The 72,089-nt window shown below is 36.3% G+C and overlaps 1 long non-coding RNA gene across 1 annotated transcript; it reads left to right on the top strand.

The window, feature by feature from the left end:
* Positions 1-35,018: 35,018 nt before the first annotated feature.
* Positions 35,019-43,815, top strand: LOC149795760 (uncharacterized). Its single transcript, XR_016422142.1, has 2 exons — positions 35,019-35,242; positions 43,601-43,815. It is a non-coding gene; the product is annotated as an uncharacterized LOC149795760 (long non-coding RNA).
* The last annotated feature ends 28,274 nt before the right edge of the window (positions 43,816-72,089 follow it).

The following is a 72,089-nucleotide window of genomic DNA, read 5'->3' as shown; positions in this document are numbered from 1 at the left end:
GTGTAATGACCAAAATTAAAGGTCATTCCAACAAACTAATCACATTAAAGAATGTGTGTTTGTGTGTTTTGTATTTTTAACATAGCTTTAAAAAAATTCAGTCATATTGCTAGCATGTCTGCAGTGTGACAGTTTAAAGTGATGTCTTGCACTGGGGCATCGTGCCACAGACATGTAGCATGATGTCCCACCTAGTCACATTATCCTGATGTCAGTCCTAACACTAACCTCATAATGCTGAGTGCCAAGCGAGGCCGCTGCTAGTACCATTTTTATAAATCTTTGGTGTGACTCAGCTAGGGTTCAAACTCATGACCTCACGCATCTGAGGTGGACACTCTAACCACTAAGCCACTGGAGAAAAACAGTACATTCACACAGAGTAGAAATTTTTCATATAATTCAAAATATTATGTTTAGGCTTTTGGATCTCAGGTTATTCATCAACCAAAATTTTTTATTGTGTTCTTTTTAGCCATATATTCCCTTTCAAGTCAGGTCCAACTACAAATAACATATACACTGATCTGCCATACATAATATGCCTGCAGATCAGGGTCTGTGTTGTTTGTTCCACTGATTACTCCTAACAAACTGCATAGATGCAGATCTGCTTGTGAATTATGCAACGACAGATCTGGGTCTATTCAGCTTACAGTTGCCCCCAAATTATAAGCAAATATACATGGGAATTTATCAACAATAATAGTTGTTAAACAGCTGTAGCAAATATTTTTGAACTCAAAGCCTAAATGATGATTGATGAATTGGATAATCCATATCCTGCCATCATGTATCCTTTAATCTGCTGATGCAATTTTCCACACCATTAGTTACCAGATTTTCTCATATTTAAAGAATGACCAATTGAATCCTGATTGAAGAATGACCAATTGAATCCTGATTGAAGAATGACCAATTGAATCCTAATTAAAGAATGACCAATTGAATCCTAATTGAAGAAATATTTTCATATTAAATCTATATGCCTAAAAAGTTTGACCTTACGTCTGGTACTTTATGACACTGGGGTCAAAGCAGTTTGACCTTACATTTGGTCCTTTATGACACTGGTGTCAAAGCAGTTTGACCTTACGGCTGGTACTTTATGACACTGGGGTCAAAGCAGTTTGACCTTACATTTGGTACTTTATGATACTGGGGTCAAAGCAGCAGCATAAAGGGATTTAAAATATAATTCGCTTCATAAAGAACATATGCAATGCTTGAAACTATCCTCTTCTGATGATGTAAATAATACAATTTTATTTACCAATCACAATACTGCCATCATGCGATCCCTCCCTCTCTTTCTCATTTACATATAACAAATCAAATTATTTACAAATTTGAGACTATTATTTTTCTGGCATGAGTAATGGACAGTCAACAAATTTGATTCAAAACTGCTCACAAAACAACAATCTACAAGCAGCTTGTAAGCAGAGTGTTTTGATTCAATACTGTTCCAACCTAACCCAGTGCAAACAACGAATGGAAATATACCTAAGTTTCACTGAATAAAAATATAACAAGTGCTATTTAATAAACATGTAATGCTCTGATAGCATTTAAAGACAAAATATTTATACCTTCTGTTGATTGGAGAAGTGCCAAACATAGCAGGAGGGAAAAACCAATGTCTTGTAAAAATCAAAACAATGTGCATACGTCAAGAAAAAGCCAAACCAGGTAGGTAAAATTGAAAGACCTTTGACCTCCTCTTTAATGTTTCTTTCACTTTCTCTTCAAGGAAGATTAGTCAATTTTAACTCACGCAGCTTTGGAATTTTTCATGGCAGGCATTGAACCCTAAACCAATCTTAACTGATTAAAGTGCACTTTCTGATATTAATGAAGCTAAATTACCCATAAAAACTTCAGTTTGCTGATTATCCGATTTGACTAATAATCAAGCTCTGTTCTACCAGATGTTTATTAAGATTGTAAATATACCTTGCACTGTTTAGAAATAATTTATTTTTCATAAATAATGTTCTGCATGAGTGTACATACTGTTATACATAAAATGAACAAAATTACACCTATTATAAAATAAATCCACAAAACATGTGATAATGCATTAATTTTTTAAAATATTTGCTTGTTTGTTGGTTTATAGGCTATATCATGCTGATGATGCAGGCGCTTTGTGCCTTTCCCATGGACACAGAGAGACAGCTGATCAAGGATGGCCTGGATGGGTATTGAACCCAAGACCCTTGGACTATGAGTCTGATACTTTACCAACTGGGCTATTATGGCTCCCTATAATGATACAAATTTATTGAGCATCAATACATCAAGCTAATGTCTATTAACAGTGCAGGAATTCTTGTAACAATTTATGCTGACCTGTTTGGTATATCTTCTAGAGCAACATACTGAAACTCTCATGATATAATCTGTATAACTTAATGCATTACCTCATACAGCAGTTTCCAATCTGAAATACTGTCTTTGAGGGGGTCTGGGATTTTCTTTCAAGAGGGGAAATATTTTTGTCTTTTACTCAAGATAATGTATTTTTTCATATAATATTATGAATAGTTTGCTTTTTTGTTCTATAAATCTGGACATGAATATTTTTTTTCTAGCTATTTGAGAACTAGACACTTTTTTCAAACAAGTCCCTGGCTTCCGAATCCCTCCTCCAATTAATGGTAGGTCCCTTAATGGTGGTTTTACTGTTACAAATTGTGTGATACTTTGCCACCCTGTAAAATGAACATATTTTCAATGCATAACAACTTACCATCTGTACCCGCTTATAAGTCAAGTAAAACTGTAAATAACAAAGATCTTGATCTGCCATAGTATTATGCACCTGAACATCAGGGTCTATTTTATGTGCTCTACTAAATGCTCCTAACAAACTGCACAGACCCAGATCTGCCAACATTTTATGTGATAGATGATCTAGGTATGTGCAGTTTGCAGTTGGGCTCAACTTATAATTGAGTATATATGGAACTCACTGCAGATCAAATTGTCTTTGTCCAAAACTTTAAAAAACTGATAAAACAAGGAAATGGAAACCAAGCGACTTTCGCAAGGATAAACCATGACACCTAGGAATGGAATTGAACCAGTGACACTTGGATTATGAGTCCAATACTCTAACAATTGAGCTTCTGCAGCTCTCGTACTTAACATAATTTTAAGGGTGAAAAAGAGTGTTAAAGGGTGAAAAAGTTATGTTGGGAATCTCAAGTCTTTCAGGAAAATATTAAAAAGTGCCTGTCTTAACTTAGAATGCTGTTTAACACCAATATTAGTCACAAAAATACACATGACAGCAGGGCACCAAAATGAACATGGTAAAAAAAAATCTGTTGCTGACATGTATTTTAGTGTATTTCTATGTTATTGCCCAGATCAAGTAAACAATTAAATAAAATATGAAATTAATTGACGGAATAACAAATCTGAGTAGGGATATAGAATAGAACATCATGAGCCACAGTATGTAAAATATAACAATTTAATCAATTACATAAACAAAATGAAATTGAACATGACATTTGAATGACTCACCTTTCTTAGAAATAGGGTTGCAAAATCTATTCAAAATTCAATTAGCTGTTCTGTTATACTGATACAACAAATTTCAAAACAGAATTGAGTGAATGATCAAACTCAAATTGCTGGCATGTCAGCATAACCTGGTTGCTACCAGTCCTTGCCAAATCACTATAGGTGACAGGTCATTGTTATCATATTTCTTTTCCTTTTCTCTCCCTTTCTCTCCAAACTCTTTCAGTCATCAACCATAACTTATTTGTAGACTCTTTTCCCACTGTGTGGTACAGGTATGGAGCTATTTTTTCTTCAAATAAAATATGATACCCAACATAAATATTTGTCTGTTTTTTTCCTTCTTAGATCAAACAATATTCCCACTATTTCTAGTTTTAATAGAAGAGAACATACCAAGTTTATATTATTTATACTGAAAAATAATTAAAAGATTAAAACATGAATTTCACCTGACAAGACATTTAACTGGTGTGTATTTCTTTCAATGTTGCCCCTTGTTAGCATTTAAAAGAATTGTTTGTTGATCACAATTTTGCCATTTATTTCTTATTAAAAATTGCAAATTTCATGGTGATGATTCTAACTTTTTGGGTACCAACTGCCATTTTTTGACAATAAAATGAGCGATATACCAAGGTTTAATTTACCAATTCTGATCACGGTTTTCTTCACATTCAACACACAGAAGCCAGTTCTTTAAATCTATCAGGGTAGCACTGTAGCAAGTGTTGATGGTAAAAATAATTAAAAGAATTCCATATTGCTGTAGTGGTCAATTTCTCAGGACATCCATTGGACCTCATATTATCATCCACTACTGAATTTGAATGGAAATGCCAAGTATTATGCAAACTTAGTTGTGACAAGAGTACTTGTGGCAGATATGATTGTATATACTAAACAATAGATAGTTTAGTATAATCCTCATAAAGGTGGAATATCTTCTAATCCTGAGTTTTGGTGGGTTTAATTTTCTTTAACTTGTACTGTATCATGCATATGCCAAACACATCATATCTATTAATAACACATTTTATATTGCCCAAAATTGTTAAGTCACATGTTTTCCAAGGCAATAAAACCTTTCTCTAATTGCAACAATTGCTATTATTATGTGGCTTCATATTTTTAATGACTTTAAACAGGTATCCCAAGCAGAACTTCTGGATCTACTCCAAACTGGAGGTTAAAGAGTTTTTGGCTTCAAATGTTGTATATCCCAGTTATATTCTGTTTGTTGTGAACATTTTGTATTCATTCTTTAATTGTCTTGAATAATGTTGGTGTGTTCATTCTAATTATTCCAGCATGCTGTCTCATTCAATTTTTAATGTATTAAATTTCTGAAGCTTAATGTTCATTTATGTTTATTACGACCAAGTTGGACTATATAACCAAACAAGAAATAATAAGTAAATAAGAAAAAGCACAATGATAGCTGGTTAATAACGCAATTAATTACATACATTCTTTAATGATAAACTAAAATCATTGTAAAGTAACATTTCACTAATTTTTTTCTGAATAAAAACGAGCTTGAAAATTTTATTTTCAAATTTGTCAGGAGATGAATTCCTCAATGAAGATAATTGTGGTCCATTGAAGAAATGCATATTCTCCAATGATCAATGTCATTATCTGAAACAACAATAAAGATTACAGGTTAAGATGACAGACAGATATGATGCATTGTTGCTCTCTCTCTCTCTCCATCCATCCTTCTCTCTCTCTCTCTCTCTCGGGGCCCCGAGTGGCCACGTGGTCTAAAGTGCTGTCCATTACGGATCACTGCCATCTCACCTCTGTCTGCGTGGGTTCAAGTCTCAGATTCAGCCAATGTGGGCATGTGCGAAAGCTTGCCAGTAGCTTCTCGTGGGTCAGTGGTCCTTTCCGGGTTTTTTTCTGGGTTCTTCCTCCACCATTAATACTGGCCAACATGTATAGCTTATCGTGTGCTGATAAATGGCGTTAAACCCTACAATAACAACAACAACAACTCTCTCTCTCTCTCTCTCTCTCTCTCTCTCTCTCTCTATATATATATATATATATATATATATATATATATATATATATATATATATATATATATATATATATATATATATATATATATATATATATATATCTATTCCAGCCGATAAACTCATTTTATTACAAAGATATGGAAGATACATTTTTTTAGAAAACAAAATCATGTAGAGTAGTATAGATTTTGCTAAACTCATCCTATGATGCTGTAATAGGTTCTATTTTATGTGCTGCATCAAAAGATTAATGGGAGAAAAGTTATTATGGTTTGCTTATATACCATTAGAATCAAATGCTTTGGAAAAATATCACAAATTAACTTTAATGCATTTCTCAGTCTTCATTACAAGACCAAATTGTGTTTTTCACAACCAGTATCTGATTAGTTTCAAAACGTTTGTAACAAAAAGAATTTTTTTTAATTCAAAAGTAAATGTTTCTTGAAGTGTCATGTGCAAGCTAGTTCAGAACCATGTGACTACAGGCAGTCTTTACCTTAAATATACTACACTGGAAACAATGTGTGAACAGCAACAAAAAATGGAAAAATTCCTGTTCCAGACATTTTTTAAAAATAATAATTTTACAAACACTGGAGATTTCAATGAGCAAAAGGGAGGGCCTGGAGACACCCCTCTTCTCATGAACAAAACCCTCTCTGTTCTGTTAAAAATGGAATTCAGTGAGTGACACTAATAGAGGGTTCAAATCTCCATGATTTTTCATCACCCTATGATATATCACTCTTCTGTGAGAAATGGAGTTCAGAAAGTGGGACAGAGATGGTTCCAATTCTATGAATTATCTTCAACTCTGAGATGCCACAGTACATGATGGAGAACTTGTTATTGTCATTATGCAGAAAACATTTTTCTTCTTTCAGTCACAGTGATATTGACCTTGACCCCAAAACTAATATGGTTCATCCCTTTCCCAAGTGCTTGTCAACCAATATGTTTGGCAACTATAGATGGTGGAGAACTCAACTTATCTTCCAGAAACCAATCTTCTTTCAGTCAAAGTAACCTTGAACTTTGAGGTTTTGTACCCAAAATCGATAGGGTTCTTCTTTATCCCAGGCAAACTCAGATCACAGTTATTACTTCCAGTTCAGTACCCATGAATGTAGTCAGTTTATTTTTAAAGCATTTTTTTTCCTCTCTCATTTTGGTGGTGATACAACAGTTAGATTTAGGCATTCTTAGTATTGATTTGGAAGTAATTGTTCATTCTTTAGAATATGAGTATTATGGTGTGGTTGTCTGAGTGTACTTAAGTGACAATTATGAAGCATAGTTGTCATGGCGGAAATACAAAATTTTGAAAGTTGCTAGGAAACAAAAAGTATGTTAATGTGACCTGCTTTTGCATGTGTTGAATCATACCCTCAATGATGAAGACACCCATCAAGGTTTCATGACTGTACAGATAATAGTGTCAAAAACAAAAAAGTTAATGCACAAACTTAATGTAATCTCAGGAGCATGAAAGAAGGTCATTGTGACCTACTTTTACCTGTGGTGAGTAGTACCCTCCAAGATGAATACATCTATAAAATGCCTATACATTCAGCTGTGCCAAAGAAACTGAGTTAGATGCAAAAACTTAAAGTTGACACCAATGACAACAATGACAACACCATCAGAAAAGTGATCCCTATGTTTCACGTGCTTTGCAGGCAAGACAAAAGCGGGTGCACAAGGGTAACACAATATACTCCTTCCATATTCATGAGTAAAGCATACAAATTTGCATCCTGCTGTCACAACACTTGCTTTTACAGACAAGAAATCATTTATCTCTGTATGCACAATAATAGACGTATTTTTCACAGATATGAAATAAGTAAATGTTTGCAAAAATCTTCTTTAGCTGGTCTAAAAGGATGGTCTGTTTGCAATTTGTCAACCCTATCCTTCAACAGGATGGATACCATATAGGCTGAAACTTAATTCATTGGTGAATCTTTTTTTCCATCCCATTCCTTGGAAATCAATCATGACAAGCAGGATAGATGATGAAGGCAACCTGCTGTGTGCATCTGAAAGAGGTAATAGAGCTTTTGAAAAGAATGGCATTAATAAAAATGATGCCTGAATTATCAAGGCGATACTCAATCTCTATAGTGCTAAATCTACCCCCCAAAAACTGAGCATGATTTATAGCATTTCTAGAAGCCCAGTCAAACTTGAGTAATCACAGGTATAAAACAAGTGATGTTCCTAATCAGGTGAGTTGTGACAGGATGGAAGTAACTGATGTTGCAGTGAGGTTGTTACAGGATGGTAGTAACTCATGTTACAGTAACAAAAACTTTGGCAAAAACTACTTTCCTCCCCCTACACCCCCCCCCCCAAAGTTCAGAAATTAAAGAAAAATCTGCGATTATGGTATTTTGAGTAATCCAGGCTGGGCCCATCATTTGGGGAAAACACAAAAATAACTCTTTGAGGAATTAAATGATTAATTGGGAATCCCAAAAGATCTTTAAATTACCTTCATTGGGACTGGGACTTATTTTGGACTAATACTGACCCTACAACTATCTAAGGATTCTATCTATTTTTCATGCACAGAATGTTATTATTGTTTTACTCTGAACTCATGTTTTGTGCTAACCATGTGATTTTAGAATATAAAAATACTGATTGAGTGTTGTCATTCAGTTAAATAAAATTAATGTTTCAGAAAGAAAAAAAGTTTTGTTATCATAAAATGTTATTGAATTAACCTTTTGGCTTAAGAGCAGTGCAGGGCTTGGGGTGGGTGGCCCAGTGGTCTAAAGTGGCCTGGGGTCAGTGGCCCAGTGGTCTAAAGTGGCCCAGGGTGGGTGGCCCATTGGTCTAAAGTGGCTCACGGTGGGTGGCCCAGTGGTCTAAAGTGCTCACCTTTACTGATCACTACCATCATGCCTCTGTCTGCATGAGCTCAAGTGTATTTATTAGAAAGCTACCATTAGCTTTCTGTGGGTCAGTGGTTCTTGCCAGGTTTTCCCCAAGTTCTTCCTCCACTAGTTATACTGGCCACAATGTATGGCCTATGCTGTGATGAGAAGCGATGCTAAACCCAAAGCAACATAAAAGTGGTGCAATTCAGATTTAGTGGCTAATGTCATCATTCCACATGTGACCCAAACATGTGACCAACAGCCCTTCACTCAATGCTGTCGGTAGACTGTGGTAATTTTTTTGTGTACAAAGCCATGAATGTACAAGGAATAAATGCTTCTTTTGTTTGTGCCTGCCTTATATACTGACAAACTCTAACAATGAGACTTGGCAGTAAAGAAATACCACAAATAAAAACTGAAATTGCCCTATTACAACTGATGTGCAAAATGGAAGATGTCACTAGTAGAGAGCAAAGCACTTTATCAGCGGACTATCAAAAGGCATCAACAGCTGATTCATGCTAAATGGATAATCGTGGCTCATAAGAAAATATATGAGGCATCAGACCTGATTATCCATAGTTTTGAGAAAGAGGAATTTGTGTAATTTAAAAATGTCAGAATAAGCAAGAGTCCCTGGAAGGGACTTATGCTCAACAATCCAAAAGAATTTCCAAGATTTCAAGATAATCTGTTTTTCCTGTCTTTAACTGCTGAGTGCTCAAACCATTTCTGATATTCTTGAACAATAATACTTTGGAATTAGCCACTATGGTGCCCATACTGGATGGAAGATAGTCACTATATTCTTTTAGGATAAACTAATTCAATTTTGGTTAAAATTTCCATTCCAATATGACCATCTACTCAGGAGAACTAGTAACAAGATTTTAATTGTGTTCATTGTGGCAGCCATATTGGATGTCTGTGGGGCACCATTTTCATTCAGAACCAACTAGATATCATAATAAGTCTTTTGGTGAAAACCTTTTGTTGATATCATCATCAATTCTGCAGAAGCTGTGATAAACCTAAACTTTCCTTTCAGAAGTAGTAGTTTCACAAAGGTTTAGAAGCTTGGGTTAGATCAACACCATACAGTATCATCACTCCACCCAATTTCAGTATGATTTTCCATGTAGGAGAAGGAGCTATAGAAAGATTTTCAAGATGGCCACTGTCATGGCTGTAATGGATACAAAATCAGCATAATTATTATATATGACCAACAAGAGACCAAATAAAGCCTTTCAATTAAAACCCCATGCTGATATAACTTTCTGTTAAAGAGGAGTAGCAATAAGATTTTCTAAATGGTTGCTATGGGGGCCATATTGGATGTCAGATTGACATCATTTTCATTTATGACCAACTAATTGTAAGATGTCTTTCAGTGAAAACCCTATCAGTTCAAGAGTCCAAGATCACTCACAAGGATGGCATGTGCCTGACAGCCAAATAAAGAGAAGTTGACCAAAGAATCTGGGTCAGGTGGACACTTTCCGTAGAAATTTCATCCAGTGCTGTTGATTGCATTTACATTCATCCATATTTATGGCACATCAACATTATGTGTCAAATTCAGAGAGGCCTCAGTAGCATGACATATTCTGTTAGCGTTGTTCAAATTCTGTTGTTTTTTTTTCCAAATAAAGCTATGCAGATGTTTTTCTTTTTTTATTAATAGTGGTCATATTTGATGGTGTTTGGTATTACGTCTATAAATGTAAAAGACCTTCAAGTCAGGGCATGTTCTGTCAAATTTAGTTGACACCTGTGTGGCTTTATAGAAGATGCTATTACAGGTGGGTTTTTTTTATTTGAAAGGGCAGCAGCCAGATTTGATTGAATTTTCACATCATTTGGACAAATTTAAGAGTCATTAATGTTGAGATTCTTTATATCAAATGTGGACAAATTCTGCTGAGTAGCTTTTGAGAAGACATATGAAGGATTTTGCATTTTTGTAACTGTGGCCATTTAATAGTGAGTTTACATCCATAGTATACAAATGAAAGCCCTTAATGCCAGAATGATTTTTTTGGTAGTCAAATTTGGTTGCATTCTGTTCAAAAGTTTCTGAGAAGTTGTTGTTTACTGGGGTTTTATTTCCTGTTATTTTTAGTTCTGGGAGCCATATCATATGACAGATCAGCGTCATTTGAAAGAACTTTACGTAAAGATAATGTCAAATTTGGTTGATATCCACTGATTGGTTTTTGGGGAAGAGGTCATTTCATGATTTTTCTGTTTTTTACAATGGCAGCCATATCTAATTGCAGACAGGCATTTTTGTATGAAATTTAGAGCCAAGTAAAATTTTAAACTCATAAATGACAGGAAGTTTTCTGTTAAATTTGGTCACATTCTTTCAAACTGCTTCTGAAAAGAATTTATTTAAAACTTTTTCTGTGCTTCCTGTCACTTTGGTAAAATCTGCTGAGCAGATTTTGAGAAAAGGTAATTGAACAGTTTTTCTACTTTTAGTATGGTAATAGCACAATGGCATTATCTTGACAAATACTTTCATACCATGATGCTTTGGTCAGTTTATTTAGATGAAGATATTAAAATGTTTTTCTATCTTAAGTAACAGTGGCCATACTGGATGATGGATCTGCATCCACTAATCAGATATGAAAAGCCTTCAGGCCAGAATGCTCCCTGTAAAAGCATGTGCAAAATGGACAAGCAGTATTTTTATTAGAAGTTGTAAATAGCAATTGTGACTGGATCATGCACAACTAGCGATGGATGACATGATGATGAATGAAGGACATTCCATAAGCTCACTTGGTCTTACAGCCTGGTGAGCTCTTAAGCTAGGAAGGCCAGAGGAATTGTGACTATAATCAGTGTATCAAAGTGGTTTCACAGTCTGAATGTCATCTATTCAAATCACCATGGTTTATGCAGAATATTTCATCAGAAAATTCAAGCCCTTGTCAGGACACAAAAATGAATTTAATTTTCAAGCACTATAATTAGCTACATATAAACTTAGGAAGAATGTTGATTATGGTAAGTAGAGTCCACAACGTATCAGAATATAGTGTTTCATTTTTGAACAAAAACTCTAAAATATATTTTGCTAAAACAGGTCTAATAAAGAAGTTGGTTCATGGGGAGTTGGGACATGAAGGTACAGTACAGTCTATCTCATCCACATCAGAGAGTTACCAGTCTAACTTGCCAGAGTAACTGACTCAACTGAATTTTTGATGTTTAAGCAAACAAAACTATTCTAACTTCATTCATATATTGTTAATATATCAATCTGTTTATGCTTTTCACCATGAGACTTTAAAGTCCTTTTACTCATTGATCTCGTTGAAATTACTTAAGCTCTGCAAGTTAGAGACTGATAGTGGGAACTTCAGGTTATTGTCAAATGCACATGCACTTCCATCCAAATTGCCACATCTGGTGATTGTGTATTGGTGTTAGTTACGTGGTGTTCCTTCAGAGACTTTAACTGATATTGCATTCTATAAGCAATTTTATTCCAATTTGGAAAGATTTTATGTGCAACATTATCTGAAACATATCAGTTTTAGACCTTTTTGTGTATTACTGTTATTGGAATGAATGTTGATGATAATATCCATAATAAGACATAGCTCTATGTTTATCACTTTGTCTTACTATATATATCTTTCAACAGACACAACTCATAGCTCTGTGTTTATCACTTGGTCTTACTATGTGTATATCAACAGACACAACACATAGCTCTGAGTTTATCACTTGGTCTTACTATGTGTATATCAACAGACACAACATATAGCTCTGTGTTTATCACTTGGTTTTACTATGTGTATATCAACAGACACAACTTATAGCTCTGAGTTTATCACTTGGTCTTACTATGTGTATATCAACAGACTCAACACATAGCTCTGTGTTTATCACTTGGTCTTACTATGTGTCTATCAACAGACAAAACCCATGGCTCTGTGTTTATCACTTGGTCTCACTGTGTGTCTTTCAACAGACACAACACATAGCTCTGTGTTTATCACTTGGTCTAACTATATGACAATCAAAAGACACAACACAGAGCTCTGTGTTTATCACTTGGTCTCACTATGTGTCTCTCAACAGACACAACACAAAGCTCTGTATTTATCTCTTGTTCTCACTATATGTATATCAACAGACACAACACATAGCTCTGTGTTTATCACTTGGTCTTACTATATATGTCTTCCAACAGACACAACACATAGCTCTGTGTTTATCACTTGGTCTCACCAGATATGTCTTTTAACAAATACAACACATAGCTCTGTGTTATCAATTGGTCTCACTATGAGTCTATCAACACAACACAAAACTCTGTGTTTATTACTTGGTCTCACTATGTGTCTATCAACAGACACAACACAACTCTGTTTATATGACTTGGTCTTACCATAGATGTATTTCAACAAACACAACACATTGCTCTGTGTTTATCACTTGGTCTCACCATATGTCTATCAACAGACAAAACACATAGCTCTATGCTTATTCCTTGGTCTTACTATGTGTCTATCAACAGACACAACACAGCTCTGTGTTTATCACTTGGTCTCACTATGTGTCTGTCAACAGACACAACAATTAGCTCTGTGTTTATCACTTGGTCTCACTATGTGTATATCAACAGACACAACACAGCTCTGTGTTCATCACTTGGTCTCACTATGTGTCTACCAACAGACACAACACATAGCTCTGCATTTATGACTTGGTCTCACTGTGTGTCTGTCAACAGACACAACACATAGCTCTGTGTTGATCACTTGGTCTCACTATGTGTCTATTAACAGACACAACACATAGCTCAGGGTTCATTGCTTGGTTTCACTGTGTGTCTATCAACAGACACAACACATAGTTCTGTGTTTATCACTTGGTCTCACTATGTGTCTATCAACAGACACAACACATAGCTCTGTGTTTATCACTTGGTCTCACTGTGTGTCTATCAACATACACAACACATAGCTATGTGTTTATCACTTGGTCTCACTTATAATGTGCCTATCAACAGGCACAACACGTAGCTCTGTGTTTATTACTTCATCTTACTATGTGTCTATCAACAGACACAACACATAGCTATATGTTTATCACTTCATCTTACTGTGTGTCTATCAACAGACACAACACACAGCTATGTGTTTATCACTTGGTCTCACCATATATGCAGTGTTCTTTTCTAATTGCAGTTTGAAACTGTGCCTGTCATACAGAGTACTTCAATAACATATTGAATATCGGCCCATATGTCTCAATCAACGCCTCATTTATCCATTTACATTAGGTCATTACAATCCCAAATAAGTACTACATGTAATAAATACATAAACAACCCAACCAGAAGCCTTACTGGATATGTTAAGTTGCCCAATATGGAATAATGGATCTTTCATATTCTTCTCTGATATTTATGTTAGAAAATGAATGTTTTTCACTTAAACATGTTTATTCAAAATCTGAGCACGTTTCAGGACCCCTGCACCTTTTCAAGCACTTTTACAGTACATTTTGGAGCCAACATCAAATCCGAGATTTTTTTGGGGTACCATAACTACCAGATATCAAGCACTTTTCAAGATCGTGTAAGCTGTGACTTTCCTTTTTTGAGCACAGGTACTACATTTTTTAATTCATATTGCAACTTTTTCTTTTCTGTCAGCTTATAAAACACTTGGCATCCAAAAATATACTTAATATTTGCTTAATATTGAAAATTATTACAAAATTTGAAAATATTTTTTTATTCAGATAATTAGAGGGTCCAGCTATTTAGATTAATGATGGTTATTTCCACAATAAAATTTTAAGACAAAAGTTTTTCTGTTTCTACTCTAAACTTTCCATGTCGTAATCAAGATCGAGACAATCATTTACACCTTTTGCAGCTCTTAGAGTGGTCTGTAATGACAAGTTTCATGATATCAAGGGTAACAAATAATCCAAGTAACACACACACACACACACACACACACACACACACACACACACACACACACACACACACACACACACACACACACACACACACACAAAAGAGTAACTGCCAATATCATATCGTGGCTGAAATTACTGTATATAAACACTTACATGTTAAGTCCAACTGCAAAACTACACATAGATGTACCATCACTTAATACACCAGTAGATCTTGGTCTATGCAGTTTGTTAGGAATCAATAGTGAAATTAACAACATAGACCCTGATCTGCTAATACATTACGCTTCAGCAAATAATGTTTATCTTGTTTGCAACTGGACTCAGCTTAAAAGTGAATATATCAGTACATCTTAGCCATTGTGATCACTCTAGATCCTGGAACAAGAGATTCCCTTTTTGTTGAGCCTTCATTTTATTTAACAACAAAGTAGTACTCTTTAACACTGCACTTAATCTAAATAACTTCAACACTGACTTAAATCAACAGACAGACATGCAAACAGATGACAACATGATCAGCATATCAATCTTCATCCCAGGCTCAACAAAAAAAATCTTAAATATCTTATTCCATCTCCCAGAAAGCGTAACCTTTCAATACTACCAAAGTATTAGATTTATATTCTAAAACAAAATATTTTGTAAATGATCAATTAATTATACAAGGAAAAACACATTCATCCAAGGTCATAGAATAAGTTATACTGTAAGCATCATTACAAAAGCATCAAAATCAATTAGTTTCAATTACATCAGCATCTCATCAGAAATTCATTATTTGCCATTTCTGCTCAAGCCTGCATAAGTTACTGCAATTCCATAAATGTGGGCCAAATCCTATTGCCCAGCAGAGACAGATTTCATTTCTGTTTTTGCTTATAAATAAGGAACTATCCAAGTTTAAAAATCCTGTACTGGTCTAAAGCTGTCAAGGTGTGACAAGGCTTCCCTAAATTGCATCTGGCACTAAAATGGATGACTCCGCAGGATATTATTTCTCTTCTTCAACTTTTTAAAAAACACAGAACTTGCAATTAAATCTTTCATCTAAGCAATTCTGGGGAAAAGGTTTCCTTAAATTGCATATGGCACTAAAGTAGAGGAATCAGCAGGATATTATTTCTCTTTTTTCATCTTTTTAAAAAAAAAACAGAAAACTTGCAACTAAATCTTTCGTCAAAACAGGAATATCATCTCATCAGACAGTTGAATGCTAAGGCTGTACATTACAGAGAATGCTAACACGTACCCCCCCCCCCCCCCCCGACTGGCATTTGTTAATTTCTGTGATTGATCATCTTTCTAAAGTCTTCAAATTACAATTGATATTATAAACACTTATAAATGCTGAAGAGGTTATCAGCCACATGACTATGTTTCATTTAAAATTAAAGAAACATCATGCCTTGTTGTTGTAAACTAATTAACCTTTTGACTGGAAAAAATTTGCTGGGCACAGCAAAACAGTATTTTCAACTTTTTATATCATTACAAAATGATCAGTTATTTGGAGCAGTGGATGATCAAAAACACTTGAGTGGACAAATATAAAACACATCAACATGGAGAAAGAGTGACCCTGTCTTAGCTTTACCTTGTGACCATGACCCCTTGTCAACTCCAGGCATCACCTGTCTGCTCAAGTGACAATTATCTGTGAGAAGTCTTAATTAGGAAACTGAAGTGGAAACCCACAATATTCTACAATGTTTTGATCTGGCAAGGTGAGAATTTACAACTTTAGAAAGGTGTTAATTAGAAAATTGAGGTATCAATTCCCATGGGGCTTTTATTGCCTGTCCCCTTTGACAGTATTAAAATGGAGCTTAAGGGTTGTAGTAGTGAAATAGTCTCTTTGGCACATTCATTATTCTGTACTCACAAATGCAGCATTAAATTGGCTACAACAATGATATTAAGCTGTACCCAGCAGTAGTCTCAGAAAGGACCTTTATGCATTTCTTGGTGACCTGGGGCATGCAACATCATTAATGGACAGTTGTTACATCATGAATGAAATTAAGGAATTATAGTGCAAACCCTATAATGGTTACTTCCTGTTAGCAACAGTCTCTCACATCCATTGATGGTTTGGTATTTCCTTTTCATTTCATTTATATTTTTAACCTCTCCTGAATCTTATCCAAGGCTGACAAGATCAAATAAAACAAATTCGTGCTTCCTATAACAGGATTGAAAAACCTGGGTTAGTAGGTAGACATATTTTTAAAAATTTGTTTAACATAAAAAAATTAGTATGTCAGGTTCCAACTGCCAAATTAAAGAACTACAAGTTTTTCAGAGCAGTCCATACCAAATGAGAAAAGAAATCAAGTACAACTGAGAAGATGTGAAAATTTCCAGAAATAGGGTTCACTCAAAAATATAATATCAGAAAAATAATGGAGTTAATGAAAGTTCATAGGGACCAGTAACTGCATATGGATGTAAAGCATGCTGTAATTTAGGATGATAACTAAAATGTGTACCAGTGGAACTTCAATATAACATTGCCCAGAGTAGCACTAAACACATCAGTGTTAGCAGCAGGAGTGAGGCAGAAGTCCACCCCCATATTCTTGATTTTTTATATATGAATCCAAAATGCAGTGGGTAAATATAACCCTTTGATTTTGACTCTGCCCCCTCCCCTTGGAGAAATCCTGCAGATGCCAGTGGCACTGACAATGCATCAGCTTGGCAAATGATGTCCAGCAAGACAATGGCCAGCAAGACCGTTTCATTATTAGTTGGCTAACAAGGTTTTGCACCACTAAGATCTCAATCTTCAACATTACCGATCATCTGACCTCATTAATGGGGTGTAAATTTCATTTTGCAGCCAAAACCTTCATCACGTGGGCATAATCATTATTGATGAACCAATTATGAACTAAATTAGAGGATATGTTAGTGTCTGTCTGCTCACCTTCTTCTTTAATCATCGCGATTGATCATCAGTGCCTGTTCTAAATTTCATGACTATCCAGCGTGAAATTGCATCCTGCTTCAGGTCTTTTCAAACCACAAGAAAAGAGACAATATAAATGCATAAGATGATGATGTATATGAAAAAGTTTTTGGAGGAAAAAAGCTGAAGCTAAATAAGAACACACACACACATACACACACACACACACACACACACACACACACACCCAAAAGCACCCTCATATTCCTTACCATGCAGCATCTCAGCATGAAAGACACACATGACATCAAAATATCAATTATTTGGCCTGTTAGAACAAAGGCTACCAAGTTTTAGTTATTATGTCCACTTTGTAGGTTGGTTGGTTACAATCACACTTTCAGTGCTTAAATTGACTATGTAATGCTGAGGAAATTGAGCTTCCATATATACTGGCTAATAAGACGAGTCCAACTGTAACCTGCACGGATCCAGATCTACTGTTGTATAATGCACCAGTAGATCTGAGTCTGTGTAATTTGTTAGGAGTAATCAGTAGAACAAACAACATAGATTCTGATCTGCAGGCACATTAGGACAGATCAGGATTTTTGTTGTTTGCAGTTTGACTAAACTTATAAGCAAATATATACAATAATTGCCTTTCCCAAGGAAACAACAAGGCAGCTAACAGGCTGGTTTGAGTGGGATATTGAACCCATGATCTTTGGATTATCAGTCCAACACTATACCACCTGATTTACCACAGCTACTAATTCTCAGTTGGAGAGCTAAATTGTAAAGAATTAAATCATAAAATGGATGCAAGTATTTTATCATATACACCTTTTTATGTTTTCTAAGCCTAAACTGCATACGTATGTTACCTCAATATCAACACTTACTCGATAAATGTATCTACATTCTGTAAGTTGAAACTACAGATGAAAGATTTTAACTGGAAATATCTTCAAAATCTGTCTTGATAAAAACTGAGAAATATGTAAACTGCTGAAGAGGCACTTAAATTATCATGCTAAATGTAGAGTATTACAAGGTAATTAATGTACATCTCAAGTAATTTGAATAAAAAATTTGAATACATCCAGGGTCTTCATTCTGATCTTAAAACACTATGAAAATTTATATTTATTTATTAAATATGTAAGTTCTAACAAATTTTACTGTTGTTTAAAAGAGAGTCCCATTATTTTTCTTCAAACAGTTAATCATTCAAGTTTTGTGTTTTCATGGGAAATTTTTATCAAACAAGTTCTCTGAATGAAATGAAATATCATCTTTATGATTTGTAAGGTTATAAAAGGTAGCATATTATCTGTATGGGGGGGGTATAATTTTCAGTAAAGGCCTCATTAGAGGGTCTCATGTATGCGGAATCTGTTTTTTAGTGTTTTGTAGAAGAACATGTAGCATACAATTATACGTGCATGACAATTATAGCGTATAAAAATCTTTAGATTATTTTCTAATCAACTTGCCTTAGGATTTCCTTCTTGACCTATCTGCAATCATCTGAACGACAACTGTGTAGCATAAACAATGTGAAGGCTTAATGTAGCTTTAAGACAGCAAAAACAGCAAAGGAAGGGATGTGATAGAGATAAGATAAAGAAGTGGTTAATTAAACTCAGAAATGCAGAAATTTGGGGGTGAAACAGTACACTTAATCCATGTATTGACATGTATCATGATACACAATCTACAATACACTAAAAGAATAAATGGACAACCAATGAATCATTATTGACATGTATCATGATACACAATCTACAATACACTAAAAGAATAAATGGACAACCAATGAATCATTATTGACATGTATCATGATACACAGTCTACAATACACTAAAAGAATAAATGGACAACCAATGAATCATTATTGACATGTATCATGATACACAATCTACAATACACTAAAAGAATAAATGGACAACCAATGAATCATTATTGACATGTATCATGATACACAATCTACAACACACTAAAAGAATAAATGGACAACCAATGAATCATTATTGACATGTATCATGATACACAATCTACAATACACTAAAAGAATAAATGGACAACCAATGAATCATTATTGACATGTATCATGATACACAATCTACAATACACTAAAAGAATAAATGGACAACCAATGAATCATTATTGACATGTATCATGATACACAATCTACAATACACTAAAAGAATAAATGGACAACCAATGAATCATTATTGACATGTATCATGATACACAATCTACAATACACTAAAAGAATAAATGGACAACCAATGAATCATTATTTATGGACATCAAATACTAACTGTAACTTTTACATGGTAAATATCATTTGGAATCGATTCTTCACCTTAAGTGTTGATGTGTGTATCAAAATGTTAAAAGATAACAATGCATCAATACATTAATTTTTTCACCCCTTGCAGAACTAGATCTTTTTTGCATGCTTTTAGCAATAACTTGTAGTCTGATAGTAATGTACTAATTTTGCCCATCATATTATCTTGAGATAAAAAAAAGAAACAGGATAGTTGGACTGGTTGGAAAGAAAATCCCAGCACTCCTTCCCTAATATTCAATGAACATTGCTAAGATTAATCTTTTCAGTATTTTTGGCTGGAGAAATTAAAGCAAATCAAATGAAATTGGAGGGTACATTTATCAAAGGGATATGGTAAAATTACTTAGAATTTAACAAGTCGAACATTTTTAAGTTCAAATTCTTTTTTATATGAATCATCCATCCCTCAGATTAGGAATGTGTCTATATGTAATTCTATTGATAGTAGCTGTACTGTCAGAATAACGTGACTTTTATAATAACACTTAAGTTGGAATTGTCATTAGGGCTTATAATAAAAATAGTTTTCTTTCATGTTTCCCAACTGACCATACTTTTCTCCTTTGAAACTAAAATTTAAAAAAATAATGTGCTGTTCCATCTATTTACCACATGAACATAAAAAATGTTTAGTTCTGTTTTAACTGTAACTTTTTCTTCTTGAGCATCACAAACCAAGAGGGGACTATTATTATGAATATTTAATTTATATTATTATGTGTTTAGGCTCTCATAAACAGTAACAAGAAAAAAGTTAAGACAATAAGCTTTGAAGTTTGTAAAATTTAACAAATAATTTATTTCCCCAGAAAAACAAGGTAAAAATAAGGAAAAGAACTTACGGTTTTAAGAATCATATAAAAAATAATACCAATAATAATCCAAGAATTAAATATTAGAAGTCATATTAATGAAATTTTTAAATAATTATTGTTCGAGTCCCGACGAAAATCCAAAATGAAAGACGATGACGTATACTGTACCCAGTATAGTACTGACGTATTAACAGTTCTTTGTTGTACCACAAACAATATTATTCCGGTGTTTGAATTTAAAAATCTTTATTTTTAAACACACACACACACACACACACACACACACACACACAAAAGCCCCTTCATATTCCTTACCATGCAGCATCTCAGCATGAAAGACACACATGACATCAAATACCCATGCACATAAAATAGGCACAGCTGAACCCAGTCAAAAGATATCAACCATTCAGAAATATAAATAATTAGACCCATAAATTAGGTGTAACTTTATTCATATAATTTTAAAAGGTCCAGCTGACATCTAGTGTTCAGATTTGCAATTTCAGCTTGATTACAAACCGGACCACGAAATAACACGACATACTCCAAAAGTTAGATGGTAAAACGTGTCTTTCATCCCAGCAGGCTCTGGATATAGACTAAGCCATATGTAACTAACGCTCGAAATCAGAACGTTCTCGGCTATTTCTGCGAGACAAATGTATGCCTCAAATGTATGTCGGCACAGTAATTTACAGAAAAAATCGTACATTTTGTTCGCAGAAACTTTCATCGCAATAAAAAGAGAACGCAGGATACTCCAACTGCCTCAGTTATTATTTAACTTGATTAATTGTGCGTTTGACGGTAAGATTAGGAATGAAAATATAGTTCAATGTTAAAGCCTCGTCTCGTCATTATTTGCTTGATAAACAGACGAAGCGTTCTGAATACAGGTACCGGCATACATATCAGTAGGATTATTATCGAAGTTGTGAATGTAATGGACACAACATTGCGTCCCATCGGGTTGCTTCGGCTGAGAAGACCTTGCAAAGTCGTACTGAATCACTAGTAAACCGCGAGATACCCATGGGTCCCCACGGCACGATATATGGGGGAGGGTGGAACCTAGGATACTGGACTTATTAAAAAACGAAAATAGTGTCCACTTGGTCCGAATTAAAAAATCGTGCCGATCCTACATCCATAATGGCCGCCACAGTGGCTAATTTAAAAATCTTTCTATTGCTTCAGAATCTGAGAGATGGTTTCAAAACTCAGCAATTATGTGATATTAACTTGAATTCCCATAAATTCTGTTCGATTAGGAGAGCGTTGGTCTTTTTGAGAGACCGGTGGCCTTTTATGTCATTAGCAGCAGCTTTTGCGAAACATTATTCACTTTTAGAAGGAAATAGTGTCTTGATGAATCCTCTTTCATGGAAGATAACCAGAAACCATCGCATATTTTCACGAAGATTTCAAGCAAAACATTTTTATGACAAATTTGCATAGATATGTAAGAACATTTTTCGTAATGACATTCTCGATGTATGTATGTATGTATGTATGTATGTATGTATGTATGTATGTATGTATGTGTGTGTGTGTTTGTGTGTGTGTATGTATGTATGTGTGTATGTATGTGTATGTATGTATGTATGTATGTATGTATGTATGTATGTGTGTATGTATGTGTATATTTATGTATGTATGTATGTATGTATGGCACAAGCATCTTCCTCGCTTGGCGCTCAGAATTAAAATGTTAGTGTTAGGACTGGTCGGCCTGGTGTCAAGATAACGTGACAGGGTGGGACATGATTCTACGTCTGCGGCATGATGCCTCAGTGCTAGACATCACTATTAACTGCTACAATACAGCAACCATATGACTGAAAAAATGTTAAAGGTACGTTAAACATTCACAACACACACACACACACACACACACACGTCTTTTTTATAGACAAAACGCATGAAGAGGGGTCAAATTTAATGTTTACTACATTTTATAACGTTCGATGCATGCAAAGATTGTCAAGATGCTTCTTGCAGAAAAATGACTCTAAAGCAAAACAAATAAAATAAATAAATTTAAATATTAATAAATACAATTAAAATAAACAGTTTTAAACGACAACAGCGTTTCTTTTTCCCATTAAAATCTCACGTCTGTATGAAAAGTGAACTTAGGTTCGTTATAATGGTTGAATACTATTTTAAAGTTCTTTCTTGACCAGGCTGAAACGTTCTGCACTACACTATGTCCTTGTGTATACACAACGAGGCATCTACAGGATCTGTTAGCATTTACAGAAATCAAGAAGTGTCTGTTCATTTTAGTTGGTGAATTATTCTTCTCACTAATCAGTAAAAGTTTGAATGACAGGAATATAGAAAATATTTTTAAAAAAGTCATACAAGGAGCAAATTGTTTTTGGAAACAATAGAAAGAGACTGGGAATTCGGTCATGTTGAATTCACCATTTCACATGGTGAGTGTCAGAAGCTCACAGTACACATGTACATGTAAATTATTATATCTTCAAAATGGTTAAAATCTCACTTTTGTGGATATATTATAATACGTCCGTTCGTTAGCCCGTCAGGGACGGTGGTCATATTTTGTGTGATGTTTTGTATGGGTGAGTGCTTATTAATGAAGGTCAAAGATTTTAAATGCAACCCTGATAGTAGGAGTTAGGGGTTGGGGCGGGATGGGATCAAGGTGTTGACAATAAATGAAAGTGCGGATCATCGCAATGGATGCCATCTCTAGTACATTAATTGATCAGACGCGTAGCCTGTCGCAGTGTATAGGGTATAACTCTCAATGTATAAATAAATTTAAAAAATCTAGTTTAATGACACACAATTCAGTCAACATCTGCAAGGATAATAAAGACTACAGACATGGATTTCTTTATTTTATTTTAAAAAATTCCTCCCCGAACCTTGCCTACAAAATCTGAGTAGCTATTCAACACGATCATTTGTAATGCAACAAAATTACATGGTACATGTATCGAGGGAGCAGAAGCTCTTTTCATCAATGTAAATGAGACGATTTGAAGACACCTGACCCACTGAGTTGAGATTACAAACATCCTGCTTATCCCGATGATATATGGTCGTGATGGCAAAGTTGTTGACTGATCCAGTTGTAATTCTGGTCTTCTCGCTGAAAATAAGACTTATATCACTAATGAGACGTACCACGGGTGCGTGTATTCGTTCAAATATATATTGATATATCATGAGTCGGCAGATTACACTCTATATAGTCGCACAACAACCCTTACACTGTATATAGTCATACAACAACCCTTACACTGTATATAGTCATACAAGAACCCTTTCACTGTATATAGTCATACAGCAACCCTTACACTGTATATAGTAACACAAGAACCCTTACATTGTATATAGTCACACAACAACTCTTACGCTGTACATAGTCATACAACAACCCTTACACTGTATATAGTCTTACAAGAACCCTTTCACTGTATATAGTCACACAACAACTCTTACCCATCGTAGAATTATTATTTCTTCCTTTAAACAACAAAATATATTTCGAGATGACGAAATAATATATCGTTTCATGGAATACACATGTCACTTACGGAGCTTCGTTGTATCAGACAGAGAATTTATATATATACTTTTTTAATAGATTGGACACAGCTTCAACTATTTGTTCAATATCTCAGCTCTAGTTTATACATGGCCGTATGTCAGTCAAACGTACTTTCCGGGCCCAGTTGAAACTTGTCAGACAGTCGCCTAGCTCAATTTTTTCCTTAAATTCTCAGTATACACTAACTGACATGTAGTAAGTGTTCACATAAATACTCTGATTTTGTATGATATCAGCCAAGAATCCAGAAGCTAATATAGCTCGCGAAGATTCGTTAAAACTTCTTGGAGTCATTTTGGACCTTATGCTAAATTTTAATCAGTAAGTCACTGAAATTTGTCAGAAAGCATTCACGCAATTAAATGCGTTCAATCGAATTGGAAAGTACCTCGTAGCCGAAGGAAGTATGGTGGTTGTGTACCACTTTTTCATGATGGCAATCTTCCAAATATGTTCGCTAACCTGGCACTTCGGTAGTAAAAGCATGAAAAACTCCATGAAAGAGGCCTGAGATTTGTCGTCAACGATTTCAAGAAACCTTTCTAGAAACATATGGATTTGGCAAATGAATCAGCTCTTCACACCCGAAGAATGACGACATTGGTACTTGAAGTATTAAAAATATTTAACAAGAAATTTCCACTTAAATGATTTGTTATGCTTTTAAAATCTTCTTACTCTTTATGCATATAAACACTGTGGAGATCCCAAAGGTGAGAACATCCATGTATGAGTGTACAATCTTTTAGGTATGCGGCAGCAAAATTATGGAATTCTCTCCCCAATAATTTACGAACACCAGCAGATGTAATGTTTTAAATTCCTATTAAAGACCTGGTTGGGGAGATTTCTGTGAAAATGCTCCACAAGTAAATAGTTGCCGCTGATACCTTAATTGGCTGCCAATTAGCATTTTAGATTTAGTTTTTCATAATGCTTGTAGCTATTGTATTGCCCTAAATGTTGCACATATGCTTGTAGCTATTGTATTGCCCTAAATGTTGTACATATGCTTGTAGCTATTGTATTGCCCTAAATGTTGTACATATGTTTGTAGCTACTGTATTGCCCTAAATGTTGTACATATGCTTGTAGCTATTGTATTGCCCTAAATGTTGTACATATGTTTGTAGCTACTGTATTGCCCTAAATGTTGTACATATGCTTGTGGCTATTGTATTGCCCTAAATGTTGTACATATGCTTGTAACTATTGTATTGCCCTAAATGTTGTACATATGCTTGTAGCTATTGTATTGCCCTAAATGTTGTACATATGCCTGTAGCTATTGATTGCCTGAATGTTGGTTTTTGTAGCTCACACATAGTTATGGATGGATTTTGTATCGTATATGTGTGCTTAGTATGTTTTGCATAGTCTGTCCATGTCCTTGTATATTTAAAATGGGTATGCATACATTTAGTATCTTAATGATGTTATTGGCCAGTCATTATTTTGACCAGAATATTTTAACATTGCATGTAAGCGTAGAGCATATTACATTCATGTAAACTGATTTCTCTTCTTTGGATTTTTAAATCAGATATTATAACTTGAAGGGTGGGGCTTAAATGTGATTGGCCAGCTATTATGCCTGTGTATTTTAACACTTTTCAAACTAACAAAAAATGTAACAGTTTAATATGATGATCGTAAGCACTATATGACTGATTGCTGAATTAATTGTTGTATTATTGTTTGCAGTCGGTAAAATAGCTCCAACGAGCTAATATTTCTTACCATGTAAAGCAACTCCGTCTTTAAGTTAAATCTGTCTACGTCAACGTCTACCTGTGGTTCTCAGCAGGACACCCAGCCACTAACATTGTGACCTTCGACCTGTCTTGTCATCCAAGTATTCTCGATATCTGCTTTATTAAATGGACGTGAAAAGTCTACTTTAATCGCTAGGGTATCAACGGGGTATAGGTTTCGTCTCGCATTAAAATTAATCATATTTTACATGTCCCGTTTTACTCAGTAGGCCAATACATCCATTTGTACAATTCCATACTTACATTACTGAAATCTGAATTAAGAATAAGGCCTGTTTCGACAGGGTAATAAAGGCCTTCGAATAGCTGTTTGCGTCAGAAGGACGTGTATCGTATATTTATAGCTCTGTTCGCAGATGTTCGGAATCCACAGCCAGTATGTGTTAAATGAAATGTTAATTTGGACACATTAGAAAACAGAAACTGAGATAGAAAAAAAATCTTATTTGCTTTGATCCAGTTAACTCTGACACATTTGTCAACGTCAGGGGCACATCATAATCACTGAGATGTTCGGAATATATCCGATGAGGCGAATTCAGTCCTTGACGACAGAATGCATTTCGAGAATGAAAGCATTTTAAATTTAGTTTAGAAAACAGGTAACTTTTAGGTTTAGACAACACATTCAAGTATATATGTATTTTATCTCTAAAGTGAAAGTGTTTTGCACAGGGCCGTGGACAGGATACTAAGAACAACGAGGAAAAAATCCTGGGAACCCACAACGGTCAGGGGCCCACCACCGTCACAATTTGTAATTCATGGGGCCTACAGGAGAATTTTCACAGTGTCCCACAAATCCTGTTGGCCGCCATGGTTTACAACCAAATTTTTCAGAAAAAAAAAACTACGAAGGAATTTTCTGATAAATTTCTTTTGTGCTGCTTTAAGTTTCAATTCATTATGTAATCGGATTTTTTTTCTTCATATTCTGAAAATTCGTAGAAATTAATGCAAAATAGCCCCGTGTTCACGACATATACTGTTTAGTTTCTTTTTATTTTTATAAAGAACTATTTTGGGAAAGCGCCCAACAAGGAAGATCTTGTCGTTTTCTGCATATATCATTGAAACTAGGCGGAACACTAGGAACATAAATGAAATTTCAACTTCTCAGATATGGCATTTTCTATAAAGGAACAATACACGGTCGTATGTGACGTCACCCTAGAATCATTGCTGATTAGAATTTTATAAGATCCATGAATGAAATGCAGAGAATCATTGTTTGGTAATACACTTTCGAATTTATTACATATTAGCGTGTGGTGGCCATGCGAAAGTTATACAATAAAATGTCTGACCAGCCAATACATCGAATCCCTATGGGATAAGGCACCTTCGTTTACTTCAAATATAAGAAAACATTATACGAGAGGATTACGTCCGCCTGTCATGAGAAACCTGGAAGACATTTTTGCTGTGGCAAATTTAAATAAATAAAATTGTCCTAATATTTCCGGCAGTACCCTGAATTACAAAACGAAAAAAGAAAGCAAAAGTCAACCGAGTAGAGGGTCTGTATTTAGGTCGAGACTCTTCTTCTTTTTATTCGATTATACTACGTGTATTTTAAAAGTTCATAATAATTTAATATATAAAATATTAATATTTGTTTCTCTAAACATGTCAATAAATTTAACTCCGATCAATAGACGAAACAACGTTCTGTAAAACGATATGTTGCCGTACGTGCAACAGGACGGACACCTGCAGATATATGCGTGTGACATAGCAAAGATAGATGACAGGGACATAAATGTCGAAGAGGAACAATTTTGATACATTCAAAAAGGATACTGAAAAAATCAAGGTGCTATTGGGATTCTTTCCGACTGTTATCAAGGCGGACTTGGCGAAAGTCTACGGATGTAATTATCTGTCATATCATGCAATTTTGTGGTTGATTCGTCTTTTTAGAGATGGTCAAGAAGTTCTGGAAGATGACATACGTTCTGGAAAGGCCGTTGTCTGCGATTGGTGAGCTGGAAGTGGTTGATATAAAGGGGACAAATGATTAAGATGCTCGGCATAACGCGAAAGATGTTTCTATTATCATGGTCAATTGATTCGTTAGCTCATATACTTAATAATTACTTGGAGCTCAGAAATGTTTGTGTAAGATGGGTCCCACATTATCGACCGTTGGTCATAAACATACAAGGGCTGACAACTCGCCAAACAGCTACTCACCACATATGAAAGGATTGAACAGCTACGTTCTAATGAGTTTATCACAGATAATACAACATGATTTACTTCTTTTGACTCGTCTGAAGAGAAAATAATAGATTTTGGATAGGACAAAATTGGCAGAGACCGAACATCACTCGATGTAGTCGGACTGTGAAGAAAATTTTAAACACATTATTTTTCGATGCAATAGGCTCGCTCGTCCACGTACATGTGACTAGCTTTGCTAGTGTCAGTAGACATTTGTGTGCCTCCATCTGTCCTCGGTACACGAGGTAACTATCTTCTCCATGAAACACATAGGCACATCAATCGGCCGTCAGTGATAGACTTAGTAAAGTAGCACAGCATCTAAACTTTGCCACAGCTCCATACAACTCTGACATGGTTCTAACTGATTTTATTTTACTGAAAGATTCACTGAGGGGCAGACGATTGTCAAGACGCCATGAGGTTGGGAGAGCAGTTTTCCAGTGCATGAAAAAAATAAAAAATAAAAATAAAAAAATAACATAAAAACAACAAACAACAACAACAAAATGAACAAATAAAATAAAGAGAAACAAAATCGTAAATGGGAAATTTTTTAACATTCGTGCCAGCCCAGTACCGAATGTATTGGGGGGTGGGTGGGTGGGGGGGTGGGGAGCTGAAAAGAGCACTTTCCTTCAAAAACGATACTCGACTGGGGAAATGTCGTGAATCTCAGACTGCTTTGAAGTAGTTGAAGTTAATGATGGTCCATCATATGGATGTCGCCATTTTTTTTTTTTTTACAACATCAGGGGAAGAATTCATTTCAAAGACTTTGTAAAACTGAGGTGTCAATGTCTGTCAGGTAAGTTCATATATGGAACAACACTGACGGTACTTAGAGACAGCTTTCATATCCCAGTCTTCTAAAAGAACGGAGGCTGCTTCAGACCTTCGGGAAATTTCAATACTCTCGTTTGTATTACGTATATCGAAATATTTTTTAAATCATGTCGTGAACATCAAAGCAAGTGTTTCCACGTGTCAATTATAGCCAAATTTATAATGTCGACATATTTGAAGAAAGAAAACACTAAAATCACGTGAATGACGGAACTTAATCTGATCAATTCATATTCAAATTGCTGGCATCTAATGCTTTCATAAAATGTTAGAAGCACTTTAAAACTCTTACAACTTAATGAAGTATACACATTGGACAGTAGCAACGTTCCCGCTAAGCTGCGCGCGCGCGTGGCCGCGCAGCTGCTCAGACATCTCCGCGCAGCTGAATTGTTCTCCGCGCAGCAGATCAAAATTACCAAATATTCTATCCAACATTAATGCTCAAGTCACCGTAATGCTTGCACAATGCATAGCGCGCATAGCGCGCACATCTACCATTCACTTAGAGGAAACGTTGGACAGTAGTATAAAAAAGATGCTCAAAACGTTTCATTCACAAGTCACTGCTTTGTTACATTAGGAGATTATTTTAGCTACGAAAACAGAAGTCGATTCCATGTAATCGCTAGTAGCAGTTACCAAGTCGGGTCGACTGTACTAAAGTATTCAAGTTTATTGCCATGTTAAATTGTTTCTCAAAAGTAAGCAATTCATTTTGAATCTCACTGCTACATAATTGACGTAAGGAAGGCTATTGGACAAATTATTATGCAAAATTATGCAGCTTTTTTCACAAAAGAGTTTGTTTTCATTTCAGAGACATGTATTATCTTAAGTTCGCTTGAAGGAAATCTCAGCTGGTAATTTCTGCCGATATATACACTGCGAATTCTGTGAAATCTAAACGAATAAAAGCAACACTAATTTCAAACATTCAACAGTTAAGATTTTTTCATTGTTTTTGTCCAGGTATCATTGTGATGTCCTTGTTAGAAAAAATATGTATTTGTAATTTTGCTCATGCGAGATGAAGGTTTCTTTAGTAAGCTATTTCCTATATTTTCTCCTTCTTAGTTTTTCATTAAAAAAAACTAGTAAGACTTAATTGTGTGTTGTTGCACTAGGTCATGACTTAGAAAGGTACATGCAAAGCGGCAAACAAATACAACACCAAACATATTTGCAGGGAAGGAGGGACTTGACCTATTACTGCTAAATGTAAGCTAATTCCGTTTAAAGTTTATTATTATTGACCAAGCTAGCCAATTCAGCACAACACTGCGAAATGCCATACGTTAGACACACCCTTCACACCAAATCGCCGAATTTAACAACAATATAGGTAATTAATGCAGGAGGGAGTCTGCATTTACAATGCGACAGGGTGGAGAATTTAACTTTCACCGAAAGCTCTATCTGCATTTTTACCATCTGTCGTTGTCATTTTTATGCCAGTGATACTGCAGACCCTCTCCCACCCTCAGCGTTAATTTACCCTCTTCACTAACAATTTAAGCGATATGTTATGAAGTGCGTGGTAAAACACGTTTTCTCCGCCAGATTGCATGATGATGCCTCTGTATCCAAACGTAAATCAAAACCAAAAACAGACCCGTGTTTCCGGTAGGGAAAAAATTGCTTTACTCGGATATTATCATTCATTTTGCCTTATAATTTTCCAATTGTAATCAAATAAGTTCTGAAGATTAATTTTGGAACTAATTAGGAGCAAGTGTCAACATTTTATTTGCAATAAAATCTAGTCGTAAACAAATATAGAATAAACGAAGTGCTGACCATCAAAAGTCAAAGGTATGAATGGAAGAAAAGAAGACAACTAAACCTAATAGCGCTTTCTGACTGGTATAATGCCAGCGTTGGCGCACGAGTATAGTGCTGGATGGCAAAACACAACAAGCAAATACCCATGTGCTGCGTGGAAAAACCATATAATCTATACACCGATTTGTTTACGTACGATACTTCAAAAGCCATACTTTTAAGGGACGTTATAAAGGTGTCGTTTACGGAACAAATTCCTGTCAGAAGACCATCTATATCTCTATTTTATCTTCACAAAATGACATTCAAGGCGTGAGAAATCAGCAGTCATATTAAAGGTCGTTTAGACTGATAAGGTATCAGTATTAAGACGGTTTAAAGACGACGCTTAAACTATGTGTCAACAACACTAATTCTACTGTTTCGACCAAGATATAGTTGAAGACTATAAGTGTGAACTACTGGATTAGATCTTTATTAGAACTGCAGTATTTTAAACTTAAAAACTACTTAATTGTGCACTTAAAGCTACGAGAGTACGCATTTTGAAGGCTTTTTTGTGTGTGACGATCTTGTACAGCCACGAGAGTACGCGTTTTGAATGTGGTTTTCGTGATAATCTTGTACACAAGTTTCAAAGGGTTCACAAAGTCGTCATTCGGTGTGGATGAACTTTTCAATAATCGCAATGATACCTCAATGAAGCTCACTTGTGGCTCACATAAACCTCGTTTGTTCAACCAATCACCCGGAGCGAATTAGTCCGGTAAATCAGTGCCAAACAGTTCAGCGGTATCAGCAGATGTTTGTAGTCTGATTTATTCGGTTATGAAAGTACATAAGCATTACAAATTATTCCATTTATAAACTTTTCTTCCATAAGGTTGGTTTTCTCATCAAAAGAAAAATGATCAAAATGTGGGCCTAAAACTTCACGATCTTTCGACGACAAAGGAAATTTTGACCTTGATTGCATCCAAATTACTCTATTGTAATCATGTAGCTTTGCAAACAACGTGGGAACGATATTTAAATGGTAGGTACCATCATAATATTGAAGATTTGTTCTTAGAGACAAAAGCCAACACACATAATTTTCGTATACAAAAAGCATAGCACGGTCTGAGACTTTGAAAGCCTTATCCGCACTCCACCAAAGAAACAATATCCCTCTCAAGATAATGGACTAACGAGTCTCGAGCCAATCAGAAACATATATTAACTTTATATCTATGTTCCTCAGGTGTCATATCAGTCTGTTATCATATGAAATATTATTGACATATACAAAAAATTCTTTATTTTCCAGTTTCCTTTTATAAACACCATTTACTTTTCCCGTTGATTAGGGACTTTCAATCTAAGGATACATTATGCAGACGACAGGAATCTATACATCTTGATCAATTTCATGACATAATGCATACTCCATACCGATGAACGTCATGCGTATTCAAGTCATACTGTTCATCATGTGGTGCTCTTCACTTCCGCCGCAACTTGATTTCTTCAATTATATTGCAAGACGCCTGCTCATGTTTATCCTTCATTTTTCAAGGAATCCTCAAAAACAATTAACCGAAAGCATATTTATTTTAAACCTTGGGATACTGCTGAAAGTGTCAACGTGTCGTCTTTTTCTGTCAAAAATCAACGTAAGCATGACTTATCTGACAACAAAACGAAATTGATCGCGAAAGGCCGTTGTCGACATTTTCATTTGGGAACCAGTTTGTATTCGGTCTCAATGAGTAGAAAGGCGTGGTCATTTTCCTTAATACCTATAATAATTTGCAACAAAAGGAGCAATTTTTAAAAGCTATTTTCTTCTAAGTTTTAGAACGTAATGTAACGCATGATGCCATTGTATTATGATGCCACTGTATTGCGCATTACAGTCTTAAGTTTGATAAAAAATTTCACCTTAAATAAATGAAAGTCACATTGAAATTCATTTGAAAGTCACATCAAAATTCCAGTTTGTGATATGAAAGGAACTGTCACAAATACGATTAATCTCTAAAGTATGATTCATTCTGACATGAACAGGAAAGGGAAGTACCTAGGTGATTGATCGAGAAAAGCAAAATTAACGTCTACAAGAAAACCAATCCGAATAAAACATCAATTAAGAGGTAACCAAATACCAGTTAATCTAACAAAACCTGTGTATGACGTAACTTTGAAACAAACTTTAGTTGTGAATTTGTCCTCGATCGTACCACCTGAGCCCAGTACTAGTATGAAAGAGCTTTGACAGTAAATGATTATCAAAACGTGCCAATACAAAAAGAAAAATAAATTTTTCTTATTAGCTGACAATGAACGACTGTGAATATTTGATGATATTTAAAAAAAGGTGTCATTTTTAATAAGAGTGCTTTGCTTTCGCCCACGTATTGATTTATTTAACAACACTTATTTTCATAGAATGTTTTTTTTTATTTGTAACATTATATCATGTTGTTTTAGTTTTTGAGGGGTCATGTTACATCTTGCTGCTTGCATGCGCATGACATGATCTCAAGCAGCGCAACAATGAAATACGAACTTCGATATGTATTCGATCATAAATCATCCTTTTTATTTAATTTCGATTCTCTTTGGTTAAATGTTAAAAGACATTTGCCTTGTTCACAGATTTGGAGACTTTGCAGAAATAATGATTCAGTTTTAAAAGGAATTCACGTATTTTAAGAATGACAAAATACAGCACACGCTACATCCTGAGTGATCTCAATCAAATATTGTGGTCATACTCGGTATTTAAAAAGATACATTTTTACGTCTTTACGATCATACTGTGCTTATCAGCTTCAAATGTTTGCTGGAACACGATGAAAGAAGTTGATCACGAAGGTGACCCACGAGAGAGAAGTCGTGTGTATGAGCATTATGCATATATGGTCAAACGCAACAGTAATAAATTTTACGCAATATCCACAAACAGTTTTTGACAGAAACGAAAAGATTTGTCCTCGATCATCAAGTGTACTTCAAATGTTTCATTACAGGTAATGAAAAAAGGCAAACTTAAACACGTCGAAACAGCTTATTCTGGCTTAATCGTGAAAGGATAGTAATTGAGTGCAGTTGTATTTTCCCTCAAACAGGAACAATTATATACCTTTATATTCAATATAATACAATCTGCCATCATTAATAAACACAGTAATTTGTTGTAAAATGAATTGTGAAATAAGCGCTGCAATTATATTTTTGGACTATATTGAATATTTGGCTACAGCGAAAATATAGCTATTACGCTTTGGGAAACGTTATCAAATTATTCTGGTAGCAATTAAAGTCTGGGAATATCTTACAATCAATGCGAATGGTAACAGACAAGTTACCCATTGTCTTCCTTTCTGTGATGTTGCCATTAACATCGGAACCACCAAATATCAGTACGATACTTCTCAAAGCAAGTAAAACTAAAATTAAAGGGAACATAATGTGATATGTGAGATGTGGTACCACATAACAAGGACTGGATATCCCAACCTACCGCATATATCGGCTAAACGCCAGCCTTGATTTCTACCGCAGCAACTTTAAACACACATTTCAGCGACTCCTAGTTTCTTGACAATATCCCTCTATATTACTATTAACACCCCCAACCCACAAAAATCAAAACAAAAACCGGAAAACACAAGCTAAATAAAATTTATTATTAGTCATATGTATGACGTCACAAATGTTCCATAGGGTTCAATGAAACTTTAAGAAGATGCTAAATCTTGCGATGCTTCATGAGAAAAGATTTTCAATAATGTCCTAGATCAACTTAATCCTGCTAAAAGGATAAGGATATCAGGTACAAAAACAAAACCAGCATGATACAACAATGAACCTGACCAAACACGGCATGAAGGAGAGCATGTTTATAAAGAAGCATTGGAATTGAATAAACCAAAACACTAGCATATCAACTTCTTTTAACGGTTCGAAGACGACAGCATGCAAACGTTGCATTCGTGTTATGGGTAAAAAGTCACTTTCATGAATAATCTGGTAGTGATATTGTCATATGTAACACGGTAAACACATTTTTGGTCAGGTAATAGGTAAAGTGAAATTATTTCACCAGGCTTTTGACGGAATGTTTATGTTTTGATCTGGGATTTTAACTATATTTGACACTATCAGGGATCAAGCACTGTTAGGCTTTAAGTTGAAATATTAAAAGCAAGACGTGAAAGGTCAGAGTCCAGCCTAGCGAGTGCTTTGTAATAATTAATTAGATAAAATATTTAGACTGTTGAGGGTCAAGGTCACCAGTACGAGTTAATATCGGTCTATTCCAGTGGAGGCAAATTTCATTGAAAAGTAAGCTTTTTGGAGCGTGCGTTACTTTTCTGCCTGTGGAAATTGTAAGAAGTGTCACCTTTTCAGATTTTGGACTTCACTGGCTCTTTTCTTTTCATATTTAAGGATTGTATTGTAATATTTTAGTAAAACAGATGGCCATTCCAAGGACGTACAGCACATGCACAAGCGTGAGTATTAAAACATGGATAAACATGTTGTTATATAACTTCCATTACTTATGAACAGTGGGTTCGAGTTTTGGGTTAGGCCGATGTGGGTATGTAATAAAGCTTGACAGTAGCTTCTCGTGGGTCTGTGGTTCTTTCTGAGGTTTTACCGGGTTCGTCCTCCACCATTAATACTGGCCGCCATGTATAGCCTTTCTTGTGCTGAAAAACGGCGTTAAACCATACAACAACAACAACAACAATTTATGAACAAAATCAAAATGAACGAAAATACTATTCATTTTATATACTGTTAAAAAGGCGAACAGAAATTATCGCAGAATAAATTAAGGCATATATATTTTTTTTAAACTACCGGTGTGGACCCCAACCCCAACCCCACTCTGCCCCACTCAGCTAGACTCGGATTAGTCAATTTTTAATCAAGGAGAAAGATACTACAAGAATGGAAATAGATACAAAATTGGACGCCGTCTCCAAGGCCATATAAAAAGTGGTATCAAAGGAACAATATAGACCAAAAACAAAGAAATTGTTACTCAAGCTGGAATGAACGATTCTCTCGAAAAGATGAAAGAAAAATTAAAAAGGAACATTTCAAAAGAGATTTGTCATCTGCGGAGACATTTTCGAAGCAAGGCACGAGAAAAAGTTATTAACAGAAAGAATGAATAAGCTTGAGACAAAGCATAAAACAATCAAAGGGTTAAATAAATGGATTACGGGTTGTGAATGCTTCACTGAAGAAGAGATTTGATCGTCTGAATCAGTATAGCGGGAATGTAAAAATTCAATTGTACGGGATAGATGACTCGAAGAAGGATGAAACCACTCCAAAAAGCACGAAGAAGGTCATATCTTTTTGAGACCCCCCCCCCCAGCATTAATATTGCACCTCACGACATTAGTGCAGCACACAGGCTAGGTTGATTTGATGACAATGCAAATAGAACGATAATTTGCCGATTCATGAGGTGTATGACCAGATTGGATGTACTACAGGAAAGGAAAACACTAAAAGGATCCGGAGTCCTTGTAAGAGAGGATATTACAAAAGCAAAGCTTGAATTCATGGAGAAAGTCAGAAAAATGAATGCAATGTTCGTAAAATTGCAGAACGGTAGAAAATTGAGAGCAACTACTGAAACTGATTTTACCGATCTGGGGGAAAATTAACCGCTGAAATTATATCCATATGTGTGGAGGCTTTCTAGCAACAAATGAAACAGCTTTTAGGAAATGTTAGAGTCGTCTTTTTTGACGACATAAAAATAGCAGCAATAGCAGAGGTTAGTTATACTTAGCAGAATAAATAGAATATTTGCCAAAATTAATATATGAAAGTCCAAAATGTTTTATGAAAGGTAGGTATATGGGGGAGGTAGTCAGACTGATAAGTGAAAGTATATGCTTTACAGAAGAAAATAATATGAATGGTTTAATTTTACAGGTTGATTCTGAAAAGGCTTCGAGTTTTACACAGAAATAGCTTTATGTCTTTAATTTTAGTGAACAAATGAATATATATATATATATATATATATATATATATATATATATATATATATATATATATATATATATATTCTAGAAAGTACATGTGACTAAGAATGGATTTGCCTCGCAGTTTTTTTAAAAATATATTGGACATGGTTGTCTTCAAGGGGATCCCCTCTCTTCTTTTTTGTTTTTATTAGTAGCGGAAATTTTAGGAATTATGGTTCGGAACAATAATGATATTAAAGGCATATGCATAAATGGATATGAAAATAAACTGGCTCAATATGCTGATAACACATCGTTCCTTGTATGCCTCAGTAGAAACATTGGCCGCATTTGCATCAATGTAGGGACTAAAGGTGAATATCATTAAAACAAAAGTTACGAGAATAAGGGCATTAAAGAATTCACAGGCAAGTCTTCTAAGGAGAATCGAAAAAAAAAATTATAAACTTCCTTGATATTTAACATGAAGGTGCATGGAAAAATAAAAATATAACGATTAATAACATAAAAGTTTTGTAGCGATCGTGGCTGTCGAAAAGGGTTAAAATTTATATTTCATTTCTTGGATAAACAAGGTTTATGCTTATCATACGAAGACTTTTTGTAATCTATATGATTTTTTTTCACCCCAGATTACACAATAGTACGGTATTATAAGAGCAATCAGACTATACTTAAAAAGTTTAAGTTTGTAACATCAGACAAAAATCTGCATACTTTTTCACGAAGAATATTGAAGTTCTACTCAAGAACAGAAAAGGATGTATATAGATATACCTCTTTTATTAATTTCAACATTCTTAAAGACAAATATTGGTGAAAAAAGGTATATTCGATTCCGGATAGAAATAGATTGGATACAAAATTATGGTGGTTCAAGTTTAGAATTAACCACAACATACTGACTACAAACAGTTTTCTATTCAAAATTGTTTTTGTAGCTGATAAAATGTGTTCTTTCTGTATTGGTGAGGCTTAAACGATGAAACATTTATTTTGCAACTGTATTATATGATTGATATGTTATCTTGAAATTACTTAATGCAAATTATTTCTTTTTATATTCAATAGTTCTCTCTTCCTTCCTCTTACCTTTCATCTTTTCCTTGCTTGTCTTCTGGTTTAAATAATTTACTAAGATGCATGTATTACATGCATGTTGTATTTATTTCTATGTCAATAAAAAATATTTAGACTGTTAGTCTGTTGGGGTTTTACGTCATAGTGGGCTGACTCTGCGTCACAGCTGTCGAGATTTTAAGCTTTAAAGCAAAAATTCTGGTGTTGCGTTATATTCATTGATATAGTTTAACAATTCTGGTGGAAGCAGCGTCATCCCATTTCGAACAATGCATAATTAAATCGTGCAACTCATGCAGACAGATGTGTCCCGCAACACTTCTTTGTACATGGATGCTAAGTCTAGTCACATGACCGAAGCAAGGGTAACTTTCATATGAGTGTATGAGAGAACATTGCATCGGATTGGTTATTGTATCTGACCGAACATCAGTATGTAGCCACGAACTTAGAAATGGCCACGGGAGGTAGGGTTGTGTTATTCGAAGTGGATTTACAACTAGTCAAACATAGAATTTTATGCCAAAATACCCTGCACTGATTTTCGGAATGACCTTCAGCCTCAGTAATCCAAGATCCGCGAGAAATGCCGGTGTCAAATATGTACACCGATGTGTTGCAGACGCATTTGATGCATCAACTGCGCGATTTAATGATTATGTGACATCAGACCATCAAACTGTCCATTAGTATTAGCACAGTTGTTGGGGTTAATTTATCGGACTACTACTGGGTATGTGCAAATATAGGCATCACCTCACATGAACTCTGCTGACGTTGTCATTCTTGAACTGGTACAGTTCACAATCTTACGAATTTAACGACTTAAGAGGACGCTGAGGTGGTTGTTGAAAATATGCAAACTTGAAAAAGAATCCGAAAGGCTCTCACAAAATGAAACTGGACACTGAAAAGTGGAAATTGGAATTTAAAATGCAGTTTATATATATATATATATATATATATATATATATATATATATATATATATATATATATAAGCTCATATAATGGAGATTGAGCTAAAAACATCCACGCTAGAGAAACTGCATCTTCATCATAGACTGCAATATTTGTTAAACTCAAATTACAACGCTCTGATGATGAGAAATAAGACATTCTTTCATAAATGGATGAATATGACTCTCTAACCAAGCTGAATAGACAGAGAATATTGCAATATCACAGCAAAATCTTTGGTAAGTGGTAAAGCTCGTGATGTGGAGACGCATGCTAACACGAATTATGAGGATTTATGTAAGACGCTCATTGACCGTGTAGCTGAAGACCATCTGAATATTTCAATTGCTCCATTTGGTTTGTCGGCAATCCAATGAAACATATTGGGGCCCTGTGTAAATCAATATCTCGCGTGAATCATTACCAATAAAGAAAAGATATAATATTTTTGAGCAGTTTGTTTCCCAAAAGCGTTGCCAGTACGCGTCTCAATTGATCCTTAGAAATATAGAATAGTGAACAGTAGTGGAGCGGAAGATTGTATCATACCTCAAAAAGTTCAATGCAGTCGAAAGAAACACAGCTAAGATCGAGGGGTAAGAACGAAATGGAAGCAGATGTAGCAGGTTCGCGTTGGAAACGGCGAGAAGCTGGGAATGAAACTCATAATGTTGTGTTTTCATTGCAAAACACATGTGCAGTGTGCCCGATACTGCCCAAAACGTAAAAGTTGACAGGAACGGCATAATCAAATAATCGGCGAGCAAATGAGCTACTATTACGATAATTTTCTAGGTCGTTGTTGACCGGACGTGTGCTATTGATAGCCAAAACATGACTCTATTTATCCCCGCTAGGTCAGTCTTTTTAGTTCCAATGTAGTCGTTGTGAACGGAGGAAGATGTCAGATGATGAGGATGACAAAAGACAGATCTTCTCTGCAAGACGTAAATTAACACCAATGCTCGGACCGAATTAATTTTCCAAGACACCTATAACGTTACCATTCAGCGCCTACAAACCGTTCTATAGTGCTAGCATTCCAGGTCCAACCACAAGCAGCAAAGTCGCCAGGAAGGGCATTTGTGCGAGGGAAATTGAAAGTCATTACCGTGGATACAGAACTAACAAACAAGATCTTTTTTAATGCGGAGCTAGTTCATCATTGCCCGTACATCCCCACAGCAAGATCGCAACAACGCCAATCGTAAGTTGAATGACAAGCGTGTGGTGCAATTACCAAAAGCAATTTCGTAGGGGAATATCTATAGTTTTGTGTCCTGCAGTGACAAAATCACCTTGGTGCATCTGTATACACCCAAGCGATGTTTCCGCGACCGGATTATATGTGCTGTGTTTGCGGATTCACGTCACTTGCGAAGACCTTTCACAATATCGTGCCGAAGATCCTTTTCTGCACAATTATCCGTGGAACTCCTTTCGCTTTTTTGGATGTTCTTGCTGGATCCTCAGAATCCACCGATGGAACTGGAAGTTCCCACCACCTTCGAGTAAATTTTGGGACTTAGTTTCACGTATTCTTCAATATGTTTATCCGATCATTCGTCTTTGAAACTTTCCACAACTTTCTTGTTGAGGTTACTTAAAGTAGATGATCTTTCCGATACTCGCTGGTGTCAAAATAATGTTTATATGCATGAGCAAAGAACCAATGTCTTTATAAAGCACTTCGACACGATCCTGGTAAACCGGTTTATCTTTTCTTAATAAAACTCGCACATGAGAATTTCCGACAAGTCCAGCACTGACGCGTCAAAGTAGATAGGCTTTCTCAGCTTCAGGTTTTACAGTGCTGAGTTCACCATCGAAGATCTTCCAGGATCCAGGATTCAAATGCTGGTTCGTTAATAAACCTTCGAAGATTGTCTTGTTCACTATTACGGGCAAGATGAACGCGTATTCGTTATCGAATATTCTCAATAGTTTTGCCGAGCACAAAATTGCTCATTGGTTTTAAGAAGTCTTTTTCAAACTCAATTTTAGCATCCGTTTGAACGATTTGTATTTTTATGGATATTAAGAGCCATCCAGGCACTTTGGCTAAACTGTTACACTCAGTGGACTTTACATATAAGCATACCCTGCTGCAGATACAGATGGAGGTTTTTTCCGTTTACCACGTAGTTGTTATAGGTTTTGTACTAGCTTTGTGCATTAAGTAATCCAGCGTCCAGATTTGTATACAGTCCACTACTGATATGGGACAATCTCTCACGAGGTTCAAACCCGCCAAAGGACAGGGTCTGGATCGTCGCCCGTCCTTACCGATTGATGGTGTGCAGGTACATGACGTAACTATTTGGGACAGAGGCATCATATCCGTCCACGATTGGGTTATTTGCACAAACCTATCGGTGGATTGCAATAGAGATCGCGTCTCGAAGTGAGCGCTCAATAAATTGATCCTGGTCAATATCGGTGGTCAACTTTTATTCTCGCTTGGCTGTGTCTCGGAATGTTTCAACGCACATCATGCGTAAAAACAGCTCGTTATAATCACCAAGTTTTTCACTCGAATGCGGGTCAGACTTGTTGGCATGCTAATATTAATTGGCGGAAATACCTTCGTGAGACAGACGAGTGAAAAATGCTTCTAAGTGGCAAATGTGTCTCATCAAACTTTTCCAATCCACTCATGTTCTGAGATGGGTAGACTGGTTTTCTAGTTATCAACTTAAATTTTTCAGGGTTTGTGGTACCGTATCAGTTGGTGATTTTGAAGCTTCTTACCACCAAGTTACTAACTAGCATATTCAGGCTAAAAATTTAAAAAAAAAAACTAACGAAAGGATGAATTGCGTAAATGTCAATGATGTGTTAATATTGTTCGGGATAAGGTTTTGGGGAACATTTAACGCTTTGCTGCTGCTTGCTTAATCAAGTGGCCATCATACCCACCCAGGATATGAAAGATCACGTTAGTTCTTGCTCTGGTTTGTTTAATGTGGGTATGTGAGAAGGCTTGCCAGTAGCTTCTCGTGGGTCGGTGGTTCTTCCCGGGGTTTTCCCGTGTTCTTCCTCCACCATTAATACTGGCCGCCATGCATAGCCTATCGTGTGCTGAAAAATGGCGTTAAACCCCACAACAACAACAACAACAATTGGCTTGTTTAATTTGCAACTTTAGATTGTATGTGTTGTGTGCTGCTCATAGTACGCACGCGTGATATGACAGTGATCGCAAACTTTTTAATCACTGACGGTTGGCTGAAAGCTTAATTTTTGATCCAACAATAAGTAGTAGCGGAAACCTATTAGTATCATTATAGGCCATGGTCTTGTCTGCGGGCGAGTAGCGCTGTCGTCGGATTCATTTAGCTGCAATCTCGAGCGATTGCAGAGACACCTCAACCGTGTTTGGGGCGCGCTACAATACTGTTGGTTCATTTTAGCCATATCATCAAGCAAATACTGCATGGAACTTGTTTGTTACTTGTGTTGTATTTGACTGAATCTGGGTGGTTTCCACGAGAAGGTTTGAATATTTAAATCCGTGTAAATCAAGCTCTGAACTTTCATCTTACGCTGTACAGCGATATATTTCAAAATGTTTTTCACGGTTATGCCATGATTGTACGCTACGGCTTTTCACTAATTACACCGCAGTAAAAGTCATAGTTCACGAGCAGTGATCAGGGAAGCATCTTATCTTATATATATATATATATATATATATATATATATATATATATATATATATATATATATATATATATATATATATGCACTTGGCGGCCTATTCAGCGTCAGCAACTTTATTTAGACACACACACACACACACACACACACACACACATATATATATATATATATATATATATATATATATATATATATATATATATATATATATATATATATATATATATATATATATATATATATATATATATATATATATATGCACTTGGCGGCCTATTCAGCGTCAGCAACTTTATTTTTTCTTGCATAATATCAAAAGTGTTTTTTGATTTTTTTTCTGTTATGATTAGTCAACTTTTCATTGTTGCTGCTCTAAGTCCTAAGTTGATCGATTTATCAATATTGGACAGATCTGCATGATTCATTTAAGTGAAACAGTGCTTTTTCGTTTCTGTTACGTTACGCACACTCCATTGATCTGAAATGTTAATTCCAGAATCAGATATACTCATAAACTCTTTCAAAATACTATATATATCAATGCGTGAAGTTGTCACCATTTATATATAATTGTTTAATATAAAAATATTATCAGCCACATTCAGTATAATATACTGTCAGACTAACTCGGCCAGTGTAAAAATATTCTTTGACTAAATCTGCAACGGTGTATATTCACAGTGTAGTGACAATCAGAAATTTAGTCCTGCAGTATTAGTTACACAGAAAAGGGTAGTATAGCCACAATCAGTAATATAGGTCTGACTGAGAGAAGAGGACTTTTTTTTAGAAGAGTATCTTTCAGAAACAGCGGTAACAATGTACACCATATACACAAAACGGATTTTGTTTGCAAACAGCTGCATATTAATACTATGTATATTGTCGTTAATGTCTCGACCATAGGGTATATTTTGTTGTATTTAAAAAAATATTTTAGAAATAACAAATACATCGTCGCGCTAGCCGATTTTATTACACAACAACATTTAATCTAGCGATAAAATTATTATTTTGTAATCCCACTTCGCATGCACTCATATATAACGATCAACGTAAAAGTATTAGAATCATGGGGCCTATCTTAGCTACGCAATCTCAAACGAACATTAGCACACTACTGATTGTCCCCTTATTTATTCATTTACAGCACAGCTGGTAGAGCGTCTGATTCGTTGTCCAAGGGTCGCAGGTTTGATACTCGTCAAGGCCAGCCCAAGTCGGACGCCTAATTGTGTCCTTGGGAAATGCATTTAGCTCTCGTTTATTCGACATAACATAGTCAATAGTGTCTTTGAAAAAAGATAAAGTTATTTCTGATCATCATACCAACAAATAACACCAAAATAAATGTGTTTTTGTGTATTTGATGTTTTCTGTATCTTTTACTTATATATATATTTGCGATTTGATTAAAATCAGATCTCCACAGTTCTACGTGCATAGAGATCTGATTTGATTCATATTTTAAGCATAAACTTGTTTTCATGGAGTATTCTAAAATCTATTGTTTAACAATTGAAAATGTATTCAGTAGAAACTTTGATATATGAAATGATATGCGTTAGCGAAGAAAAGAGAAAGTAGAATCGATACTTTGATCGGAGATGCTCTTGTTCAGTTGTTTTCTCCCCCACCCGCGTGCAAATTATTTCTAATGTAGCATTATATATTGTAAACGCATAAGCCGAATCAAACCTAAGCAGAATTTATCCATCAATTAAAATAATAATGCCCTTATCAAGTATTTAGATTGTGCTATTCAAAATAGGCTTCTTAGTAAATCATAATCTCAAATTAAATTGTCAGTCTCTGCTTTGTTTATGTTTCCGTGTTGCAGACTGATCTGAATGTAACGTCCTCTTGGTAAACATACTCACCTGCCAGCGGACATGCAATATAATTGATTTCCGATAAGTATTCAAGGTAAAATAAGGACAATTACATACACCTTAATCACTGTTGATTAACGTTGACAGCTAGATTGATCTCTAAATGAGGCAAATGACGGGTGAATTGCGGTCTTCTTATTCTTAATACCAATTAGTAAAAAAGACGATAGAGAGACATCATTTGAGCCGAGTGTCTTGCATACCTTTGCTCTCTCTCTCTCTCTCTCTCAGTTTTAAATTTTTTATTTTTCATTATTATATGCTCATTTTTCCACCGTTAACTTTACATTGTCAGAATCGTGCAGTATTACCCGATATTGAATAAGCGCGACAATACACATATAGCATTCACGTGCATAAAGGAACTACTTTCTTTTGTAAACAAACAATTGACGCAGACGCCAGCACATTTGATTTGTACACAAATCATGTACACTCGCGTAAGAGGCTCTTTACATTGTGGTTGTTTAAATTTGTTTCTGAATGAACTAAAACAGATGTTTCGTGGACTGCCACATACCAGCTGCATTGACACATTCAGCTTTGATACAATGTTACGGATTTAGGCTAGCTACAGTATATAACAGACGCAAGATAAGGTCCTTACAAATAACATACAAGTGACAAGTCATATACTCTCTTCTTTAGCTGGTGATAAGAATGGCAAAATAAAATATACTTACAGTTTTACATCCTGAATTTCCTCAAAATGTATTTTCTTAATTCTGCAAATCCAAATTACATGAGCCATTGTCATAGCTTTTCAATCTGGATTACACATTTCGAAATTGTGCTGTAATTTCGATGATAAGTGCAATTGCATCATCCTTACTGCACTCAAAATAAAATAAGCATTAAATTCCATAGCGTATTTTTGATACTTGCAATTGAAAGACTACATATTTTCCCCACATTATGATTTCAAACATTCAATGACAGAAACAGAAACACATTTGCAGATGTCAACACGCGTCTCCCTAGCTTCTTCAATCTCATGTATTTCATGTGGAATCGTCACATACAAACCCAGTCCATAATCACGAAATTTCATAGAATCGAGAAAAATACCCAAATCTATTCATTCCAGATCAAATGGAAAAGTTGTTGCAATGCACATTCATTCACAATATGACTCCAAATTTCAATTTTAACTCGACACGCCATTTTCTTTCGAAAGTTATGTCGAGCGCGCTACTAAGTTCAAATTTATTTGGGTGGAGTTATGTGCGCAGTAATAATGTTGATTTGTGTAATGATGAATATGCGCTTGTGTACTTAGTTTGGAATGCGGCATACATTAATTTAAGTTGTTTCTTGTAGTGTATTTTGTTTATATAATTAAACCTTAGGTAGAATAAAATAATGAGCATATAATAAAAAGGTTACTGCATTTGTATGGGAAAATATGAACTCGTTTTGTCGGAAGGATATACTGCACTACCAAGATCCTGCAGTAATCCATTCAAAAAACTCGTTCATATTTTCCCATACAAATGCAGTAACCTATAATTATATGATATTGTAATGTACATTTATTCACTAGAGATGATACTTTTTTCAGAAAATAGTTTGACCTTGACTGTTAGTTTATAAACACATGGTGTTGATCTTAATCCTGACCTTGTTTCACAATTTGTAGCAACCTTCGTAAACAAGTTTTATTTTAATTTAAAATGATTGGTTTTATCTAGGTCATGATGGGACTTCGTCTTTAAGATGTAAACAATTTGTTTTATTTTTTATTTCTTAAAATAAAATGATTGGTTTTTATCAGGGTCACACTGTGTAAACGTGATCTGTAACAAGTATTTGCTTTCTATAACCTTCGAGAAGATGATCACGTGACCCCTTGTTTAAGTTTAGAATACGATATAACCCATGTTTTGGAGAATTAATCTCAGTTGCTGCTGGGACTTTTTCTTACACTAGAAGTTGTATGTTGTGCTGTTTGGAGTTATTTCAAATCACTTTGATTAAAAAGGATTAATTATTTTATTTTTCTGGAAAATACGTGTGCTCATGTCATATTGTGGAACAAGGACAGTTTTTTAAAAATAAAAATGTATTCAGCTATCAGAAACTGGAGTGAGAATTCCTTGTTTCTACAAGGAACTGTAGAATTCAACACTACAAATCTCACCATACGTCATCATCTTCCATCTTGGATTCTTTGTCGGGATTCGAACTTGAAATCAGTAGAACATTTTGTTATTAGGGCTTCAAAATTTTATTCGTAGATTATTCTTGGATCATTTTTGGATTTGATTCTATAAAACCAAGTTCATATTTTATTCATTTTTACAGAATTTTCCAGGGAAATAAATTATTGTATTTTTTCAAAGCTTGTTGTTTTCACTCTTTCTTGTGTTACTGTTTATTCGAGCCTGAACACGTGACATTATGTGTGTGTGTGTGTGTGTGCGTGTATGGGTGGAGAGAGAGAGAGAGAGAGAGAGAGAGAGAGAGAGAGAGAGAGAGAGATGTAATTTCAAATGTGATCGATGCCTTTTCGGCTCCATGAATTAGCTTTACTGTCAATCAGAAAATAGGAAGTCCGGCATAAAATGGAACAAAGTTTTGGACGGGCAAAATCTACACCAAACAAGACGATGAACACGTAATGAATAGTACTTACACTTAAGGTCCGATATAGTACGCACACGTACGGAACAATACTAGATCCTACGCATGACACATTATGAGGGATTTTATCTAAATGAAAAGAAAAACTACATTCCTCATGCACCCTTCATCAATATTACAGCCAGGCATACATTCGTGGCAATTAAGCTAATATTTATATCAGTTCTTGCTCATGTAAATACAGTAAATCCTCCTCGACTATTTATATCACATTATTATTATTATTATTATTGCTGTTGTTGTTGTCTTTTCTCGTTTTTATTATATATCTATAAAAAAAACTTCTGCTGTTCTGATCCCAATATAGTTGACATCATTCATATTTTTGGTGTGATTTTTAACTCTTTTTTTGTAAACGCCCCATCGTTCAATCTTGTACATAGCTCTAGTGTTTGTTCTCGGCTTTTGTGTTAATTTGCTCGAAATATTCGGAAACTGTTTGTAACTGCGCCGTTACAAACTGTTGTGTGTGTGTGTGTGTGTGTGTGTGTGTGTGTGTGTGTGTGTAACATAAGAGAATGAAGGGATTGACACTTATAATGACATCAATATACACAAAAGAGGTTCGAGAGTTATAATTTATGCCAATGCCATGAATCAAACTTGTGCTAGCAAATAACGGCACGTATCGTCTAGCTCTCGTGCACTAATACCACGACCTAAACTGCCATGCGCTCATTCCAGAGAAAGACATAGCTGAAGGTCCCCTCTCTGTCCTACGTAAGACAGTAGAGATCTGATCCCCCACCCCCGAATAAATAGTACAATGGAGGCCTTTAAGAAAATATGTAGAAACAAACAAAACAAAAAAGAGGAAAAAAGCAAGACGACATAAGATTATAGTACTTGATATCCGTATTCGTTCATCCAGACATTTAGATACAAAGATGTGTGATGTACATGTGTTATTGGTTCAGATACCGTTATTATAACCGTATCTAGTGAATTCCAAAACACATCGTAAATGTTCATTTGTTTTGACGTAGAATTTATAACCATACATTATAAATGGGATTCCTAAACTTTAGTTTCTTCCTGTTGTCCTCTTTTTCTTGTCTGGCTTCTTTCTTTTGTGTATGGATATGGAGCAATAAAGCAAGAAACCCGACTAAAACAAATTTCTCTAACGGCTACGTATTTTCACTCAGTCTCCCGCCAAAATATTCTGCTTTCCAATACAAATAAACTCAACAATAAAATCTAAGTTTCTCCCATAACGTGCACTTTAGTTTTCTTGTCATAACATTTGCCCGTAAATTTGCACAGAATGACAACTAAAGTAGTTGTAAACTGTGGCATTATTTCCTTAATTGCCAGAAAAGTCATTAGCTTCAGATCCGCGATCATGCGATTTATACATCAGTTACACAAATATGGTTTCACTTTTGACACAGGACAATATTTGTCTAAGCATGATGGGCATGAAATAGTTGTTGTTTATCTCAAACATAGATGTCAATTCTATCTTTGTGTATTGCTTCTTTGATTAATTACAAATCACTTCCAGGAATTCCTGTTCATGCCACGTGGGATAGGGTGTGACACTGACACATTGCGATGACTGCAAGATTAAAACCCCTTTGAAAATGGTTGCTAGTACATCCGTCTTAAAACCAGTAATTTCCTAAAGAACAATATACCCACAATATTAACACATTAATATGCATAATTAACATTTATATTTCTTTTTTTAAAATAAAAAATAAATATAAAAAAAACAACAAGAAAAAAACCAGAAAGACCAACAAATAAAACAACAAACAAAACAACACTGCCAACAACAAAAACAAAAACAAAAATAATTGGGTCATGCCATCAAATGTTTTCGCCTGCTGTAAAAAAAAAAATAATAGAGCAATGTTTCTGGATTAAAAGTTTAGCTGTACACGGCAGTAATTCCTTATAGCAACTTTAATCCAAATACCATCATCCATTCCAAGTTGGTAAATTACGCAAACATGAAGGGACACCAGTAAAAAAATAAGTATCACCTGGCTGCGAGATGCTATCTTGTGGCCACGACAGAATTATCTCGTCTAAACGAAATAATATCCCGTGCCCATTCCATAACAATACGAACATAATCAGGTACATACTAGCCAATCTGGATAATGTGATAACATATAAATTTATCTTACATTAAAATATTTTCATTGTCAATTACTCCTTTTTTCTTTTTCATTCATTTCTTTTACATATATGATGTGATCATGGAAGTTTAAGTCCAAATGTTAGACTATTGATTGATACGCACACATGAGTGAGACATAATATATAATCTGTGTTTATCTTATTTCTACTTCGTCGATTCGCGTGACAGTCGTAAAAAATCTGATATGCGGGAAATTCAGACAAAATTGTTTTCGTCTCCTACATGTACGTGTTGCGACCTTTATATACACTCGGCATGCTATTGTTACTATAACAGAAAGAGCTTAAACCAAATATCAATTAAGAGCCACTTAAACTCGGTTACTACTCGTTATATTAATTACAGGTGCTCGTGATGCAAAACAACAAGACTGGGACAATAGTTTTGTTGGAAAGTTCGTGTAAAACCTAAATAAGTGTTATATATCTTAAAACTGACAGCAACTCCAACTCGAAGGCTGCTCCAGTGTGTAGCCTATTCAAAAGAGACGAACGAATAGTCGCCATCAGGACTCACTACTTGGTTAGACGTTACGAACATAATCTTTGTCTGTTCAGAAGCGTTTTTCTGGATTTTTATCAGCTTACTTGAGTTGCAGGTTTCATTTTCATTATGATAGTGATTTGGAGTGGCTTGTTTTATTGTGTACCCGTTTTCTAACTTCAGTCACGTGTGGACGGGTGTGCGTGTGTGCGTGTAAATTCTTTCGAATGAACGATGTTCGGTATTATTTTAGATACTCTCCGTTGCCTAGAACTCCAGGCCCAGTCTAACTAAACACCTCAAATTGTCCGCCTCAAATTGAGATTTAAAAGAAAAATATTTTAAAATCGATTCATTGGTAACAACGCGTTTTTAGTGAAAATTCAGCTGTCACCAAGGATTAAAAAAGCAACATCTTAAAATCTAGTTCAAAAAAGATTTTTTTTTAAAATAAAAAACTTAAGGATTTTCTTCAGTTGAAGGAATTCCTAAACTCTTTACCCAACAGTTAGACGGCAGCTAACCATACATCTCAATTTGACCAAACATTTGAGCAATTCATTAAAACCGAGGCTGGTTTGAGTCATCCAGGATGTTCAGACTCTAAGATAGAGTGGAGTTGGGGTGTAAAGAGATGATTAAAGCTTCACACAAGCTAACAAAATCAATACATTGCTAATACGTTTAAATGCATATCAAGATTTATAAATAAGTTAATTGAGGGCTATATATTGATATCAAGAGTCATCAATACATTCATTGAGGGCTATACATTGATATCAGGAGTCATCAATACGTTCATTGAGGGCTATACATTGATATCAAGGGTCATCAATACGTTCATTGAGGGCTATACATTGATATCAAGAGTCATCATTACGTTCATTGAGGGCTATACATTAAATATCAAGGGTCATCGATACGTTCATTGAGGGTTATACGTTGATATCAAGAATCATCAATATGTTCATTGAGGGCTATACATTGATGCCAAGAGTCATCAATTCGTTATTGAGGGCTATACATTGATATCTAGAATCATCAATACGTTCATTAAGGGCTTTACATTCATATCAGGAGTCATCAATACGTTCATTGAGGGCTATACATTCACATCGGGGGGTCACCATTAAGTTTATTGAGGGCTATACATTAAATATCAAGGGTCATCGATATGTTCATTGAGGGTTATGCATTGATATCAAGAGTCATCTATTCGTTCACTGAGGGCTATACATTGATATCAAGAGTCATCTATACATTGAGGGCGATACTTTGATATCAAGAGTCACCAGTACGTTCGTTGAGGGCTATATATTGATATCAAGGGTCATCAATACGTTCATTGAGGGCTATACATTGATATCAAGAGTCATCAATTCGTTATTGAGGGCTATACATTGATATCTAGAATCATCAATACGTTCATTGAGGGCTTTACATTCATATCGGGGGTCATCATTAAGTTTATTGAGGGCTATACATTAAATATCAAGGGTCATCGATATGTTCATTGAGGGTTATGCATTGATATCAAGAGTCATCTATTCGATCACTGAGGGCTATACATTAATATCAAGAGTCATCTATACATTGAGGGCGATACTTTGATATCAAGAGTCACCAGTACGTTAATTGAGGGCTATATATTGATATCAAGGGTCATCAATACGTTCATTGACGGCTATATATTCATATCAAGAGTCATCGATACGTTCATTGAGGGCTATACATTGATATCATGAGTCATCAATACGTTAATTGAGGGCTATACATTGATATCAAGAGTCATCAGTACGTTCATTGAGGGCTATACATCGATACAAAGAGTCATCAATACGTTCACTGAAGGCTATACATCGATACCAAGGGTCATCAATACGTTAATTGAGGGCTATACATTGATATCAAGAGTCATCAATACATTCATTGAGGGCTATACATTGATATCAAGAGTCATAAATACGTTCATTGAGGGTTATACATTGATACCAAGAGTCATCAATACGTTCATTGAGGGCTATAGATCGATACAAAGAGTCATCAATACAATCACTGAGTGCTATACATCGATACCAAGGGTCATCAATACGTTCATTGAGGGCTATACATTGATATCAAGAGTCATCAATACGATCATTGAGGGCTACACATCTATATCAAGAGTCATCAATACGTTCATCAATACGTTCACTGAGGGCTATACATTGATATCAAGAGTCATCAATACGTTCATTGAGGGCTACACATCTATATCAAGAGTCATCAATACGTTTATCAATACGTTCATTGAGGGCTATATATTGATATCAAGGGTCATCAATACGTTCATTGAGGGCTATACATTGATATCAAGAGTCATAAATACGTTCATTGAGGGTTATACATTGATACAAAGAGTCATGAATACGTTCATTGAGGGCTATACATCGATACCAAGGGTCATCAATACGTTCATTGAGGGCTATACATTGATATCAAGAGTCATAAATACTTTCATTGAGGGTTATACATTGATACCAAGAGTCATCAATACGTTGATTGAGGGTTATAGATAGACACAAAGAGTCATCAATACGATCATTGAGGGCTATACATCGATGCCAAGAGTCATCGATACGTTCATTGAGGGTTATACATTGAAACCAAGAGTCACCAGTACGTTCATTGAGGGCTATACATCGATATCAAGAGTCATCAATACGTTAATTGAGGGCTGTACATCGATATCAAGGGCTATACATTCATATCAGGTGTCATCATTACGTTCATTGAGGGCTATACATTAAATATCAAGGATCATCGATACGTTCATTGAGGGTTATACATTGATATCAAGAGTCAAGTTCATTGAGGGCTATACATTGATGTATTGAGTCATATATACGTTCATTGAGGGCTATACATTGATATAAAGAGTCACCAGTACGTTCGTTGAGGGCTATATATTGATATCAAGAGTCATCGATACGTTCATTGAGGGCTATACGTTGATATCATAAGTCATATATACGTTCATTGAGGGCTATATATTGATATAAAGAGTCACCAGTACGTTCGTTGAGGGCTATATATTGATATCAAGGGTCATCAATACGTTCATTGGAGGCTATACATTGAAATCAGGAGTCATCAATACGTTAACTGAGGGCTATACATCGATATCAAGAGTCATCAATACGTTCATTGAGGGCTATACATCGATATCAAGAGTCATCAATACATTCATTGAGGGCTATACATTGATATCAAGAGTCATCAATACGTTCATTGAGGGCTATACATTGATATCAAGAGTCATCAATACGTTCATTGAGGGCTATACATTGATATCAAGAGTCATCAATACGTTCATTGAGGGCTATATATTGAAATACAGATATAACTTAAATGTTTACGTTCGCTTCATTTTCTAGCACAATTACTTGTTTTTTTTCTACCCTTGTTTAAATTTTAAAATGTCGAGTTTTCAGAAACAGTTATTATTATTTTTAACAAAAGTTATGTTTTGTTTTCAATTTTTTTTTGGTCCCAGCTGTTCTTTACACATTGATATATGACTGTAAATGATTATCTGAGATATCGCTATAGTCGAATAAATTCAATCTAAATCAACTTAGGTTTTTTTGTATTTAATAGAGTTAAAAAAAATTAACGTAAACATATCAAGAAGTAAAATTAGCAACTGAATGAATGTGGAGAAGATACACGTATTGTGTAATTTAAATAATCATATGTAAATAAATAATACGACAAAAAAAAAAAAAGAAAACTAAAGTTACCTTTTTCAAAGATGATAATAATATAGCATCTGTTTGCAAAATATTGTTATTGTTTCTTATAAATTTTTCACCATTACTTATCATTTTCATATTCATGTCTTTGTCTGCTAACATAGTAAGGGGCCGTCCATTTAGTACGTACGTATGGAGGGGAAGGGGGGTTAACCCAAATGCATACACTTGCGTATGGGTGGGTGGGTGTACTGATGACCCAAATTCACCAATGAGGCGCAATTAGACGTATAAAAATGGAAGAAAAAATGATCTAGGAACAACTTTATTTGCCTATTTTACAAAGAAATATCTGAAATTTACACTGTAAAAATTTCAACAACACCAATTGATCCATATTTTGTTTATGTTTACTCACAAATATGGTCTCAAAACCTTAATTCTCGAGCAAAATACATACGTTACAAAAGATCTTCTCGTACTTGAAAGTATTTTTTATGATTTACAAATACAATTATACCGGGAAAATGGTTGGAAATTGTATAATTAGGTATTTTGCGATAATTTAACATAAATTTAATTCGAAACATTATTGCGTTTTGCTATTATGAGTTATGAAAAAGACATAAATGTGCGTAAAGTAAAATGCATCTTTACCAAAATTTCGCGTATCTTAAATTTCATTTAAATTGATAATAATGAATATTCAAAACATTAAAAACATTTTAAGTTGTAAAATTAATACCATTCTAACCATAACAGTTTCCGATTCAAAATATAATCACGAAAGTTTAAAATGTGTATGCCTTTCCAGTCACTCCAAAAATATAAAGTATGTATGTATCAGATAAACACGACAAGATACTGTTCATTAAATTTATAATTATTTTCACTCATTTTTCTTGGTTTCCTTTTGGTCATGAAAATATGGCATGAAATTGTTACAAATATGTTTGATTAACCATATTAAACACGTACATTCGTCATTTTAGTATTTTTCTCTTGTATGTGACAATTGAACATCATCATTATTCACGTGATCATTGACCTGATATAATCATTATGACTTATTTTATATTTTATGGGAAGATAAAATGATTAAAATTAGTATGCCTAATTAAGTGAATTCACGAAATTTGTAAAATAAAACAAAATAACTAATGTATTTTATAAAATGTTTTTGTAACGTAAAATGGTAACGTATATGTCGTAGTGTAAAACACGGAAGTTCAAACAACTATTTTGACGCTTTTATTTCAGACAAACTGCATTGCATACAAGCAGTTTTCTTCTTAAAAGATTCCGTCTTCTTGGGGTCAGACATAAATTTTCAACATCTCTCAATTTTCTTATTTTTTTGTCTTTATCTTTCATCTCAGGTTTGAAACATCAGGTTTTAGAATACCTATATTTTTGTGGGAACGCACAAGAACCCTACGCCTGATCATCTGCAAACCTTTTCCTTTGTTACTTTTAGTAATAAATGGTATCCTTACTATCAGGTGATCATTCTGCTCTTCATTTCTTGGTACAATATCACTGTCATATCCATTGGTATGTTCACTTATGCTTTCGTTGCTTTCTTCTCTTTCTTTTTTCTCAGCCGTGAAAGTCTGTTTCTTAGTTTATTTTTCATGTTTCTCTCCTCCCTTTTCTTCTTACTTACTCGTGACGATGGCACATAATATTGCCTTTGCCTAGCTCTCTCTTTTTGGAGGAACACCGGACCTTTAGCCGTCTAGCGTTCCCAGCAGGCCTTTTGTTATTCCTTTCTTGTTTTGCCATTCTAAAATAAGCAAGTGTTATGTCTATTTGATTTAATTTATATTTGCTTTAATTGAATTGTCTGTAAGTTTTTTTTAAAAAATTATTACATGTTAAAGTAATATAATTTTTGTTTACTGGATTTGGCATTTTCCAGAAATTAGTTTGAGCTGAATGCTTTGTCGTAAACACCTAAAGCTGACCTAGTTCTCGACCTTGATTCGGAAACCACTGAGTCAAGTAAACAACTTTCTATTTGTATCTTATTCTTGGGGTAAAATGATTGTTTTTTGTCAAGGTCGTACTGGGAATACGTGACTTTAGATGTAAACAGCCTCTATTTCCAAATTCTGGTTTTACCGGAATTGCGCAGAAGTCATGTTTAATACCGATGTTTAAAGAGAATTTAGTCAGTCTGGGCTTGAAAACACTTGATGTCAAAGTGTTCGTTTTGTTTTGACCAGTTTGGAGTTACATTTTAATTTTTATTCAAATTATTTGGATTCTAAAAGATTAATTCGTTTTCCTGGAAATATTTTAGTGCTAATACTGAATTTTTGGACAAAGACATTTCTTTCAATTTTATTCGGAATTCAAACACAAGAATATTATTGTCTGTGGAATAACAAAGAACTGTAGACATAACAGCACACTATACTAGCTATAGTATACGTATTACCTTCCATTTTGGAATTTCGTTGGGACTTGAACTCAAATTTCTTTAGAATATTATATTATTAGGACTTCTAATTTTTAATTCTTGGATTATTCTTGGATTATTTTTGGATTTGATTCTTAAAACCCTAAGTTCCATTTTTTTCCGTTTTACCTTGGATTTTTTTCTCTCCAAGGAAATAAATTATCTGTTAAATTTTACAAAGCTTGTTGTTTTCACTTTTTTCTAGTTACTGTTTATTTGAGCCTAAACACGTAACATAAGACAAGAACGAGTCAGTGCAAACCTATAGTCCCCACCCCCGGTTTCACCGGTAGAGGACTAATAACGTAAGTATCGATAATACGTTACGAAATTATCATGTGAAGTATTGAGTGTAGCTGAAATTAATTTTTTTAAAATAAATATTTACATTCATGGTTTATTTCTAATTTACCTTTGCACTGAATGTTTTCCCTAGTTTGTTTATAATTTACCTTCGCACTAAAGATTTGTTCTTTTTTATGCTAGTCCTTCAACCATTAGTTACCGAATATACTCCTGTCATTCATAGACACTTTTAAACTTTTTAAAAATGTATCCAATATTAATTGTGTTTTTAAGAATAACTGTATAGTAGAGCTAAAGTGAAGATCAAAATTGTACTCATATTTTACACTGATAATCATTTTTGTTCTGGATTAAGTCTTAATACACACGTGACGCTCTGTAAGATATGTATCAGTACTTTATACACAGTGATTACATCTCTTATAAACAAAGAGGTCACTATATTTTAATGTATGATATCTTCTCTTTCTTTTTTTACTGATTCCTGTCCAATAAAAACGTAAGTGTCAATCAAAAGTTTTAATTGGAATCGCTTACCTATAGGTGGGCTTTAGTACATAGAGTATAGCACAGTTTTACTGGCTTGTCCTCGTTGTACTTGGTATTTTTGTTTTTTACTGAGAATTGAAAGATAGCGGCATGACATCTTCCAGCATGCAAAGTTGTCCGGATATCATCACGTGTTCCGTTGTTTAGTATATCTTTGTCACATATGTATCGGTACCGTACATATTATTAAGCATTATTTATGCTAAAATTTGTCAAAATATTACATGATAGATTTATCAAGATTTTTTCTTCAGACATATATAAAACATGATTGCATTTTCGAAGGGTTTATTCAATCCCTTAATTCTGATTTAATATTATTCAGACCAAGTAACGTAAGTATCCCATGTTTTATAACCAATGAACATCACAACATATAGCACGTAAAACTTTTTATGCATCAACAATAATCATTTATTTGGTTGTTTTTTTATATAATAAAACGTACAATTGAATTTTGAGCGCATTCTATACTCCCCAAAACTCTCGTTTTACACCAAAAATGTCGTGCATAAATATGGGTTACGTATGTATCATGACCTTAGCGACCTACATTCTGAAGTCTCGTGAATGAATGTTTAGGGTATAATTATTCAAAGTTTGCTTTTAGATTTCTCAAAGAGTTTACACGATTGATTCAGAGACTTTTTAATTCAATCTTCAGTTTTATTTTTCATCTTTATCTGACAGAATTGGCTCCTAATTACACTAGTGACAGTAACGTAGGTATTGATATACACCATTTAGGTTGCGATATTTTCAGATCCAAGCTTTATTTATTGTTTACATTGATTTTTTTTTAATTGATAGACGTATATTGATATAGCAAAAAGGTATGCATTAAGGAAAGAAAGGTATATAATAAGTTAACCTGTCAGCGACATTGATTTGTGCCTCATTAGTGAATGGGTCTAATAATGCACAGGAAACGGTGTGTTTGTGTGTGTGTGTGTACTTGCGTGTGTGTGAAACATCGATATTAATTTGTCTAATACGTAACCTGTTCGACTGGTTCAGTCGGCGTTTGAAATTTAACGGGCACTAGACAAACATTTTAAAGTTACGCAGCTTATTTCTTTGATGCAGCCAGACATTCAAATTCGGTGGACTATCTGTTTTATTAAACACGCTAATATTATTAATCCTTGATCGTTTCTGTGTGTACTAAATGTAGGCCGTTCTATAGATTTCGGGGTGTGTGGGTGCGTTAAGCGTACATACGCAGGTTGGGTGTGTAAAAAGTACGCATGTATACGGGGAAGGGAGGGGGTCAAGCTTTGCCACATTTTTACGTACCTAACGGATGGCCCCTAAGGCAAATTACAGAAAGACAGACTATAAGGATTAACGTACGCATCAGTGAATAGAGTGATGCACACACACACTCACACATGCAAATGCAGTATTACATTGACAGTTCCGTGCTTTCAAAGGTAGAGGCAACAACATACGGTAGAAGTTAAGAACAACGTATATGAAACATACCCAGCTACTGGAATGACGTCAAATCGCTGGCTTGACATACAAAATCTCATAAATTTGAGCATCCACATTTTTGCTAACATCGTTGATTGTAAGCAGAGATACAACATTCGTATTTCCCATGGGGATACTCAAATACATCAGGGTCACTTCTGACCCGAGATGTCGACTGGTATCCGCCAGGTTGGCTATGCATACAACTGAACACAGTGGAGAAAAGAGATAAATCAATCAGTACATAAAAGAAATGTTTAGCATTTTAAAGAGGGGATAGATTTCACAGCGTGTGTTGAGAATTATTCACAGATTCCCAGCGATCAAGTGTCTCAGAGGCTCAATGAAAATTCATTTCAACAGGTAGACTTACAACACTCATGAAGGTGTGAATCATTTGATAATTATTTATTTATGTATAAAATATTTGTAAAAACTTTTTGGTCAACATTCTCATCATTTTACTATCTTATTTAGCAAACAACGATAACATCATTGTCATCGTAGATTTTTTCTCCTTTTTATCCATCCCACTATTATATTATCTCTCTATAAGAACCTACTTTTCCATCTCCCTCTCTCTCTATGTGTGTGTGTGTGTGTGTGTGTCTGTCTATCATGTGACCTAATATATCAGCTCAGACACATCGCTTAGTCTGAGCATGAAGCTTCATATTTCTGTCCAGAGAGATAAAGTGATGACAAAGCAGTGTTTGCTTCCAAGAGAGACACAGCGATGACAAAGTCGTGTTTGCTTCCAAGCGAGACACAGCGATGGCAAAGCAGTGTTTGCTTCCAAGCGAGACACAGCGATGACAAAGCCGTGTTTGCTTCCAAGCGAGACACAGCATTGATAAAGTAGTGTTTGCTTCCAAGCGAGACACAGCGATGACAAAGTCGTGTTTACTTCCAAGCGAGACACAGCGATGACAAAGCCGTGTTTACTTCCAAGCGAGACACAGCGATGACAAAGCCGTGTTTGCTTCAAACTGAGATTTTGTGATGAAACCGTAATCGGCTTTTACGTCTTTCTTGTTTTTATTACTATAACGACTGATGAGTTGAAGAGAACTCATTTCTACAGTACAAAGTGGATGAGTAATGTAAGTTGGTCAAAGAATGCATAACTGTTATTATTTTGGAGGATTGATACATCGGGTTCTTCATTATCTAACCCATCTTGTCCCCGATATATATATATATATATATATATATATATATATATATATATATATATATATATATATATATATATATATATATATATGTCATCGCTGTTTTTCGCTTGGAAGCAAACACGACTTTGTCATCGCTGTGTCTCGCTTGGAAGCAAACACTGCTTTGTCATCGCTGTGTCTCGCTTGGAAGCAAACACTGCTTTGTCATCGCTTTATCTCTCTGGACAGAAATATGAAGTTTCATGCTCAGACTAAGCGATGTGTCTGAGATGATATATTAGGTCACATGACAGACAGACAGACACACGCACACAGATAGATAGATAGATATCCGCTAAAAATACAGGGGCCGCGATGTCTAAGGCGCTCACCGTTACAGATCACTGCCATTCCACCTCTGTCTGCGTAGATTCGAGTCTCGGGTTCGGCCAATGTGGCTATGTGAGAAAGATTGCAAGTAACTTCTCGTGGGTCGGTGGTTCTTTCCGGGTTTTTCCCGGGTTCTTCCTCCACCATTTATATTGGCTGCCAAGAATAGCCTATCTTGTGCTGAAAAATGTCGTTAAACCCTACAACAGCAACAGTATCCGCTAAAAATACTGAATAATTATGTAGAATAATTTACTATTTGTCAGATTCAAACTTAGACGCTCTATGTACTTTCTGTGTGCTCTCGTGTTAATTATTATCAGTGTTCTCTACTCTGTTGAGATATTTCTTTTCGCGTTTTCTTTTGCATCTTCTAGCATACCTTCATTTTCCTTTAGAATACTCATAATTACGACTAATCATTAATGTTTAATAGGACTTGAGCACTAATGCCAGTGGAATAAAATACGGAGTTATCGTATGAGTGAGTACAGGATTTACTTTCTTCAGATATGGTGTCACTTATATCTAAAAACGCGTACACCTTATAATCTCATGACAGGAGAACTCAGATAGGTTTGTGTTCATTTGGCAACGGTTATTTATTTATTTATTTATTTATTGATGATGATGATGATGAAAAGTAAGTATATTTTACGAATTTGAGAAAAGAGGAAAGAGAAAAATTGTAGCAAGCACTAATCGATTGTGAAACTCCCAGAGATGTGATTTCAAGTACTGAGCTAAGGGGAGATGGGAAAAGGGGAATTACTTGTATGAAAATATGAATGCTAGAGTTTCTTACCTTAACAATCTCTCTGTCTCTCTCTGTGCGGGCTTAGCGATGTTGAACGAGGTGACTAATGGAAGTAACCTTTTTGCTTTGGATACATCCCGTAATTCAGCTGAAGGGGCTTTGGTAACTTTTAAAATGAGTGTAGTATATATATATATATATATATATATATATATATATAAAACACCTGGACTTTTTAGAGATTTGTACCTTTCTTTGGTTTTAGCTGTAATTTATGTGCGTTCTTTTGGATATGTATGTAGGTGTATTATAACTCTCTCTCTCTCTCTAAGGAGCCTGACATGAAAGCTTAATTGATCTGGCAGGATGAAGGATTAACCCACTTGCCGGCACGCATATCTAACACGATCCGTGGTGTACTTGCAAGACGGCGATGATGCGAAAGAATGTAAATTCCATTCACGTCTTTGCTACTGAAAATCACACGTCCTTTCGACACAACCAAATATAAACTTCCTTACAGTCGCAGTTTCAGCAAATTTTTTTTTGTTCCGGCTGTTTACTGGACAACACTTTTGACTTTTGTTTTGACAGCTAAAACGCATTTACTCTAAGTTGACAGCAGGTTGTCTTAGGATCCGCCCGATTACTCCAAGATTCGAACCGGTAACAGCAAGTTGACGAAAATACTCCTACTGACCTGTGGTTTGTATTCCTTATCGATGTTAGATACTTGTTTTGCTAGCTGCGCCAGTATTCTGTTGTCTATATATGGATTGGCAGGCAGTATTCCGTTGTCTGTATATGGATTGGCAGGCAGTATTCTGTTGTCTATATATGGATTGGCAGGCAGTATTATGTTGTCTATATATGGATTGTCAGGCAATACTGATTATGATTAGAGTTTCTCTGTGTCTATTTTCTCCCCCATGACATTATTTTCTTTTCAGTGCGATATATATTTGCGGAAGTGCTAGATGGTCAGAGTGGCTAAAAGCCCCGACCCTTCTTCGTTTACGCTGAGGCCTTTGCATCGGATGGTGTCTCCAGCTGGAAAACATAGATGTACAGCTACTTATAAAGCTTTCGTATGAGGCACTGGCGTCAGCCTGAACATCACTGTCATCGTGGGATCGCACGACTCCATCGACGTTGATAGGATCGTTGCCTACGTTCCGACGTGTCTGTTTCCATGGACACCAACAAAGTAAAATCCGGTGCAAGGAATGGTAATAGTGTCGTTGATGTTGCTAAGATTAATCCCACTAACGTTTTAAGTTTTCCCTTACCACCCTGCTATAGCAACCCAAAGCCGAAGTATCACTAACCGATGTGATAGTGGCGGCGGTTAAGCAGACTATCACAATATCTGGTACCCACTGATGAGTGCCATCCCGGCAGACATAACGATGGTTACCGACTAACACAATGAATCAAATACAGAATACGAAGCCAAGAGGGTGTTAGTACGTACAGTCTGGCCGCAGCATAGGTTCTTGCGACTGGTAGCTGGTTAGTGAAAAACTTCAGTGCTGTGGTATCCTGTGAGACAAATGTGTCACGTACGTTTCTGGCGGAGTTGTTGTTCATCGCCAGTGGATCGCTAATTTCATCGCCGGTCTTTTAATATCCTTGAGGCCACACCGACATTAACATAGTTTTAATAAATTCTATGGAGACACCATCTTCTCTCAATGTGCCACGCGTAAAAAAGAGTAATGTTGCATACAGCTGTATTAAATAGATTGGTGAGGAACACATGTGTTCAAGCCCGAGTTTTTAAGGTCCTCGGCGGCATAGGAAGACACAACCAGGTCATGTGGGTTTGCGTTAATTGCACACTTGCTTAAAGCTCAGATATCAGCATTGGTTGCGTCCTGGGATAAATCACCATATGGGAATTGAAATAACAAAGCGTCCAATGTTGTTTTACACATGTTTGCTGAATCCAATGTGAGCTGAAGCAAGAATGTGTGTATTTATATAATTTCATCTAATGAATAGAGCTGCCAATTTGAATGATGGGGATAACATATTCAAAACTAAGAATATGTATGCGAGTAGTGAATGGGGCCACCCTAGGGACAATGGGAATTACCATTAAAAACACCCCTGGGCCACTCTAGGGACAATGGAAATTTAACATGGGGAAAATTGCTGGGCCACTCTAGGGGCAAGGGGAATTGAACATGGGGGAATAGAGTTTGGGCTTGTCTAGGGACAAGGGGAATTGAACATGGGGAATAGAGTTTGGGCTTGTCTAGGGACAAGGGGAATTAACATGGGGAATAAATTGTGGGGCTTGTATAGGGACAATGGGAATAAATCGTGGGCCTGTATAGGGACAAGGGAAATTTAACATGGGATTTTTTAAAAAAAAATTTTAATAAAAGGCTAGGCAATGGAAAGTCAATCTCTTTTCGAGACCTATGAGTGGCCCTGAAAAGGGCCTTTGGCTTCATCATCATCTTCGTCTTTTATTTCCTCCACTTCTGTAGCCATCTTCTAACTTTTGCCATTATTCCTGTCTTCTTCTTTATTTCTGATTCAGTATCCAGTCAGGATGACCTATCGCTCGGAATTTCTCCTGTATTCGTATCCAGTTATTGTTGAGTTTCTCAAAGCTTTCTTTTCTCTTTCTATTTTCTTCTTCTTTTCTTTCCTTAGTCCACTTTTCTTTGATGTTCTTTACCTCTTCCGTCATCACTTTCCTCATTACTTCCTCCGTTTTTGTCAGCTGGTCCAACCCCCATTTTACGTATCGCCACTCCGTCCAATTCAATATCTTTTCTAAGAAGCATCTGACTTCGATGACATTTTCAAGTGCTTCCTTTAAACTTCCCACTCTTACATAAGGCGGGTCAATCAATCCTGTCAGTCTCTTTTCCTCTTCTTCCATCATTCCTGTTACTATCTCCTTTGCTTCCTTCAAATTATTAAAACAGTCAAGACACTTTTCTAATTTCAATTCTTTCTCTATCTTTTCCATGACAAACGTAACATCTACTATCCAATAATAAATGCCTATCAAATGATTCAGTAACGCTGTTGCTACCACCATTTTCTTTGTCTTTATTCTGTGGAATGGGTTTTAATGGCTAACACTGTTAGCTTTATAGTTAAAGCGCGGACGTGATGGAAAACATCTCCCTAAAACAAAATTGATATTACCTAGATTATCACTTAAAACGCGCGGACGTGAAGGAAAACATCCCCTACTTTTCTCATTTCATATGATCTACTATCCACATACGTGAACCAGCAATAAACGAACCCCAAATCTACTATTTACACACGCAAATCATAAAAAGAAATCCATAATCTACTATCCACACAATCGTACGTGATCGGTTACAAAACTCAAACTATACTCTCCACATACACTAAGAAACAATAAACAAACCCATAATCTACTATTCACACAATCGTACGTGAGCGGTTACAAACACAAACACAAACACACAAACACATACCCTCACACTATGAAAAAAGAGTCAGTGTTTATATTCACACTACTCTACCTACACACATTGGCAAATCGATTGTTATTTCTTTTCTAGAGTATTGGGTAGCCCTGAAAAGGGCTGTTGGTTTTTAACTCCAGATGCACCTATCTAATGCTGGCACCTTCCTGGCCTGGCGCCACACACACATCTTCTTTCCCAGTCTCTTTTCACTCTTTTTTGGGGGAGAGCAGAGGCGGGATATGTGGCTTCAGAATCCCAATTTTCTGTCTCTGGGATTCTGAAATTTCTTCTCTCCTTTTCCTCCTCTTCTTTTTTTCTTCTTTCCTCCTCCTCTCTCATCCTTCCCTCTTCGACAATGGCCTCCGCGGCCAGTTCATTCAACAGGCGCCTGGCATATTCCAGGTGCATCTGGAGTTCTAGAAGCTTTACAATTCTGGTATTCATTCTCTTCATCAATCAACAAGGGTAGCTAGACTGCCCAACGAGTTTCAATTTATACTGAAAGCGCGGACGTGAAGGAAAACATCCCCCAAAACATAAAATTGATCTTACCTAGATCATAACCAAAACAACGCGCGGACCTAAAAGAAACACTCACTCACTTTTTTATACTACCCATTACTATTCTAAAAAAATTTCATTAATCACTTCAATATACTATCCACATACGCAAAGCAATCCAATCAAACCCCCAAATCTACTCTCCCCACACCTCAAACAGCCAAAAACATGATCTTAATCTACTATCCACACCAACGTACGTGAGCACTTACAAACACACAGTCCTATACACAAACACATACCCTCTCACTATAAAAAAAGAGTCAGTGTTTATATTCACACTACTCTACCTACACACATTGGCAAATCGATTGTTATTTCTTTTCTAGAGTATTGGGGTAGCCCTGAAAAGGGCTGGTTTTTTTTTGTTTTTTTTTGTTTGCTATGGCAATCTTTTAGTTTCTAAGAATGCGACGTCCTCTGAGGATAGACTTTCTGACGATAGGTCTGCTTCTTCGGAAAGAGAAGAAGAACTCTTTGGTGTCGATACGACAATCGACAAAGCCTCTCTCAGGTTCAGGTTCCTGCTGCTGCTGCTGCTGCTGCTGTTGTTGTTGTTGCTGTTGCTGCTGTCTCTGAAGTCTGTACTGCTCTGTCCATTCTTCTTTCTCCCTGTTCACTTCTTCTCTGAAGAGCTCTTCTATCAGGTCTTCAGTGACTTTTAGCATTCTCACATTCTCTATCCCTTCTGGCTTCAGTATCAGACTGTGTCAGACCCTATGCAAATTCACGTAGGCTTCGTTTAGCTTAGCTAGTTTGCAGCACATTTTCGTAGGAGGATGAGTCGACAATGGATGGTTAGACTGAAAACTGCCCCGGTTCTTAAAGTCAAAGCGCGGTTTTTTCGAGCCGCAACATTCAATGAGTGTCATGAGAGGGATAGTTAGAAGTCAAAGAGCATAAATCAACATTCTTATAGCCAAACAAACCACAAAGGCATTTTGTTTCAAAACACAGCATTTTTTCTATTCAAAATCACTTAACACTAACCAACAACTCTAACATTTTTTAACAATAATCCAACCATATAACATCAAACATTTTTTCAAATGACAAACATTTTTTTTCAATTCATACTCTACTTTAAACAGGGTTGACAACGTTGTGAATGAAATTGTGATTTCCACTGTTGGAAGTCATTAGGCCATTGATGGACACTACGTTTCCTAGCTTGAGACAAAAGATAAGCATAATGGTCACAAAACCATCGATCTACTTTCACATCGTTTCTAGAAGAAGAACGAGGATCAAAATGAGTCACTAAATGTTCTAAGGAATAGCCCAGGCTGCGATGATGCAGAAAATACACACAGTACTGTCCGCACACCAAGGAATCTCTGCCTTGTAATTTCACATTATTGAATCGGGTAGTCTGAGCATTTCTTCTCATAAAGTCGATGATATCGTCTTCCAAAGGGGGCAATCCGTACGAATCAAAATATTCCACACATCCTTCTTGAGGAAAGTAGACGGCTACCCAGTGGGTTCCTGGGAGATGACTTCGTCCGTGTTGATGACATAAGCTTGATGGTCTTGAGGTTTGCGATGAGGGAGTTCATCTTTAGCACAGACGACAGGATTCCAAGAAGCCGTGTACGAACTGTGGTTCAAAAGGTAATAAAGTTCCCAGGAATCCATGTTTTGTTTTTTTTCTTCTTCACAGGTAATGATAAGTCATCAATTCGATCCTGACTTTTTGCTTGAAAATGTCTGACAAATAACCGTTTCTTCGTTTCGTCTCCTCACTCTGATTCAGGAGAGCTTCGATACGATGGATCTCTTGAGTGGTTAATGGTGGACAAGAATGTTCACGCAAGTCTTTATACCATTGATGCCACACGACTTCGTCCAAGATGAGACTCCAAGCTTCGTCCAGATACTCGTCCAATTTTTCTTCTTGACTCAACATCAGGCATTTATCGTGTTGAATTTGACTGGGATGATCGTTTTGACATCCATAGCAATTTTTCTTGATCAATTCCGTCATTTTTTCGACCAAGTGTTTGGCAAAACAGGAGACTAAATGGGCTTCTTGTTCTGGCCATCTTGACTTCATCATGATCACTTCTTCGTCTTTGTCTTGGGATTCTTCTTCTTCCACGATCTCCTTACATTCCATCTCCAAAGTTTCTCCACTAGGTAAAGAGGGATAACAGTCTTCCATGGCTTCTAATAGTCTAGAATGACTTCTCTCAAGCTGTTGATTTCTATGGTATTGTCGAATTCGGCATACAGGAGGACGTTCACCGTCTCTGTTAGATTTGTAGTAAACTGAATTTCCACACGAATCTGGCCAGATTTTATAGGGTGGAAATGTCCCTCGTCGCTGCCTTGGTCTGGAGTGAAATCGAAAGCCCACAAAGCGTAGCCTCCTGCGTAATCGTCGTACGTAATGCCGTGACTGGTGTTGGTTCCTAACTGACCAGTGGTTTCGTACAGGGACAAGTACGACCTCAAGTAATTCTTCTTGTCAAAGTTAGGTTCGAAAGGTCGGGTACACAAGGTCTTGCCATCGCGACTGACTTCGATCTTGGACACGTCAAAGTGTTTAAAGTGGAAAGGATTTTTAGCCAAAGCTCCGTTGAAGGCTGCATTCTCGACGATACCAAGGATCAAACTTTTGGGTAACTGTCCTTGGAACAGATGATCTTCGATCATGGATCGCAGCCCCGTAGGAATGGTGAAGGTTTTCACTTCTACGCGTCGTATGGGATACTTGGCGGTCGTTCTGCTCAACGTCTGACTGATGTCGTTACCCACTTTAGGTAACACTTCCACGCGTCGTACGTAGAGCCTGGCTTCCTCGATGACAGTTTTGCAAGCACTAGTACCTATCAAATGGAAAGCGGCACTACTACGATTCAGTCTCAGGCGGAGATTCACTCCGTTCAGCAAATACTTTCCTTGTAACCACATGTCCAAATGCAAACGATCCATCAGTTCTAAACTATCTCCACTTTTGTTTCTGTCTCTTCGTTCTACAAATCCCGCATTGTGTTCTTTGGTTGTATTAATTTCGAATTCTTCAAACTGGCCTGCATCGTCAGCTTCCCGTACCACATAGGCATTGAGATGAGTGTTCTTGGCGTCTATTCCGTACGTCAAGAGATTTTCCAGGTACGCTCGATAAGGGTAAGTATCCATGCTGCTACTGACTAGTTTGTTATTCAAGTACAAGTCCACTCCACTGAACAAGGAATGCATGAAATTGTTGACGGGAGCTATTACCTCATCACCATCTAGGGGCGTATTATCCTCATCGACAACATTGTCTTTCAGGTACAAGTAACTGCTATTCAGATCGATGTAATCTTCGGGCTGTCCTTTGATTTCAAACTCGATGGGCGCTGAGGCTGTCAAAGAGGAGACGGGGTGAAATTCCACCCACTGGGATTCGTGCATGGTCATCATGGTGGGGGACATGGTAAACAGATCCAGTTCCGACTTGGAACAAGCGCAAGATTCTCGGTGCATCATTTTGTTCTTTCTCAATAATCGAAAACGTCTAAGTCTCGAACGGTTCTTCTTTTCTTTGTCTTTCTAGCTTTAGACGTGTGAAGTCTGGTGAAAGGGTGTTTTCTTCGTCGTCTCTTTCTGCCTTGTCCTTGCTGAATGCCTGACTCGGTAGCGTGCAGGGCATTTATAGGTCTTTCTCGTCGGCCCAAAAGGTCTTTGCCCGTTTGCAGCAAGACATTTTTGCCTGCCCTCATGAAGGCTTCTTTAGGGTTTTGTTTGTCGATGATGACATTTTGGAGAAATTCTTTGCCTTGCGTCAGTGCCGCATCTTTCAAGGCGTGCAATCCGCGTGTCACCATCGGTTTCAAGACTGGAGCCACCGAACGAAAGGCCGATTACAGTATATCTCCTAAACCGTGTCCTCGCTGTCGAGCAACCCCTCGGTACACTGGATACATGACTTACAACTCGTGAGAGAACCGTTTTCGAAAATGGAGTTTCACCGTGACTTTTCCTTTGTTGAATGGAATATTTTGTCCCAGATCTCCTTTTATAGTAATGTTGACCGTGTCCAGATAAGACTTACTGACAGGCAAATAGTGAGGATGGACAAATTCGCGGTGAACGTGGTAAGTGTTTCCACCTTCCTCGTCAGCGTTCGTGGCAGAATCCACTTTGAAAGGAATGACACGCAGTAACGGTACGGAGGTGTGTCCCACCACGTTGTACTCCACCACATCGGAGTACATAAACATCAAATTCAGTCCTTGGTTCAGTTCTACCGGGGCAGGAAATAACTTGCTAAAAGACTCGTTGTCGTAAACGATTGGTAATTCGTTTTTCTTGATCATGGCCATTCTCATGTCCATGTCTCCGCCCAACATGTCAAACAATTCAGGACAAAATAAAATGGACAGGATTTTACTCCCGTCAAATTTCATCAAGAAGCGACGAGCTGCTTTGTGGTATTCCATGGTGACACTTTTTTTGACACTTTCCAAAGCTTTCAGAAACACGACATTAAACCTGGAGGCTATGGTGCTGACCAAATGTTGACCACTAAAATAATAGCCTGGGGGAATGAACAAGTGATAGGTGGTGTACTTTTAATTTCTTGTGCCAGGGGTTTTCTTGTCATATTTGCCATGGGTATCCAAGTACTGTTGCATTTGCTCGTCATAAACTTCCACATCAAAAGAGTTTTGATTGGGAAGGACATTGAGGACTTGGGTCGGGTGAATGATTTCCACTAAAGCCACTTCCCAATGGGCTTCGTGATCTAATGGGATGGCCTGAGGTAATTTGGCCGTGTAACAGTACAACGTGTTCTTGGAAAACACCTCCATGGAACTGTCACTGGGTAAGGTTAAGTAAAATTGGTTTTGGTGACTCATAATTCCAGAGTTCTGTGGCTGTCCGAGGGGTTACTGGACGTCAGAGGCTTGTCTCCGCCTAAAATGGGGTTCTGTTTGTGGTTGGAGTGGTGACTTGCACTGGCACAGGACACAAGGTTCCCGTTCGAGGAGAATTTCAGGGAGGGATTGGGAAGCAGGTAACCGATGCAGCTGCTCAATAAAATGGTCCACAATTGTTTGTCTCCTTGTTGCAAACTCAAATTGGCAATGGCTGCCCCGATGACACAATACACCACGAAGATTTTGCAGAAAAAGACGATTTGCGTTTTAGGCACACGTTCTCCGCACCACACCCACAAAGGTTGTTTTTGTAAATCTTGCACAGAAGAACTAGGTGAAGGAGTGGTCGACGTAGCTGCGTCTGTGTGAAAGGGCATGATGGTCACTTCTTTTTATAGTCGATGACTTGCGAAGCGTCGATCCAAGAATCAAAACTGGGTGGATATCCTTTCCAACGTACTTTGACTTCTTTGACACGTCGTTTGCCTACTTTACGGGTTCTGCGTTCGAGAATGCTTTCGATGTCGTACACGTCGTCTTCTTTTTTGGTGACACGTTGTAACTCGGGTAAGTAAAACGTTCCTTTGAGCACTTCTCCGTTCATGTCTTCCAATTTATAGAAGGCAGGATGACGGCCATGCACTCGTCCAGTGACACGAAACAATTCGGTCGTCCAGTTAGGTAAGTAACCTTTGTCGAAAGTGCGTTTGGTTTTGCCAATGCGCACCCAATCTCCTACGGCCAACACTCCGCTTTTCTTGGGGACAGCCCTCGTCGGGGACGTACCAAACAGGCGCTCAAACACCAACACTTCGTTGTCGCGAGTCACGTCTTGCGGGGCACGTCCGATGCTTCGATGGTAAGATTGGTTGTACGCTTGCACCAGGTGTAGTAAGATGTCGATGTAGTTTAGAGTGTGGTGATGCGTAAAATATTTCCACATGCGTTCTTTCAAAGTGCGTTGAAAACGTTCCACGATGCTGGCTTTGGTTTCAGGATTCTCGGTGGTAAAAAAATGAATGTCACGTATCTTTAATTCTTTTTGGAAAGCTTGGTTCAGAAATTCGGTACCTTTGTCCGTTTGCCATCGAAGAGGGTGACGACCGCTTTGTTTCAACACTCGTTGCAGGGCTCGCACTAACTCGCTGCTCGATTTGGAAGTCAAGGGCACGACCCAGGTAAATTTGGAAAAGACGTCGATGACACAAAACAAATATTTGTAGCCACGATTGTAGCTGGCCAAATGAGAGACATCGGCTAAATCGGCTTGCCATTGATGATCGATGCCTTCCACTCGGGTGCGACTTCTGGAAAACTTGCGTCGAATGGGTTTGTGTAAAGTGTAGGTAGCTTGTTCTTGTAACCATCGTTGTACTTGAGGTAAACGGAGACTTTTCAGTCGCATTTTGGCAGCACGATACAATTTTTGAACTCCGGCGTAACCTGCAGGATGGGAGGGATCGTAGTAAATGCTGGCTAAGACTTTTTCCATTTATTGTGTTTGTGTGTTAATAAGACACCCACTCTTGGAGGATGCTACTCTTTTTCTCTTGGGGTACTTTCTTGGATTGCAATGCTTTGCGTGTGCGACCGGCAATAGGTGTTGAAGAGGAGGATGTCTGAGCGGGGATATCGGTTCTTGTTTCACTTCTGTCTTCACTTCTGTCTTCACTTTCTTTTTCTCTTGTGATAAAGAAGGGGTGGCCATCATCTTTTTAATCCATCTAATTCTGGAGGTAGGTGGTGTTGTTAACTTGCATACTTTTTCTGGTGGAGTTTGAAAGCCTTCCTCTTCTTCTTCTCCTTTTTCTGTCTTGGTCTCTGGTAGTGGTGCTACTGGTACTGGTGATGGTGCTGGACTTTTCATCAAGGTCTTAAAATCTTTCAGAGTGGGTAGAGCTGTTTCGTCTAAAGCTTTCTGGTGAAAGAGTTGCAGTCGTTGCAAGAGTTGACTGTACTTTTGCGATTTTTCTGTTTCGGACAAATCTTGGCGATCCATCAAGGACTGCAATTCGTGTTGTAACTGGGACATCTCGCTCAAATGGGGATTGGGAGGTAAATGCGGGGTGCGTTGTTCTTGCCACCGATGGTATTCCATCCATCGTTTGTAAGGCACTAAAGCTAGTTTTCGTCCTTCCATGGGGTTGTCAGGGGTCGATTCTGAGATCTTGGGACTTCCGAGGGCCTTTTTATCTTGCTCCCACCAGTCCTCCCAACATGGTTCCCAAGACTCCTTTCAGTAAGGGACCTAACAAGAGGGGTAAAATGCCTCCACGTTGGACCAACATCTTCTTCTTTGGACGAATGGGAATTTTCTTTTGAACCATTTGGCGAAGAACGTGACGATGTTTGCCTAAGCATTGTTTCTGGTGTTTGGACAAAGGGATCGTGCCTTTCAAGACGTTCAAACAGCATTCGCACACGGTATCGATGACCTCTTTGGAGGCTGATTGAATGAGTTTTTTCGTAGGGGTGGAGAAGCATTGGACAGGACAGATAACATGTCCCCATGTTTGACTAAACGTGGAGGCAGTCCTTTCCTTTTCTTTCCTTGGGGCTGTTTAGAAGAGGGATGTTTTCTGGAGGGTGACATCTTTGAGTCTTCAGCACCAAAAACACTGATACCCCGACTTGGTCACACACCTTTTTTTTATACTGGAACACGTCGCCACTGATTGTCTTTACGTAGTATCAGTTTGAGGACAGGCATGACACGTCGTGCAGGGGTACGCAACGG

This window comes from Sinohyriopsis cumingii, chromosome 7 (genome assembly GCF_028554795.1).
Source record: "Sinohyriopsis cumingii isolate HCF-2022 chromosome 7, ASM2855479v2, whole genome shotgun sequence".
NCBI lineage: Eukaryota > Metazoa > Mollusca > Bivalvia > Unionida > Unionidae > Sinohyriopsis > Sinohyriopsis cumingii.
This window is presented reverse-complemented; position numbering and strand designations above follow the sequence as displayed.